A 50888-nucleotide genomic window follows, 5' to 3' on the forward strand; every position below is an offset into this window, starting at 1 on the left:
TATGTATACACTGAAGGAAAGAGTAAAGGATTATCATATTCTATTACAATTAAAAATGATTGTAATTTTTGTTAAAAGCCCAGAAAGTAAATTACATTTGTTACCTGTTACCTATTAAAAAGTATTTTTATGTATAATAAATAACAGTTAGACCGATCTTAATTTCAGCACCTTTTTCTAAATGCAACCACTTTTTCGAAAATGCTTTACAATTACATGCTTTACATTTTTTCGATTTAGAAATTTGTGCAAGCCTCCACATGGTTCAACTGGATAGCTTGTTTACAAGAAAAAGTGTAAATAAATGAACTAGAACAGAATTCCTCTGGTACTCTGGCAGTACCAGTTGTAATTTAGCCAGAACATCTGTGCATTGCAAACAGTCATACAAACAGGCATCTCTGTTCTCTACTAATCATAAAACAGAAATGTAAAGTTCTTTTTTGAAAAAATCCAGTGATATGAATCCACCAACACCCCAAAACAAAAGATGTTAATCGGGCACCTCAGATTCTGTGGACCGGGAATCAAGAAAAAATATTTGCTGTCAGTTGGAGAACTCTAGGAAAACCTACAAACTTAAATTTAAACAAAAATATTTTATAGGCACACTAAATGTAAACTCATTAAACAAAGAAGGTTAATTAAAGGAACTAATTAAACTACCAAACCAATTTAAAATCAAAATCTGTGCAATACATGAAACATGATTTAAAACTGAAAACAATCTTGATAGCAAGAATTTCAAAATTCTAATCAGAAAACCGGCAGAAAGATTGGAAAATTCCACACTAAGATGTTTCAGGACCACTTTCTTAGTAGATAAGCAATGTGAAAACAATGTAACTAATTTCTACACTCCAAACAACAGACTTTCAATCCTAACAATAAAATGTAAAAACAGATACTATGATTTAATTAAGTGTCATGCACCCACAAATCAAGACAACCAGAGGCTACCAGAAAAGTTGATGCATAATGGGAAACCCTAGAATACAAAATAGATAAGCTCAATCCTAGGCATACTAAAAATCCTACTTGGCGACTTTAACGCCCAAATTAATTAATTAATAGAGAAAAAGAAGATCAAGACATTAAAGGAAAATAACCAGCACATAAGAAAAGCCAATGCAAACAGTAAAAGACTCATCTCCATTTGTAAAAGTGCCCGCCTAAAATTAATGTCAACACGACTCAAAAAATTCCCAAGAAAATGCAAAACATGGAGAAGTCCTAAACAAATGCTCAGAGAATTCCAAATCAATCACATGGCAATCTCACAGGATTGTCTAACGGAAATTCAAAATGTTAGAATACAAAAATCCGCCTTTGATTCTGAACATTCCTGATCTCAAAATAAACTAAAATTCTTACCCAAAACACAATAAATGTAAAATCTAAAAATTTAACATCCAAAAGCTGATTATAAAAGAAGAAAATATTAAATGCTTCAAAAAATAAATCTCCAAAATGAAAGGCAATTCCTGGGAAGAAATCAAAAACTCAATAATAAAAACAGCCAGAAAAACCTTAGAAAAACTAAAAGGAAGAAACACTCATGGTGGAACGAGACATGCAAAGAAGAATAAAACATTAGGAAGAGAATATGGGAAAAGACCATTCCAACCCGATCCCTGCAAACACCCGAAATTGGTTAATAGCTTGAAAAGAAATCTCAAAATTAATTAGAAAAACAAAAAGAGCTATGGAAAAATAAATTCAAAGAAATAGACGAAAACTCCATAAAAAACAACACACGTGACTTTTATCAAACATTTAAAAACTAACTTTAAACATTTAGCCCCATTTGCACAAACTTTAAAGATGAGAAGGGGCAATTAATACTAAAGAAACAAGAGAACCTAAAAAAATTAGCAAAATACTTTCAAGAACTACTAAACTGCCCAAACTTGAAAGAAACCTTTAACTTTAATGTCCAAAATAAAACACCCCGGAATCTAAACCTCCAAAACCTAAACCTCCGGAATCTTAAATTTGTGAAAGACCAACTAAGTGAAAAACTAGAGAACCTTCAAAGAAATTTGCGAAACCAAGAAAATCCCCAACGAATGGAAAAATGCATCTACTTCACTTGAAAATCCATCCACTTCATACAAAACAGCACAAAAACAGATATAAACAATTACAAAGAAATCTCACTGCTTTCAGTACCCTCCTTTCTTTTTCCTGTTTAGCCTCCGGTAACTACCGTTTAGATAATTCTTTAGAGGATGAATGAGGATGATATGTGTATGAGTGTAAATGAAGTGTAGTCTTCTACATTCTCAGTTCGACCATTCCTGAGATGTGTGGTTAATTGAAACCCAACCACCAAAGAACACCGGTATCCACGATCTAGTATTCAAATCCATGTAAAAATATCTGGCTTTACTAGGACTTGAACACTGTAACTCTCGACTTCCAAATCAGCTGAGTTGGGAAGACGTGTTAACCACTAGACCAACCTGGTGGGTTGCTTTCAGTACCCTATAAATACTATCCAAAACTACTTAACCACATACAACTCACAATAGAGAAAGAGCTTGGGGAATTTACCAAAGCAGTTTCAAACCAGGCTGAAACTGCACAGAGCAAATTTTTAACCTTAAAAAAATTCTACAATATCACAAAATAAGAAACCTCAAAACAGTAACTGTTTTCATTGACTTTAAAGAAGCATACAATACCATACACCACGAATCACTCTTTAAAACGCTTGAAAAATTCAAAACAGATGCAAAAACAATAAGCATAATCAAAACAAACTCTAAAAAACACGAAATCCAAAGTTAAGTTCTTAGGTGAACTTTCCGACCCTTTTGAAATCAAGACAGGAGTGAGACAGGGAGATGGACTGTTCCCAATATTTTTTCAATTATGCAACGGAAAAGTGATCAGAGAATGGGCCAAAGAACTGGAGAAACTAAACATCGCAAACACCCTATTTATTAGTAACAAAGGACCTAAAATAAACACATTACTGCTAGCATTTGCAGATGATATTGTCATCTTCACTAAAAAACAATGAAGAAGCACAAACTAAAATTAAAAAATTAAACGAATCCAAAAAAAATTACAGATCACCTTTGAAAAAACACAATAGTTCACAAATGATAAAGAAACCAAAATCAAAATAGATGATGTTAGAAAAAGAAGCAATGAGAGAAAGAGTCAAGAAAATGGACCTCGCCTTTAAGTTAACAAGAAACTCTACAATAAAAATTCACTAACTTGTAACATCATTAAACTAAAACACTACAATACAGTCATTTTACCCAAAGCCCTATATACAGTCAAAACCTCCAAACACTTTCAGATAAAGAAATTTTCAAAGTGGAAAAAATAATCCTAAGAAACATTTATGGCACAAACTTTAAAAACGGAATCCACAAACTAAAAAGTGAAAATGAAATTTACATGAACATAAATAAAATCTACAAAAAAATAAGATAAAGTAGATTACAATTTAATGGCCACTTGTAAAGAATAGATCCCATAAAGTTACAAAATAAATTTTTGATAAATTTAATGCAGCAAAAACTAAACTCGCATGGTTCTCAGAAACCAAAAAAGACATTAAAAAATTAAACATAAATGAAAACACAGTAAAAAACCAAGATCAATTTAGAAAAATCATAAACAAACAGTAGACGCTCAGAGAAAGCCAAAAGACCAAGCATAAAATGGACTAAAGAAAGAAAACAAAAACAAAGTAACAGAATGAGAGAATACTGGAAGAACAAAAGTAATAGTTCTGTTTGACTTATGTATGCACGGTTCCTAGAGGCCTATCAAAAAAAAAAAAAAAAACAGTTATGGATTTAATTAAAGAAATATTAAAGTTACAAATAACTTCATGGTGCATGTTCAAGTTGAGTAATATTGAAATTGTTTTGCAAACTCATAATGATAAAATTGTTGTAAGTGTTGTAGAGGGATTAAGTTACTTAAAATTATATTGATATATCAATACAGGCTTATAGAAGATTTAAATGTCAGTATTAATAAACACTTGGCTTAGGAAGGTAATTCATTTTTAATGGGTTTAGTCCATTAAAAACATTATTTTTTATATAATTATTAAAGATTTTTATAACATTATTTAAATAATTTATTAGTATTTTGATAATACTGCCATAATATTATTTAAATATTTTGAATTAATTTACTCTCCAATATCAATTATTCAATAACACTGAGTTAATTTACTTTCTCGGGGTCAATTATGACAAAAAGGAAGATAGATTTTGATGCTACACCAGGACATACAAAACACATCTACTTTCACAAACACACTCATCACTGAACACTGAATACATCTAACATGATATGCTGATTAATGTATAATTCAAAGAAGAATGGTAAAACTGATATCTATAAAAACATATCAATGTACACTCTTTTTTTTTTTAAATTAGTGAAAAATAATGTGTGTATAAAGCATAACACGAACTGCAAATTTAAATTAAATTAGATAAAATGAAGTTCAATTATATATAAAGATATTTTAAATAATATAACTTATATCAAACAACATGACAAAAGCATCGTAGAAAGACATTATAATTATTATTAAATCATTATTAACCTCTGTAATCTGCCACATTAGACAAGCCTGAGGATGGGCAGGAATGAGGTAAATTTATAGATAGAGAGAGTATGAGAAAGGGTAAATGAAATGTTACAAGGGAGAACAACTAACTGTCACAGGAGTAGATATCTAGTCATTAAACCCCACTTCTCTTCCCTTAATATAGACTAACTACATGATTCCAGCAATTATGCGTAGTATACGAGCAGTAGATTAAAAGCCACCGTTAACAAGTTTCCATCATCTTTAATTTTACACTCTAATAATCTTTACCAAAGTATTCATTAATAAAATTCTTTCAGGTTTCTTTACTTAAGAAAAAAGCTGTTATAGAAATAATTACAATAAGTAAAGAAATAAAAACTTGTTTGACTTTACGCACAGCATCCATAACATATTAATATAGAATAATAAACTTGTAGTTTTTAGACAGTTTAGATACATTAATTACTATGGATAAAATTAAACAACATTTTAAAAAAAAGTAAATTTCTTACTAAGTAAAATTAATTTCCTTAAATTAATTCTAATTAATTCCTTCACCAGTAAATAACAATTTGTAAAGAGAAGAAGGATACACAGCTTTTAAACTCATTGCTTTGGTCTAAAAAATTCAGAACGAGCACAAAAGTTTAAATCACTCAAATTATACAAACAATGTGCTGTAATGACACAAATGATGCATGGAAGCTTACTGGAAAAAACAGGTTTTATTGGTAAAATGGATTTTCTGAGGTGTAGTCACTGGATATTCACCATGGTCACATTAGAAACATTTTAAAATAAAAAATAAAACTAGGAGTTACAATTTTGGATCAAATTGAGAAAATTAAAATGGTATGAGCATATAAGGCAAAATGAGTATGGCTCATTAGATTATGGCATTAAGTATGTAATGGAAAACAGAGGTGGGTAAAACCACCAGTCATACCAAAGTGAAGTTTGTGAAAAAATTGATAGACAAAAACTTTAGTATACTATGAAGGAAATATGTAGTGTTTATGTTCAAAATATTTGAATTTGAAATGGTAGAAACATATGATCTGTATAAGGATCTTCAAAAAAAAAATACTCCTTTCAGTCATTACAAAAAGACCTAAAACACAGATCACTCTTTTTTTCATAAATACACAATAGTCCATCTCATAAAATGGTATAGGAGATAATATGAGTTCAGCATGTATGAGTAATATTGCATTAGTTTAGGCTTCAGCCTAAACTAATGCAATGACAGAATGATTCATCATTCTGTCACTCCCACTTGCAAGTGCAACCATTGCTTTATGCATATAATTATGTATAATAAGTTATCACTTGTCTGACCATGATAAGCCAATGATAAGCAATTAAAAATTTTGTTGGGTCTTTGTTTGATGTTTAATAACAATAACATCATTTGTAATACTTCACAGAATTAATCAGTTCAGTGGAAGAAAGTATTTCAATCTATGTTATCAAGTTACTCTGTATAGTACGATATAGTTTTATACTTAACAGTTTTATTCAGTATTATTTTCATTAATTTTAATTTGCCCTGTGTTTTTGTGCAAATTGGGTTTTAAGAATGAGTGACTCTGTCGTAAAAATAAATCATGAGAACCCTTAAGTTGCTTCGAAAAAAAAAATCAGCAACGTATACGTAACCTTAAAACAAAATAACCCTAAAACTGCAATCAGAGACATTGCTTGGAAAGCAAGTAGTGCAACAGGCATTAGTGGAAGAACAATTTTCAATATAATAAAGAAATACAAATTGATGGTAAACATGTTAGCAATAGGAAGACTCAAAAGTGTGTGAAAATGATTGAAAAGTTGCATAATTTTATTAAAATCCCTATCAAAAGAAAAGTTCATTCGTTTTATTTCAATAACGAGCTTCCTAACTTGAATAAAATATTAAATATTGTGAATATCAATTCTGAACTGCTAATTTTTTCTATAAGTATATTACGTTGTGTTTTAAAACAATGAATTTTCATTTCATCACCAGAAAAAATAATTCTTTATTAATTTAACAAGAAGATATTATTTCATGGTATAGTAAGTATTTAAGAGAAATTATGCGATTTCATGAAGACGGTAAGACAATTTATTATCTAGATAAACTTGGGTTAATGCAGGACATGTACAGGAAAAGGTATGGACGGGTAAAAAAATAAAGGTGCAAAACACGCATTTATGAAATGTTTGCCAAGGGTGAAAACCCTGGCTGGAAAATGTTAACGATTAATAGTAAATCACGTAGGAAGTAAAAATTGGTTTTTGAATGCTGGTTTAATAGGTATTTAAATCCTTTTTTTCCAACTGAACAAATTCCAAAAGCTTTTACTGGAAAATCATAAATTACCAAATGGTTAAAATCAAAGAAAATCATGTACACCGAACACATGTTAAAAGTAGAACTTATAAGATTAGTAAATTCAATTAAATCTAGATTCATTATAAAGTAGATGAAATTGCAAAATCAAAAAATTGTGTCTTCCTCCATAGCATTGCAATTTTAACCTGATAGAATTAATATGGGCACATGTCAAAGGCTACATTGGGGTAATAACGCAACATTTAAATAAAATGATGTAAAAAATTTATTGATGGTGTTGTTATAAAGTAGATGCACATGCTTAGAAAAACTGTATTCAACATGTAATTAAAGAAGAAAAAAACATAAGAAAAGGACAGTGAAAATATTATTGAACATATTGTGATAAATTTGAAAAACTATGACAGTAGTACAACAGACAGCACTTATCAGATACTGAAGAAGTACATGAGTTAATTAATACTTTTTCTGTTTTACTTGATGAGATTTTAACATAATGGTAACATACTTTCTCAAGATGTTTACTTTTAAGGAAAATATATTATTTTATCACAATTTTGTAATTTTTATATTAAGTTATTTTTATTACATAATTATGTAAAAAGAGAAGCGTTTTATTCTCAGATGCATTGTGCTAAATTAAATTAAATTTTAACCATTATACTGTTGTTTTGGATTTGCTTCATGCTTTCATGAGACAAATTATATAAACCCTGAATGATGGACTGCTCTTAATCATTATTAGTAAAAATCTCAATCAAGAATTACTTTTGAACACTCCAACTTTTGTTTAAATTCTAGTTTACTTTCTAGAAGCCAACAGACAGCTTCTTCCTTTACTGGAATCAATTTGGATCACTGTTTGGGAGCTCTTATTTCATATCCATAAGTTATAAAAAAGCCCAACTAGAAGCTGAAACCCCAACCAGGTAAAGCTTGTTACAGATTTTCAATTAAAAATATTTTTCCCTGTTAGATTACTAACAGCCAACATTTTTTTTCCTTTTAAGTAACACTGACTATTGGTTATTAACTGCTAATGTGAACACCTATTAAAACTGCAGCCAATTCTGTTTAATGTTAATGATTTACAGGAATCAGATGAACATGGCTTCAACCATCAGAAATCTTGTGACTTTCTTCTTTCTCTTTTACTGAAAAAATTATTTATTTATTCATAATAAATATGTTAAGTAATTTAATAAAGATTAAAATATGTACTGTGAGATTTTTATTAATTTTTTATATCTTTTATGATACTGTAAATCATAAAATATGTAAAGTAATTTAATAAAGATTAAAATATGTACTGTGAGATTTTTATTAATTTTTTATATCTTTTATGATACTGTAAATCATAAAATATGTAAAAAATGAACACTTTCATTTGGTACTGATAAAAATTTATATTTTTTTTAATATTACCAGCTTTCATTCTTTTTCTAAGATCAATAAAAAGATTAAAAAATAACTTCTAAACCAAGTACAATCAACAACACATAACTTATTGCTTATTAAAAATACAGTTATTACATGAATTAATAACCAAATTTTTACTGATAAATCAATACAAAGAATTAAATAATATTTTTAATTTGGTTCAGTTTGTTATAAATATAATCATTCTATGTAACTGAATCATGTGTTAATGAATATTTTTTTAACTTGTATTTTTTATCATATGTTTTCTTTACAGAACAAAATATTTAAATCTTTTATTTGTAGTTAATATAATTGTTAATTTCTCTTTCTTTCAAGGGTAATAAACATAAGTGTTACATGGATGAAATGCCATTAGAATTAATTAAAATTTTTCAAGATGACTGTATAAAAAAATTGATTGCTCACATTACAGAAATAAGAAAAAGTAAAGATATATCAGAGCAAGAATTTACAACCATAAATGACTGTAAAATTTCAGAAGATTTTTCAGCAAGTAAATTATTATTACAGTATTTATAATAACAATATGTATAATGATAAATTGTATATTTGCAAACCCAGTGAGCATGAATAAAATATAACACTTAATATTACACAAGTCTAAAAATAATGTAAATAATCAGGCTTGGGTAATAATATTGATTATATTGGAATTTTTTTTTTATTTAAAAAAGTAAATTTAAAATTATTTTAAATTCTTCAATCTCAGTCCTTTTAAAAATGTACAAAATGAATTAGCTACAAAAGAAAAATACATATACAAAAAAAGAAAAATATATATCATTCTTAACTTTTAACATGTTACCATTTATAAAGTATTATTACAGGCATTAATGACATTTAAATTATTTTTCAGAAAAGATAAATTTTTTTAACAGAATTACAGTTGAACTTTTTATTGAATTAAAAGCTATTATAATATAAATTTTATCAAATAATCTGAGTTATTTCCTTTGTTGAACAGAGTAATACATATATTCACTGTGTAAAAGTCTGTATAAGATATTACATTGTCTGTGATTGATGATACTTTTAGTTATAATCTCCCTTTATAAATGAATCACTGAAAATTTCACAAAGGAAAAATCACTGCTTTTTATACATTCTTGCCTGTGAACACTATAGAAACCTTAGTACATGTTATTTTGCTAGGTAGTTTGAATAGTAGACTAATAACGTCAATGCCGCTATTGTCCAGGGGAACACCAAGAAGTGTTTACAATGGAATTATATGCATAGAAATATATTCTGTAATAGAAATTTTATGATAAAAATTATTTATACTGAAATACTCACAAAAATAATATGCACCTTCAATAAAAACCATGAATATGTAATCATACTGATAGGCATCATAATTTTATACAAGTCAATTGACAATTTTATAAGAAGTCACTTAAAAACAGTTTGAATCAAACATTAATCAACAAAGGTGAAAATTAACAAATTATATTAATGTTACAATAATCTTCATATTGAAAAACTGCACGTTTGTCCGTGCTCAAATCTATCTTTGTTTTTAATTTTTTTTTCTGAATAATCTCATTTTATATACACAGTACAACTCAATCTCATAATTTTAGGCAAGGGGAGCATTTTGAAATGGTATCCTGGTTGTTCAAATAGTTGAGACAGGCTGGTTAACTATAATATAAATTAAATTCAATGACTAATTAAGATTATTCTTGGATTGATGATAAATCAGAGAATGAGATTAAAAATATATAAATCCAAGAATTTGTCAGTTTTAAGATGATGTGCCAGTGGGTAATGACTAGCATTATAGTAAAACACATTGTAAACTTCATTATTTAGAAAAGAAAATTCAGAAAAAGTAGGTTAACAATTTTACAAATGCGATAATTTAAACAAAATAGCATTAAAACCCATTAAATCTATTAACCTTTAAGTGTTGACTTTGTAGACAAACAAATACCAGTTCTATTTGTAAAAAGTATTTATCATGTTGATTAAAAATATTAGATGACTACTGTTATAGTCTTTCTTTAGACTATAATGTATTGTTGCCGAATGGCTTTGACAGCACGTGGCACTTACTAACCTTATGATGGCCCAGAAAAGAGTCATTTTTGTCGTCGACTGGCTTCGACAGCCCATTGTAATTGATAACATGGTGGCCCTGAAAAGGGCCGTTTTTGCATTAGCTCTGAGAAGAGCTATTTGGTCCGAAGGTGGTCTCCAGCAAAGTCGGGGAGCTTGTCTATTGAAGTCCAACCAGGCTTTCCCTCAGCAGCAGTTGGGTCTCCACTACAGCATGGCAGTGGTGACCCCCCAGAGCTGATGAGCTAGAGCTGGAGCGGGAAGGTAGCATCCATATCCAGCAATTCCCTCAGCGGGCCGGCCAGGCCTGGTGCTCTGGCATGGATATTAGCATCTGCCGGGAGGTCCCACATTGAGCCAGCCAGGGAACTTCTTCTGTCTTCTTCAATCTTCTTCTCCAGGTAGTGGTTGACGATGAATTGAATTCACTCTCGTGGTGCACGCTCTTTTATTGGAGCCTGAGAATGGTGGGGCTGCAGCGCCACTATGGTAGGAGAACTGTGCAGTGGTAGTGCAGTGGTAGTGAGTATTAGTGCATCTGTATACTGTACTCCAGTTCGCATTTGAGTTGCTATGCCGTGTTCGGCTGCCAATATTAAATTAGGCATATTTGCCTAATATAAAGACCTGAAACATAAATAAGAATTCTTTCGATGAGAATGGTGTTCAAGTCTGAATGCTGAACAAGTCAAAGTTTCACTTGAACTGAATATCACCTGCATTTCAGTAGGCTTAGCATGTTGACATGTAACAATATATTCAACTCAGAAAAGAAGGAAAAAGGAACAAGAAACCTCTTCATTTCCTCATGCTCCTTATTAAGCTGGCTAGAGATGCTTATTGTTGATAATAATGGCCAAGTTGCTTTCATAAGTCTTCAACAGCTACTACGAATAAAGTTACTTAATGTTCATACATCAGATGACATCCATATAGAACAGTCTGTTAATTTAGAAAGTCAGTTGATCAAATAATTAGAATCACAGAATCCATCTGCTGTAATTAAAATTAACTGTAGGATTATTTTATGTATTAGATCAGTACTTTCTATACAAAAATAACCCTGATTGTTACTAGTAAATTAATTTATATCTTTTAAACAAAATTAATTAAAGATACAAAAAATACACCAAATAATTATTTTTAACATTAACAAAATCATATTAATATCATCACACAAACAAATAAGTATGTTTTTGAAGTAATTTCAGGAAATACAGATCTGATTTCAAAAATTTTCTTTATTATTTAAAGTCTACTTCCTCCTGATAGTCACTGATTTTTTTGATACAACATGATTGTTGTGAAATCTTATAACCGTCTGTTTCCACATCATCTCAACCCCATAGGGAAAGACACCTGCCTGTGACACTTACAGTCGCCGCACCACTCCCCCCATTCCTAGCCCTGATGGGCTTTAACGGGATTTCCATATCAGCAACTTTCCCTTTCAGGAACAAGTAAAAAAACCTTAATGGTGATGTTGAAAAGGTTCACTTCTGTCCCTTCAGTTCCTCTAGCCGATACTTTCTTTTCTTTCTTTTTCCTGTTTAGCCTCCGGTAACTACTGTTTTTAGATAATACTTCAGAGGATGAATGAGGATGATATGTATGAGTGTGAATGAAGTGTAGTCTTGTACATTCTCAGTTCGATCATACCTGAGATGTGTGGTTAATTGAAATCCAACCACCAAAGAACACCGGTATCCACGATCTAGTATTCAAATCCATGTAAAAATAATTGGCTTTACTAGGACTGTAACTCTTTGAACACTGTAACTCTCGACTTCCAAATCAGCTGATTTGGGAAGACGCGTTAACCACTAGACCAACCCGGTGGGTTACCTAGCTGATACTTAGTCATCCCCAAATGACAGAAATTTAACCAATTTTTTTTTCTGAAAAGATCTTTAGACTCAAGTAGAAAATTTTATAGCCTTAAAAAGTAGTCCCTTATTGTTCAGCACCCCAGCATGATATTTAGAATGCAGTCAAAAGTGAATTAAATTACAACTATGTTGGGGCTATTTATTATAAGTATTGCATTTTCTTTATATTTAAACATTTCATATTTGTATTATATAAAAACATAAATGACCTTTATTTTTTATTATTTTTTTTTTTTTTATCAGCATTTCTGTATTCTTTTAATATTCCTGTTTTTGATCAGTTTTTTGTGAGAATATTAGCAAATACTTCCCCCACAAAAAAAACATATGTTAGTTATTTTATATACTTTTTATATCTTTAAAACTTCATTCTGTCTTTTCATTGTGAAATATTTGTCCAGTGTAAATAATTTGGCATAATATGTAGCAGTTTAGTTTTATACTCCTTAAATAAAGTATTTATTTAGGATCATGATGAATATACCACAATTGTTGTTTTATATAATGATTTAATTATGTTCTTCATTTTCTTCTTTTTTTTTGTCCTTTATTATTTTCTTGAGTTTCTTTTTTTTATTTTCTATATATGTAATACTTCAATTCTTTTTTTGGCTGTATTTATTTTTGTTTTGAAATTTTTATTCTGAGTAACAATAAGTCAATAAATGTATAGTTACAACAAAAAAATTGAATATATACTATAGAGTAACTAAGACGAAAAATAACTTCTAAAAGTAATGAAATAAGCCAGTGTGAGAGGCCCAAATATATGACACACTCCTCTACTCACTATCTGAAAATTTATAATCAAGATAAATGTAAGAAAAATCCAAACATTTAAATTAATTATTAGTATGAAGGTAGTGGAATGGACTGCAAAACAAAAATACATGAGTTATCAAGTAAATTAAAATTTATTCCTCTTTTGGCTTATTGAACAAACAGGACTAATATACAGTGCCCGGCATATAAATCTGACGATTTTGTAGTAATTGTTATGTTGGCACTACTGTCAATGAGAAAGTGGGAGTGTTGTACATCGACAGGTCTATTCATGCTGTTTCAGTAGCCAGTATGTCGTGGTCGGGTGAACAACGAGGGTTTGTGATTGAAGCACAATCATTATTTTAAAAATAATGACTCTGTTATTGTAACACAGCGTTTATTTCGCAGACATTTCAATTTAAATCGACAAGCGTCTGTTCCTAGTAGGAATACGATATTGTTGTGGGTGAAGAATTTTAGGAACACATCGGTCTGCTTTAAAAATGAAACCAGCAGGACGAAAACGGCTGAGAACGCCTAAAAACATTAACGCTGTAAGGTTAGCTGTTACGCAGTCTCCACAACGTTGAGCAGCGAGACATGCTGCTGCGCTAGCCATTTCTGATCGAAGTGTACGACGAATTCTTCATGCCGACCTGAAATTACACCCATATAAGATGATGTTAGTGCAGCAACTTAATGCAAATGATTGGGCATCTCACAAAGCAGCTTGCGAGGTCCTTGAAAATGTCCACCAGGATGCCATTATTCTTTTAAGTGACGAGGCACATTTTCATCTATCAGGATTTGTGAATAAACAAAATTACCGTGGATTAATTTGCCGTGGATTATTGGGCTTCGCATAATCCACGGCAAATTCTTGAAAAACCACTTCACAGTCAGTACGTTACAGAGTGGTGTGCGGTTTCAAAGTTCGGCATAATTGGCCCATATTTTTTTGAGGAGTTAAATCGCATAGTAACAGTAACATCTCATCGATACGTAAACATGTTGAATGAATTTCTGCGACCGAAACTGAATGACTTTCAAGGACATGAGATTTGGTTTCAACAGGATGGTGCCACCACCCATACATTGCGAGAAACCATTCCTGGACGTTTGATTTCCCGATTTGGCGACATTGGTGATTTTTTCCTGTGGGGGTACCTCAAACATAAAGTCTTCAGTAGTCGACCACAGTCAATTGCAGAACTCAAGGAGGCCATTCAACGAGACATTGAAGCAGTTCCACAAGTGATGATTGAGCGAGTAATGTCAAATTTTAGAATGAGGTTAAGTGAGAGTAATGGAAAACATTTGGACGACATAATATTCAAATAAAAAAAAATCTATGTAATTAATTCACTATAAATTGCAAAAATTGATCTTTTATTTGATATATTAAATGTTTTAATAGATGAAACACAGTTTAATTATTATCCCTCAAAAATCGTCAACGTTATATGCCGGACCCTGTCTAATTATGAATTACAATATATATATTTAATGAATTATAACTTCAACTTCGTCCAGTTAAGAAATTTTTAGAAAAAACATTTTTTAGGATTTTTTTTACTTTATGCAAGGTCATTCCTACTCAGTAGTCGGCTAGGCTTAACCTATCGTCAGCCAAGGTCTCTTGATTCTTCAGAACTTAAAACTCAGTTTAACATTTGTCTATTAATAATATACCCATGAGTTTGGGCTCATGTATTACCTACCAACTCTCTCACTCTCACTCTGTCTCTGTCTTCCCTGTCACTGTTCTGAAGGCAGTATAAGTTCTGCACAGTTCAGATGCATCATCATTATCATACAGTGATAGTATAAATTATAAGACAAAGCTCGTATAATTAATTATTATAGAACCAAAAAGAGTAGTGTATTATATTTAAAAATTATTAATAATTGGATGGTATAATGTAAAATAATTTGTAAAAAATAAATAAAATGATAAAAACACGTTAAAACTTATTAAGAACCAAGGATGATCATTTAAAACAATCTTCTGAAAGAAAATACATGACATCTACATTTAGTAAAATGTTTATACACAAGTATACAAATTTTGAGGTAATATATTGGTTAAATTATATATCTATATAAACCACATTTCATGTTATATTCTACATTCTCCTATATATTTGCTACTGTGTGGCATCATTTGCATGTAAACTGAAATGTAGAATTCTACTCATATTACTCTACAGGATCAAAGTGTCTAGTAACAACTTCTGACCTAATCTCTTGGTTTAAGTTCCAACTTCCTAAACTTAAGTTTGAAGCACGCCTCTGTTACCTCCTCAAGTCTCTTCACAAGTACAACATTGTAATGTAGTTTAGTTAGAAAGTCAACTTAACCCTCTAGATGTTGTATGTTCATTCGATCTCAGAATTCCTTACATCTTATCTTGAGGTTAAAATTATAGTTTGTGTTTATTTATTAGTGCAAAACTTTGTTTGTGCGTGTGCATGTGTGTAAATTTGTTGAAAACATAAAATTAAATATGGATTTTTTACTATTGCTTTCATAACACATGTGTACTAGGTTATCACTCATTAATACTATTAATTACAGACTGTAAAAAGAAATGTAGTTAATATCACCAATTGTAACTCTAGGACATTTTTAACTTCAAGTATAACACCATAAGAGATGTAATATTTCTTATTGCAAATAATCAAATAAACATAAAATGAAGTATACTGAAAGAAACAAAAAAATAAAATGTTCATTGCAATGGTAGTATTAAAATTTTTCTTGAAAAAAAAAAAATATATTATAGTAAAATCATATAGCCCATCTGATTAGAAAAATTTGTATAGAAATATATTAGGTGACTCAAGATAATAGCTTTTGATTTCAGAATATTTTTAAATTATGGGAATTCATAATATATATATATATTAATTATATATAATTTAAAAAAACACAAATAGTGCATGGAATAGAAAGTATTTCTGAGCCACAGTATACATGTTAAAAAATATTTATTGTGAAATTTTAATGCTAATGTATACATTATTTTATTCATTTAACTTAATATTAATGCTAACAATTTTAAAGGAAAGTTATAAAAATAAGATATTTTCTCTAATAAAGAAATTTTGAGTTTTGGTGCAGTAACATTAAAATTAAAATTTAATACATTTGGATATTTTTTAATGACACTACTGAGATATACCAATGATTCTAATTTTATAACTACCTCATTCTGAAAAATAGTTAGAAAACTGCTAATGTAGAGGTAGCCTGCAATCAGATTACATTGCAGTTTTTTTTTCTAAACATTCACATTAATTAATAAAATACATTTTAATTAATTATATCATATTAATTTAATTATCATATTTCATTTAATACATGAATCATTTTTATAATTGTTTTCATTCACCTTTTTTTTATTATTTTCAGAAATGAGGCGTGCATTTGATTTGGTAGCATTTCCAAAAAGAAAACAGAAAATTTTCTGCCCATCTGGTAAGAAAAACAAATTCTGCTAGATTAATGTATCATCATTATTATTATTATTATTATTACTTTTTTTTGCGCTCAAAACAATATTTTAAGCTTCACATCACTTAAAATCTCCCTATGTTCATGTGGAAAAAAGAGCAATCCTAATAGAAATTAAAGTAAAATACCCTAAAAATCATTATACTGCATTAATTTGGTTATATTAAATAAATGAAGTAGTGATTATAAAGACATCAAAGAATTGCAATAACATAGAGAACTGTAACATTAGGTTGTAAATTTAGAATGAAAATTAATATTGGCAAAGCAAAAATTATGAGCGTAAGTAAAGACGTCAGAGACTCAAGGAATTAGAGCAGGTGTTATCATTAAATATCTAAGGAAGAAATTACTTCAAGTGGAAACTGCACTGAGAAGATAAGAAGCAGAATTTTCATAGAAAAACAGCATTTAGAAGGTTTCAAGGCTAATAATGAAAAAAGTAGGATAATATGTGGAGGGGATGTTATGGATCATCGAAGAAAAATAATCTTGAAAGTTTTGAAATGTAGTTATGGTGAAAAATGGAGAAAATAAAATGGCCTGATAAAGAAAGAAGTAAAGAGGTGATAAGGAGTGTAGAGAAGAAAGATTTTGGTTAGAAATATTACAAAAAGGAAAATGTTGTTTTGGGTTGGGCAATTAATGAGAAGATTTATAGAAAGAAAAATAAAAGGAAATAGGATTAGTATTTTTTTGGGCATGATAGAGAAAGAAGTTATGTTTAGTTAAAGAAAGGCACACGAGATATAGAGGTAAATGAAGGGCCAATTGATACCAATCAGAATAGTTTTACTATTAAAGAAAATCTATGCAAAATATATATAATATAAATATAATATAAAATATATATATAATAAATAAATATCTTAACTAATGTTATGATAAAAGCAACTTAAAAGAAACCAAAGAAATATTTTATAAAAAAGTAATATATCGGAAAAATAATGTTAAGTAGATATGGTTTTTTTTTTTTTACATGCTAGATAACGAAAGAGTGTCCACAGTTCATGTTGTTCTAGCACCACCTGTGGGAATCTTGAAATATCACAATCAAAATTTCCTATTCCAGTACATTTATTTACAAATATTAGTCACTATTTTACATTAAATAAATAGAAAACTTTTTTAATTGTATAAAACAAACATTAAATTATGTAGCTAAGAACTTTATTATATTTTTTGTATACAATAAAAATATAACTTGATAACATATACAATTCCTTAAGGATATAATTAATGAAATTAAACTGCATGATTTGAAAATGTTCAATTATGGGAAACTATTTATTTCAATATCTCAATTACTCAACCTGAAAGAAATTTAACCAAAATTTCACACCTACCTTCATAAATAACAAAATGTTATTTATGTTATTTATGAACCTCTCTTTCACAAAAATAAGATTTTGATGTAGACAATACATCAAATCAACACATCATTTCTTGTCATCTATTAAATTACACACTTTGTTTTTATTTTAATGAAAAGTATACAATTCTATTTCATTAATAACTTCTGATATTTTTTTTTATAACTTCTCTTTTTTTTATTATTATTGTTTTAACTATTATTTATTGTAAAAATTGCTTTACAATCAGTGGTTAATAATTATTAATAAATCAATATATTTAAATTTAAAAAAAAAAAGTTAAAAAAGAAAAGGAGATGAAGTCAGATTCGAACCAATATGCTTTCTCCTTGTTTTTTTTTTTTTTTTTGTCTTCAGTCATTTGACTGGTTTGATGCAGCTCTCCAAGATTCCCTATCTAGTGCTAGTCGTTTCATTTCAGTATACCCTCTACATCCTACATCCCCAACAATTTGTTTTACATACTCCAAACGTGGCCTGCCTACACAATTTTTCCCTTCTACCTGTCCTTCCAATATTAAAGCGACTATTCCAGGATGCCTTAGTATGTGGCCTATAAGTCTGTCTCTTCTTTTAACTATATTTTTCCAAATGCTTCTTTCTTCATCTATTTGCCGCAATACCTCTTCATTTGTCACTTTATCCACCCATCTGATTTTTAACATTCTCCTATAGCACCACATTTCAAAAGCTTCTAATCTTTTCTTCTCAGATACTCCGATTGTCCAAGTTTCACTTCCATATAAAGCGACACTCCAAACATACACTTTCAAAAATCTTTTCCTGACATTTAAATTAATTTTTGATGTAAACAAATTATATTTCTGACTGAAGGCTCGTTTCGCCTGTGCTATTCGGCATTTTATATCGCTCCTGCTTCGTCCATCTTTAGTAATTTTACTTCCCAAATAACAAAATTCTTCTACCTCCATAATCTTTTCTCCTCCTATTTTCACATTCAGCGGTCCATCTTTGTTATTTCTACTACATTTCATTACTTTTGTTTTGTTCTTGTTTATTTTCATGCGATAGTTCTTGCGTAGCACTTCATCTATGCCATTCATTGTTTCTTCTAAATCCTTTTTACTCTCGGCTAGAATTACTATATCATCAGCAAATCGTAGCATCTTTATCTTTTCACCTTGTACTGTTACTCCGAATCGAAATTGTTCTTTAACATCATTAACTGCTAGTTCCATGTAAAGATTAAAAAGTAACGGCGATAGGGAACATCCTTGTCGGACTCCCTTTCTTATTAGGGCTTCTTTCTTATGTTCTTCAATTGTTATTGTTGCTGTTTGGTTCCTGTACATGTTAGCAATTGTTCTTCTATCTCTGTATTTGAACCCTAATTTTTTTTAAATGCTGAACATTTTATTCCAGTCTACGTTATCGAAAGCCTTTTCTAGGTCTATAAACGCCAAGTATGTTGGTTTTTTTTTCTTTAATCTTCCTTCTACTATTAATCTGAGGCCTAAAATTGCTTCCCTTGTCCCTATACTTTTCCTGAAACCAAATTGGTCTTCTCCTAACACTTCTTCCACTCTCCTCTCAATTCTTCTGTATAAAATTCTAGTTAAGATTTTTGATGCATGACTAGTTAAACTAATTGTTCTGTATTCTTCACATTTATCTGCCCCTGCTTTCTTTGGTATCATAACTATAACACGTTTTTTGAAGTCTGATGGAAATTCCCCATTTTCATAAATATTACACACCAGTTTGTATAATCTATCAATCGCTTCCTCACCTGCACTGCGCAGTAATTCTACAGGTATTCCGTCTATTCCAGGAGCCTTTCTGCAATTTAAATCTTTTAATGCTCTCTTAAATTCAGATCTCAGTATTGTTTCTCCCATTTCATCCTCCTCAACTTCCTCTTCTTCCTCTATAACACCATTTTCTAATTCATTTCCTCCGTATAACTCTTCAATATATTCCACCCATCTATCGACTTTACCTTTCGTATTATATATTGGTGTACCATCTTTGTTTAACACATTATTAGATTTTAATTTATGTACCCCAAAATTTTCCTTAACTTTCCTGTATGCTCCGTCTATTTTACCAATGTTCATTTCTCTTTCCACTTCTGAACACTTTTCTTTAATCCACTCTTCTTTCACCAGTTTGCACTTCCTGTTTATAGCATTTCTTAATTTCCGATAGTTCCTTTTACTTTCTTCATCACTAGCATTCTTATATTTTCTACGTTCATCCATCAGCTGCAATATATCGTCTGAAACCCAAGGTTTTCTACCAGTTCTCTTTATTTCGCCTAAGTTTGCTTCTGCTGATTTAAGAATTTCCTTTTTAACATTCTCCCATTCTTCTTCTACATTTTCTACCTTATCTTTTTTACTCAGACCTCTTGCGATGTCCTCCTCAAAAATCTTTTTTACCTCCTCTTCCTCAAGCTTCTCTAAATTCCACCGATTCATCTGACACCTTTTCTTCAGGTTTTTAAACCCCAATCTACATTTCATTATCACCAAATTATGGTCGCTATCAATGTCTGCTCCAGGGTAAGTTTTGCAGTCAACGAGTTGATTTCTAAATCTTTGCTTAACCATGATATAATCTATCTGATACCTTCCAGTATCGCCTGGCTTTTTCCAAGTGTATATTCTTCTATTATGATTTTTAAATTGGGTGTTGGCAATTACTAAATTATACTTCGTGCAAAATTCTATAAGTCGGTCCCCTCTTTCATTCCTTTTGCCCAGCCCGTATTCACCCACTATATTTCCTTCCTTGCCTTTTCCAATGCTTGCATTCCAATCTCCAACTATTATTAAATTTTCATCTCCTTTTACGTGTTTAATTGCTTCATCAATCTCTTCGTATACACACTCTACCTCATCATCATCATGGGCGCTTGTAGGCATATAGACGTTAACAATCGTTGTCGGTTTAGGTTTTGATTTTATCCTTATTACAATGATTCTATCGCTATGCGTTTTGAAATACTCCACTCTCCTCCCTATCTTCTTGTTCATCACGAAACCTACTCCTGCCTGCCCATTATTTGACGCTGAGTTAATTACTCTAAAATCACCTGACCAAAAGTCGCCTTCCTCTTCCCACCGAACCTCACTAATTCCTACTATATCCACATTTGTCCTACCCATTTCCCTTTTTAAATTTTCTAGCCTACCAACCTTTTTCAAGCTTCTAACATTCCACGCTCCGACTCGTAGAATGTTATTTTTTAATTTTCTGGTGACCCCTTCCTTAGTAGTCCCCACCCGGAGATCCGAACGGGGGACTATTTTACCTCCGGAATATTTTACCAAGGAAGGCGCCTCCATTATTTCTATGTGAAAATGCAGAGAGCCACATTTTCTTGGAAAAAAAGCAGCTGTAGTTTTCCATTGCTTTCAGCTGCGCAGTACTCAGAGGACTGAGTGATGTTGATACGGCCGTTTAAGTCGTCCTGACTCACGCCCCTAACAACTACTGAAAGAGCTGCTGCCCTCTTTCAGGAATCATTCCTTAGTCTGGCTCTCAACAGATACCTCTCCGACATGGTTGCACCTTCGGTCCAGCTACTCTGTATCCCTGAGCACTCAAGCCCCCTCACCAACGGCAAGGTCTCATGATTCATAGAGGAGGTTCTCCTTGTAACATCCAAATATTTTATTAATTAAAATTTTATTTGGCTACAACTCTGGAACTAATGAAAATAAGTACCATTAATGATATATCGTTGAAAAGCTCTCAATGAGGGCTTATTGCAGTTAAGAAAAAGTCCACAATCCAGAAAATTTGGATTTTAGGCTTTTTGGACACCTTTGGTCATAAATTGTTATCAAAAGAGGATGTTACAACAGTACTAAATCCAAAATTTCAATATCCTACAGCTAATTATTTTTTGAGTTATGCAAAATACATATGTACACACGTCATGCCAAAACTAGTCAAAATGGACATTTCCACTGAATTCTGAAAACCAAAATTTTTGTGATCACAATATTTCCTTTATTTCATACAAAGAAGTAAAAAACCCATCCTTTAATTTCATAAACTTACAGCCTTAACAATTGATTGATTCGGTTTACATAAACTTTATTTCTCATTCTTTATAATAACTTAAGATTCAAATTAAGATAACTAGAAAAGGTAATTCAACGGTATTGAATTAGACTTTTTATTTCCTTGTATGAAGTAAAGGAAGTATTGTGATAATGAAAAATTCCAGTTTCCAGATTTCAAAAGAAATATCCATTTTCACCAACCCTGAATCTATTTTGACTAGTTACGGCGTGCTGTCTGTACATACATATGTATGCATATGTACATATGAATCACGCATAACTCAAAAATGATTTGCAATAGGATGGTGAAATTTTGGATTTAGGACTGTTGTAACATCTAGTTGTGTACCTCCCATTTTGATTGTAATCGACTGAACCAAAAGTGTCCAAAAAAAAGCCCAAAATCCAAACAATTTGGATTTTGGACTTTTTCTTAACTGCAGTAATAAGCCCTCATTGAGAGCTTTTCAACAATATATCATAAGTGGTACTTATTTTCATTGGTTCCAGAGTTACAGCCAAATAAAATTATAATTAAATATTTGCATCTTAGGTGAAGGAATATCGATTCACATCAGACTTCATCTCCTTTTTTTTAAATATTTTTTTTTTTTAATTTAAATATATTGATTTATTAATAATTCTCTCACTGTAAAAAATTGTACAATGAATAATAATTCAATATCAAAATCAATATGAAAAAATATCAGAAGTTTTTAATGAAATAAAATTTTATTTACTTTTCATTTTAAAAAAATGTTCAATTGTAATTTAATAGGCACACAAGAAATCATGTGTTGTGTAAATCATATTTTTATATTTTAAACATAATCTTTGGCAATCAATAACATGCTATAAGATGTAATCAGCACTTAACTAAGAATTTAGTCACTAATCAAAATGCCTTCTTTAAGAAGTAACTGTGTCACTGAATGAAGTTAATAAAAAAATAGTTTTTGTTAAAATTCATATATAGATTTTTTTGTAATTGTTAAAAATAATATTTTGTCAATAACTCTCATCTGCCTCATATAATGAAAAAAGTTAATATAAATTGCTTTAATTAACTTTAATTTTTAATATTATGAACGTTTTAGAAGTTGAATACTTAGGCTCTCATTTAAAATGGCATCAAAATTGGGCTTTTTTTTAATAATTTTAAACTGCTTTTATTAAGAGATAAAAAATTAATAAACATTTTATGAGATAAAGTTTTTAACAGAAAAAGCGAATATCATTTTGCTGATACAATGAATAGTTTAGAAATCACAGCCAGCAAATGGAACCTTACCACATGAAAGTATAACACACTCTCCCCCTACATTTGCATCCCTAATATACATTATACCGTATGTTGGTTTGTCAGTGAATATCAATGCACGCATTGAGCACTTCACATAATATATTTTAATAGAATTATTTTCACCCTTTTGAATATCATTCCTCTATATTCAGTGTTATGTAATTATAAATACTGATTGAATTTATGTAGAACAAATTTCACTGATTAATTACTGAAGAGAGGAAAATGTATTATAAAAATTTTATTATTTAGTTATAACAGTAGACTAGATAAAATTATCATAGTTGAGAGTGACCAAAATTCAAATTCAAAATTAATGAACGTCCACTTAACAGAAATGCTTTGTGATGCTGTATGCTAATTTCTCATTGCAAAATCAGAACCAATCGAAGTGTAAGGATAATATGATTCATCTAATGATATAAATAACTGTTTTTGTTACTTAATAAAGCATCAAGAATGTTTAAAAAAATCTTGTGACAACGCTTCTTATTATTAAACGAAAAGAATTCCAGCTGTGTTATAGAAAAACAATGATATCAAAATGTGGCTTAGTTCAAAAGGAATAATTTTTGAAGAGGTTTAAGTTAATGTTCAATCATTGCAAAGGGTTTCGCGTATTAAAAGTAATTATAGTCCATATAAAATTGGTTTGACACACAACGCCATATTGGTAAGTTCTGTTTTTATTCAGCTCCTAACGAATATGTTTGCCGGCCTCCGTAGCGCAAGTGGTAACGTCTCAGACTTTGATCCGGTGGTTCCGAGTTGGAATCCCAGTCAGACATGGCATTTTCATACGCTATAAATCATTCATATCACCAACTGCACCATCTGCATCACCAACTGCGGTTGTCCTTCTTGGTGGCTTTACTTTGTGTTTTGGTGTTTTTTTTTTGTTTTTTTTTATTTAAATAAAATACAGATGCTTTAGCTGTTATATAATTCAAAGAAATTTGTTACTTAATCACTTCTGATTTTGTTTACATTGCCAACAGCCATAAGGCTCTTTGTGATTGGTTGTTGTGTTTGACAGCGGCCATCTTGCATTGATCTGATTGGTTTTCCTTTGTTTACATTTCCATCTGATTTATTAGCCTCTTATTTATTAAAAAACTGTACAAATTAAAAATAGATAGATAGATTTATTAAAAATAGATAAAACAATCTTTTATGCGGGTTATATATCATGCTAAAATTTGAGCTCAATCGGTGCAGAAAATTTTGAGTTTTTGAAGCCGTACACAAACGAACTTAACATTTTTATATATATAGATATATAACCCCAATTTAAGTGAATGGTACTTTCATACTACTTATACCTCAAAATGTAAAGAAAATTCTTTTTTACCCCCCACTCCAACCATGTAACTGAAAGTAATACCATACTTTTCTTGGAAAAGTCCTGTAAAACATTTCAATAAATATTTGTTTCTTTAATATTTTTTACATTTACATTTTTTTAATAATTATCTACAAAAAAAAATCATTTTGATTAACATCAGTAAAGTAGTGAATTGATTTATGCGCAGAACACACAGGCATCAACCAACACATATAATTTACCTTGCCCTTTTTATTACTATTCACGAAGTATTTATTGCAATACTATAAGTAGTTTAATAGAACACATAAATAAGCAACATTTAAGGAAATTATAGCCTATATAAAAAATGCTATTAACTTTAAAAAATTATTATTTATATATATTTTTTTAATTATATATATATATATATATATATATATATATATGCATATATATATTTTTTAATAATTATTATTGAAAAAGTAAATACTTTGTTTAAAGGTAAGAATAATGTATTTTAGTCAAAATTTTTAGAATATGCCATCATACCAATTCCAAGTAATCGCTAACTTGATTTACTTATTATTTGTTTACTTTTTCATTTCATTTATTATTATAATTCACTCATATAATGAGAATATCTTCTAAAATGTCAATCCAAGGTGTAAACTATTATATGTTGACTAAATTACTTTCAATTGACAATTACCTGAACTGTTTTGAGCACATCAGTGCATTAAGTAGTTCATATTTTGTTCCTGCGATAAAATAAATGAATTTATTTATGAAATGATAGTGGATATATTTTATATGGATACCTTAGACTGCAATATTTAGTTACTGAAATCTCTGCCGAGGCATTTGCATCGATGGCATCCTGACAGAGGCGAAACAGATGACTGTGTTTTGTTATCAAGTTTAAAGGATTTAAAAGATGACGTCTGGTAGAGCCCCATCAGGGCTAGGAACAGAGGGGGTGGTATGGCAACCAGGATCGTCACAAGGTGTCTTCCCCTACAGGAATCGGAATTTTGATAAAAATTCATTAATGTATCTAAATAATTGTGATCATAAATTGACTAATCCAACACTGCTCCAAAATTTTATTTTGAGCACACATATTTTCGATCATTTTGATTCAAAGTAGTTAGATCAATTTTCAGGTGACAATTTAGAAAATAATTTTACTGTACAATTTTATTAAATTTATTTGTTTTGTTTGAAAAGCTGATCATATTATGTAGGGTCAAAGTCTTTTTATAATTTTCTTTTGGTATTAGAATGTTTGTCATCAACATATCAGATAGGTTGTTATTATGACATGTTAATGAAGGGTTTTTTCAACAGCTTTTTCTCATTCATTTTTGAAAAGTTGCTTAAAAAAAAATTACAGAAGGCAATTATTATATAAGAAAGGTGTTAATGTATAATTCAATGATTCAATGTTTCACAACAAGAAATTGTATATAGTAATATTTGTTCCAGTATTTCTTTGGCTGTGGTGCATATGAAGCGCTTAAGAGCAACAAACAATATTCAGAATTCTTTTCTCTAATAGTAATGGTATTCACTATCCAGCATTTGGTAAAGAGGTGCCACTTATAGGGCATGAATTATCACTGAACTTCTTGGCATGCTGACTGCAACACTGATGCCATTTCTTGCAGAAATTTCATTTGGCTAAGAGAAGGGAAAGGTAACAGGAAACCATCTCAAGCTCACTTTCCTGTAAGCCTGATATGAAATGCTTATTCTTACAGATACCTTTATCAATGTGAGTGACTTATGACACATCAGAACCCCAAACAACCATTATGACTTCATATATATTAAGTTGACAATACCACATCTAATTAAAGAGTTTATTAAAAATATATTTTATTGAATTTATAATAAATGAAATGAAATTCAATTTTTGGAGAGGAAATCTCATTTATTTGAAAATAGCCATACATTGTAATAAAATAAATTAGTCACAAACAGAAACTCGCGAAGATTTTATGTACGGTGAATAAAATATTAAATAGACTGAAATACACATGCGTGTGCACACACACTCTCACGCACTCTCATGCGCATACATGCCCGCACACACACACTCTCACGCACTCTCATGCGCATACATGCCCGCACACACACACTCCTACAGCCTAATAACATTCTTAATGACCAGCTAATATCAAATTACACATTTCTCTGATCCATGATAGCATCATTAAATTTTAAAACAATCTCTTTTATCTTCATGCTTCTCCTCCTCCCCCTCCTCTGCCACCCATATTTAAACCACAAACCTCCATCTACACTACTCCCTTCTCATTACACCCTTTAAAACAAATCCTGCAATAAAATAGAATATTGAATATGTAACAATATATGTTATATTGAATATATTCAATATGTTTGCATTTCAGACTGAAATGCAAATGTTCATCTAAAATAAATTAGCAGCTATTGTAATAATTAATTGCTCCAAATTATTTTTTTTATTTTAATTTGTAGTTAAAGTAGAATTAAGCAGACACCATATATTTTTGTTTATTAGAATTTAAATAATTTTTGTTCTTTCCACCTACAAGACTGGAATTTTACTGTCAAGACTAGTTTCAATCAACACTTATGATTCCAGTGGTTTTAAATAAAAACAGAGATTAAATGCAGTGATTGTCTGTTTAATTAGCAGTGATTATTTGCTCTTCAATGTGTTAGTCATAGTACAAAATAAGCTAATGTGTCTTGCATAGTCAGATATACAGTATAAGAGAGGATTAGCAATACTCAGTTTGGTTTTTGAAATGGTTTGGTATATATATATATATATATATATATATATATATATATAACAAATGCAAACATAAATTCAGCCTTATGAAAATCTGCATACAAAATTTGATGGGGAAATTCTTATAAATATTATTTAAGTTGGTAAAACAGTGATAAGAATTTTAATAAATCAAATAATCAGTACAGTACTGTATTTGTTATAAAAAATTTTAAATATTAATAAGGTTTTAAATTTAAAAAAAAAAAATTTGATTGACTGAACAAATATTTGTTCTATAGATTTTAATGTATTTTATTTCAATGTGTAAATGTAAAAAAAGAAGAAATTTTAAAGGAAACATTACTGAAGATGGGCTTGTACCTGAAAGTGCTATAGTGAGCAAAAAAAGTAAAGGTAAAAATGTTCTTTAATTCTGTACTTTGTGGAGCGGCTGAAAAAATTATATTATATGATAACTAAAATTTACGTACAGAGGAGATATGGACTACAAAAAGTTTAATTTAAATAAATTATATATATATATTATACATATCATTTCTGAAAAGATCATCAATAGAATTTAGCATGAAAGATTGTTTCATATTTTTTTAATATCCAGAATTGACGACAAAGATATTTACATAATTGCCAGTAGATATCCAACATCAAATGTTGGACCAGAAAATCAGATTTCAAAAATCATTATTAAAAGAGGTGTACATCAGAATTACATATACTGTCTTTTTGATTTTTTATCTGTATTCTGCAGAAATTATCAAATAACATTTATTACATGTAATGTTTTTTACTTTTGAGTTGATTATGGATGTCATAATCCCAACCAACCTTATTTTCAACATTTCCCTCCTCTTAATCAATTTCAAAAAGCGCTGTTGATCTTTCTAACATTTTTGTTGTCCATGTTATAAAATACTTTACTCCACTCAAACATTTTTTTCTAATCATTTAATTTATTATACTAGCAAATTGCTCTTCAGTATGAAATTTACCTAAACTTATGCCAGTTTACTTTCAGTGAATTCTTTCTTACTTTATCCATATGCAAATACAAAAATTTGGGAATTTCTAGAAAATCATGTGCTCTTACAAATATTTAACTCCTTGTTACCTTCAGTACTGCTACCTAACATAGACTTACTACCGTTTACTCTTTCAAATTCTTCCATAACATTCCTTAATATGTCTACATCGTAACCAGTTTTATTGAAATTACAATATAATCAGCAAATCTTAAAATTTTTATTTTTTCTCCTAATATTCTAATCTGGCCTCAAATTTTATATTTAGCTCCTTAACTGATTATTTAATTAAAAAATTGGAAACAATGTGGATGTGTTACATCCCTGTCTCATTTTTTCTGTTCTGTAGCTTGCCTACAACTTTTAGTTTAAATATTTGATTTTTGTTCAAATTACATCTCATCCATCTCTGTTTTTCTGGAAAAAAATAGTTATTTTTTTATTAAACCTTCCACCTTTCCGTTCTCCTAAGTCAAACCAGTAAATAATTTGAAGTTAAAAATGTTAAATGTATAATGTAGTACTTTTCATACTTGATCCTGTTATTCTTTATCATAAAAAATACTTTTATGTAAATCTGTTGATACTTTTCATGATTCATAAATTTATTTAGTTTATAGGTTTGAATAGCCTATCCACTCCTACTAATGATAATTTCACATTATAAACAATTATAGAATGACAATGATGGTGAATTTGTTATATACATTTACTTTAAATAATAAAAAATAAATCAAATATTTCCTTGAGTTGATAAGACACTAGCATTTTATACATTTATTAATTTTTTTATGCCTTTAAAAAATGATTTTATTGCTAATTAACAATTTACTAAAATTTCATTGGATTATAGAATACATATTATAAAATTATTATAATAATACATATTATAAAATTATCAAGTAAACAGAAATTTTCATATGGATGCTATTTATCTGGATTATCAAAAATCATGTAATTGAGTCCTGCTTTTTAAGTTATTTTTAAAAATAACCATTTTGTAGAGTTCTGTAATGGTTTATGTATTCCACAAATAGTAATTTATGTCCTTTATTAATTTTCTGTTACTTATTATTGGTTTACCAATATATCTCCAACATCAGATTTGTTAATATATGTGCTGATGCTATCAAATTGTACAGACAAATATCCATTAAAAATGAATATTTACTTCTCCTAAAAGATCTGAATGAGATTTTCACTTGATGAAAAATAATGACTTTAAAAATAATGACGTTTCAACATATGAAAACACTTTAATAAGATTGTGAATGAAGCAGACAAGTTAGCTGGCTTTCTGTTTCACAGTTTAAAATACTTTCACGATGTAAATGTCAACAGTTTATTTAATACTTTTATCCATTCAAAACTCAAATATGCCTTGCTTATTTGGGACCCTTACCATTCATTACAAGTATATTCATAATACTGAACTGATACAAAACAAACTTTTGCCATATTTATACCTGAAAAAGTTTATTTTACCCTGTTGATTACTCAATAAAATTGCGTAATAAGATTACTATGCAGGTTATTAAATGTAATTTCATTATAAGAAAGGAATGACATACGGGGTTTGCTATTTATGAAAAAATCTTGAATAATCTTATTGATTAGTCAGAAAACAAGGTTTACATAAAATTTTATATTCCACAAATAAAAAAAATAAACAGTATTTTGTTTCGCATTACAAGAATCAGAACAGTTCACCATGAGAAATCTCTCTTTATCAGATTATTGTACCTACCTAACTTTTTGTATTGTGATTGGATATTTTTGGTGATAGTTTTAGCATATTTCAAGCTCTGAGTTACCAACTGCTAAATGAATAATACATTTTATAAACTTTTACTGACTGATTTATATCATTATAATCTCCTCTCTCCACTTTTTACTAACTCATAATAATGTCTTTCAGTACTTACTTTTTCTTCACCCCACACTGTTACCAGTCATTCAAGACTAATGGAAAACTTTTGATGTAACATATTAAATAGTTTTATGATTTTAACTATATAATTATACAAGTTACTGGGTACTAGATAACTTATTATACTAGATCGTGGATACCGGTGTTCTTTGGTGGTTGGGTTTCAATTAACCACACATCTCAGGAATGGTCGAACTGAGAATGTACAAGACTGCACTTCATTTACACTCATACATATCATCCTCATTCATCCTCTGAAGAATTATCTAAACGGTAGTTACCGGAGGCTAAACAGGAAAAAGATAACTTATTATAAATGAACCAATTGTATAATTAATATTATGTAATTTGTGATTATTGTGATTAAATAGTCTATCTAAAATCCAGTTATAATGATATTATTGTAGTAGTCTAATTTTTAATGAATGACTTCAAGCATGCCATTATTTAAAATATCAATAAGGCTGTAATGGAATCCCTGTAAGCCTTAGTATTTTAATTTTTATAAATAATTAATTTGGCGTTTAAATTGTAATCCACTATTTTATTATTTATATTAGAAAGAGATTATACTTAATTATAATTTTACACACTATTTATATATAAAAATTATATGTTAATTCTTAAGTATGTAGTTACAGTTTTAAAATTATATCAATAATTTAAATACTCGTATAAATATTATATCGCACTGGTCAGCCAAGTGTTGAAAAACCTGGATTTATCAAGTAGATCTAGGTTCAAATCACAGCCCAGGTAATAATCATCATAAACACTACCATCAAACAAAATAAAATAAATTCCAACATAAAAAATTGTAATTAAAAATAATAAATGAGTAAAAATGTTTAATAAAATAAATATTACTTTAAGAAAATTTTTAAGTGTTATCATATTCCAGCTAACAATAGCATCAACATGAAATAAGAATACTGGCTCTATTAAAGGTTAATCAATTACAGTTAAATCAACAATCTATATATGAATGTTTTTGTTATGTGTGTGGCAATAGATAAATGAAAATGGAAGTAATGTATTATTAAATGATAACAAATAACAATCATCCAGCACTATGAGTATATATTATTAATATTATATAGGTAATATGAGATCACACTTCTGGAGTGTGGGTAGTAATTAATGTATGCTCTGTATATTATAGGCTGCTGACTTAACACAATGTAAAGTTGTGGTCAATTTCATAAATAATAAGGTTACTATGGCTGCAACATAGTTAAATTAATATGAACATAATATAATACATTATATCAGTTACATAATTTATCAGTTGTCCAGCTACTAATCCAAATTAATCAGAAGCAAAGATAATCCAAATTAAAGGAACAACTAAGACCATAAGCTAGTAAATGTTTGGCTGAAAACAAACATTTTTTTTTTTAATTGCTTACACAAAGACACTAGTGAGAATTACTGTCAAAATATATTATTTTACTTTTTCAAAACAATCCAACTTTTTTTTTGTAATTTCTCATCTGCTCTTAAATAGGTAACATTAGTACTGTGAACCCTTGTACACCTGGTGAATGTTCGTTACAACAACAATATAAAGATTTTTTTTTTTTATTTATATTACTTTAATTTGTAATTTTACTTAGTTATTTCTTTAATTTTTATTTAAAAAAATGAATCTTCTTAATTCTTAAAAATTTATTTTCTAAAATAATGTCTTTTTTAAATAGTAACTTCTAAGCTTTCCTATAAACGTAAAAGTAAACGTTTTTCTGTAGATTATCTAAATAAAGTTAAATAATAAGGTTCCTGCCTATGAAATAATGCTCTCTGTGTTTATTTATTTTCTTTTAATTGATATTAAGGAACAGAAAATAATTTGTGATATATGAAATGCTACTGAATGAATTTTATATGTTGAATGCTCCCTATATTTATTTATGTATTCCATGCAAAAGTGTGTATGTAGACTTCACAGTTTGCACAAGACAATTAATATTCACTTAAAACAGATTATAAATTTAGTCCAAATGAATTCATCTAAAATGATTTAAATAAAAAGTTACTTAAATTTATAAATGATTGAGTCAAATCTATTCATAATATTTTTAAAGTATTTGTAATTTTTTTGCATTAATTCACTAAATATACTGATCTCATTAATTATTGTATTAGTATTAACTTAACTAAATATTTTGCATAAAATTATTTTAATATTTTGCACATAATTTTGTATATAAAATATTGTGTATTTAATGTAATATACTTTATTAATTAATGTATGTACACGTAACCAAATATATGTTCATCTTATAACCTCATCAATTATATTATTTCTTATGTTTTAATAATTGGGTATTATATTAACAATTTAAAAAACAAAAATTTATTATAAACTGTATAAAGTTAATTTTGTTATCCTGAAAGAAATCTTTTCTATTGTTCTACGTTATGATGTCCTGCCTTTTCTTTTATTATGTTAAATTCTGAATTGGAATTTTAATTTTGTAAGATGATTTTTCGACAAATTAATATTTTTTTGGTTTTATTATTTTTATTCTTTAAAATATCCGAAATTAATTATGTTTTTTTTAAATTTATTTTCTTTTAATTGATATTAAGGAACAGAAAATAATTTGTGACATATGAAATGCTATTAAATGAATTTTATATGTTGAAACTTTTTTTTAAAAATGTATTTTTTTATAATTGTAATTATTTATTTTTTGTTACAGAATTGAAAAGAAATAAAAGAAAGGTTGATTCATGCAAATGTCAAAGATTTTCCTTTGTGGTACATTGACTTACTGAACTCTTAAATTATTTATTTTTTCTTACATATTAATAAACATTATGTACATAATATTTATTTACTTATATTAAATTTTGCAGATTCTGAGATAGCCTATCTCAACAGAACAGTATTTCCAGTATTATTACCAGCTTTAGCAAGAACGCTGCAGATGGCAGATTTGTCTAACAGCATTCAGGTAAATAAATACATCTACTTTAAGTAAATAAATTGGCCTATCTGTCATTATAGTCAAGAAAATTTTATACAAATATAATATTTAACTTTTTTATTTTTTTTAAAGAAAAAACTAAGATTTTACATAGCTGAGGTAACACACAACTTTTTGATGAATGTATGAATAAAATCTCCTTATAATTGATGTAATATAGGTTATTATCCTATGTGCATGTGCATGTATGAGTACACATAAAAATTAAAAAAGTGTAAAAAATATTTATTTTCATTTGAATATTTCATTAGTACATTTCTTGAGGTAATGTTTAGTCACAATTATGAATTGCATTCAGTAAATTACATGCATACATTTGTAAAACTTACAGCAATGGTTTTTCATAAAAGTATAAATAACAGCTATAATGGAAATTGATCTAGTTGTTAGAACCACCAGTCTTCTCTGTAAAAGTGATGGTGATTTGAAAAAATTTAATGGCTCATATGAATAAAAATGGAGCAAAACTTTCTGAGTATGAAAATGATGTGCAAGGTTTTCCTCATAGAATAGGAGCAATTGCTCATTTTACTATGAATAAGCTATAACTTGGACTAAAACCTTTTACTCTACAATAGTGGAGCATCTACTTTCCCAAATCAGCTGATTTCATAATTTTATTATTTATATGCATTATTTATATATACCTATTATTCGCTTGTTGAAATTATTTTCAGCTGTCCAGAAGCTATTTAGTACTTGTTTGGGTGTTTATCAACAAATTTGTAAATAACTAGTGTCATATACCATCTAAATTATTTCAACCAGTCTTAAATTTAATTAAATTTTATTGTTTTAACAAATGTTAATTATGTCAAATGATGAAATTTTTGATACTGGTTTGAAGGATTAGTATGAATGAATCGAGTGCCTTTCTATAAACGAACCCATCATAACATACTTAAGCATATCCTCTGAGACTGCAGCATTTCATTCTTTAAGCACACACTCTTTAAGAAGGTAAAGTTTTGCTCAGAACAGAGCTCACATTTATTTTTTTAAGAATATGAGTAAGAGCATGTGGTCCACTTTATTCATTTTATCTGAAGGATTTGCCCCAAGCAATTTGAGTATGAGTACATGCTCATCTTTATTCATGACTGTATAATGTTAAGTGTACTTTAAGGATGTATGTTAAGTACGTATGACTGTATGTTAAGTACTTAAACATAATGGTTATAAGTGATGTAACATGATTCATAAGTTACTCCTGTATTGTTCTCAAAAATAACAAACATCCTATGCCAGTCTTACTGGCATAAAGTAAGGAGTGAAGTAGTTTCCTGATGCACTGAGCCACATATACAGTTATATATTATCATGCCAAACCCACTGAAGTCCAGATAATGCTCAGCTTTATAATTGACACCTTAATCTCTTCACCACAGAGACAATAGTAAACATCAATATTCTCAAAGTAAAGCTCTTTGATTCATCTGATATCTATGTCATAAGAAACACTGACAATCTAAAGCAACAAATCACTGTACTCCTTTCTGTTGTGAAACAATGTATTATACATATTTCTTCATTCCATTAGGAGAATTATGACAGAATAAACAAAAATCTTTATATAATATAGTAATTGTCTTATAGAAATACACATTTAAACAACAATAATTCTTTCATGGCTAATTTTTTTTTATTGATTGTGTGAAGGAATTTACTGGATGTTAGTGTCTGCCAAAAGTTACATTAATTGAAGATCACAGATTGGTTATGATTAAACTTAATCATACAATTGCAGTGAAGAATAAGAAAAAATACACATTAAAGTCTAGAAATTGAAAGACTGGAAGGAAAGAAAAATTTTGAGATGGGCTGACTTTAAATTAAAGATAAAATGCACTTGAAATAGTCTTTAAGCATTTTTATTGCTTACCCTTTACAGTAGTGAAGGGTAAAGGGTTTTTTTATTTACTTAAGAGATATTTGCTGACTGTAAATATGTTTTACTGCATAAAATTGATCTACATAAAAATAAAAATTCCTTTTGGCATGCCAGAAGGTGGAGTAGATTTCACCGGTGCTAAGTAGGGGTCTGGATGGCAGATGGGGCCTGCACCAGTGTGATTGGTGTGTACTCCAGGATCACATTGCCAGTGATCATCTGGTAACCTGGTTGGAGATTGATTAGAGATGGATCGTTCAGAAGAAGAGATTGGGCACTGCTCCCAAAGCTAACTTACAGACAAGCTGAAATAGTACTTAAAATCTTGTAATATATTACAAAATTTTAAATTCAAAGCTCTGATACTATTCTTTAAGTGGTCAGAAAAATGACTGTGAAAGTTCATTGTGAATAAACTATAAGAAATAAAATACGTGTTTAACAAATTTGTATATTAAGTGATCAGAAAAAGACTTGTAAAAAAGTGTTGAAACTCAGGTTTCATTTGCTCCTTTTTTTTATTAAAAGGAGGAACTTTAAATTTTAAAATAAAAATTCTAATTTTTTTGTTACTCTTTATAAATACTCACTTTTTTGTTACTCTTATTATTTAAATATGTCTAATGCCGTATTTTGGGTCAGTCTTGTGTATACATATAAAAATGAATGTTTGTTCCATACGCATTCCTATACCATTCATCCGATGAAACTTGGGTGAGTTGTGTGCATGCCCGCAAAGGTTTCTGAATTAGTTTGGACCTGCTAGGTTGGCGCTAGGGTTAAGATATTTAAAAAATTTTTTTATGATCCAATTTGACTCGTATTTAGAATATACATTAGTTACGTGAAAAAAAATATTTTTACAAAAAAAATGGGCCTGCTAGGTGGCGCTGGGGTCGAGATATTTCAAAAAATTATATTTATGGTCCAATTTGTCTGATATTCAGAATATATATTAGTTACGTGTGACATATTTTTACAAAAACTATATCCGCTAGGTGGCACTGGTGTCAAGATATTTACGAAACAAACAAAATATACAAACAGACTTTCTTTTTCAAGATACATAAAAGGCAATGTTCGTATGTGTCCACTATAGACTAAAAAACTACTGGACAGATTTACGCACGGGGAAAATAGGAGAAAGGAAAAAAAAAAGGAAATGCGTAAAAAGGGAAAAATGAAAAAAGGAAAATACAGAAAAAGGAGAAAAGGAAAAACAGAAAAGCGGAAAAGAAGAAAGAAATAGGGAAAAGGGGGAAGGGTGAAATAGGAGAAAAGGAAATAGGTAATGGAGAAAAGGGGAAAAGTGAAAGGTTAAACTTTGTGAATTCTGTAATGCCAGTTTTTTAATGTTTTATCAAATTTTCAATTGTGTTCATTTAATGTTTTATATATACTCAAATCTAGCAACAGCAAAGCATTGCCGGATCAACAAGTGTATATATAAAAATGAATGTTTGTTTGTCCCCTATATGTTCCTACACCATTCATCAGATTGCAATGAAACCTTGGTATGTTGTGCACACGCCCACGAAGGTTTCTGAATTAGTTTGGACTCGCTAGGTAGTGTTCGGTGTCAAGATATTTCGGAAAATTGTACTTATGGTCTGATGTGGCTCATATTCAGAATATGTGTTACTTACATGAAAAGAAATACCTCTGCAAAAAATGGATCCGCTAGAAAGCACTGGGATTGAGATAGTTGCAATTATAGTCTTGATTGGTAAAAATTTGGAAAAAGGGAAATAGGGAAAAAGGGAAGAAGAGAAAAAGGAAAAAATGAAGATGTGAAAAAGAGAAGATGGGAAGAAGGAAAAAAGGGAAAGGTTAAATTTTGGGATGTTCGATAATGTTCAGTGTTTTAATGTTTTATCAAACTTTCATTAGTATTCATTTAATCTATATATATAGTCAAATCTAGCAATGGCGAAGCATTGCCGGGTTACCCAATACTTTTATAAAAATGCTAATAAATGTTCCAATAGTTGTAAAAAATGCAAATATACATATTTTTTAACATACTAAAAGTATTTCCTTCCAAAACTTTTAATTTTGATCTGTCCAGTAATATTATAATTATATGTTACAGTTTCAGAAGAAAACATTTAATGGATTAGATATGATTGTTGAATACTTATGGAACAATAATCCAATGCATCCTTTGAGGAAAAAACATAGTCTGTTTAAGATTCCATTTGTAAAGAAGTACCTAAAAGAACAGTAAGTCATTAAAATATATACATGAGCATGTATCTATTATGAAGCCTGGCTTTACCTTAAAATCCTCAAGCCTCAAGTCATGCTTTTTTTAACAGCCACTCTGTAGGATATGGAGGATTCCATATCCTACATTTTCCTCCATTTCTCCAGGTGATTTCTCCCCCAACCAGTCTGCATGGATACCTGTCCACAGGCTTACTATCACAAAACCACACAAAAATACCAAAGGCAGTAACCAACTACCCTTACAACAGACTAACAGACTACACCTAATACCACCAAACATTATAAAAGAAGAGTCAAAGAAATAAAATAGATTTATGGAGCAATTTATCTCGTAGAGAGGGCCAAAAAAAAGCTCTCCCTATCAGACTAAACATCTATTCTGTTAACAATGCTTTAGGAGATTAGAATATCTTTGCCCAGGATATAAGAGTAACATAACTGTGGTCAATGATTCTGTACTGACAAGCTCAAATAGAGATTGGAGTATCCTTATTAAGGTTGAAAGCAGCACATTATTGTCTAAAGATTTTACATTAAAAGACTCAAATCAAATGTATGCAATAAGAAATTGATTTTACTTTTAATACTAAAGATCTTCCTTCAGTCTTCTTTAAAGAAAGTATTCACCTGTTGTTCCCAGAATTGTGATTTGCAGATGAATCCACCCAATCTACAGCACAGCCGGAATCAGTATAGCCCAACAATAATACAATAGAAGAAGATTAGAATAAATTTACTTCACTATCTTTACTGTCAGTAAGTTGTTTTACAAAAAAAATTCAAAGAAATCCAATCATTATGATAAGGGCTGAAATATGACATCATGTTATTGTCTTTTTTAAAAAGACCACACAATCTTATTTAAAGATTTTTGAAAATATGACTCTTACTACAGCTTCCAGAAAAGTATCTCATGGAATAGAAATGGTTGTAGTAGGATGGTGCACCCAAGTACTTCCCTATTTCTCTCAAAGTACTTCTAAATGAAAAATTTCCAGGCCACTGGATTGGCCATGGTACTTCACCATCATCATAGCCACCAAGAAGTTATCTCAGCTTGTTACTTAGTTCATTGCGAGATATCAAATCACACTTATCTACATGCCACTACACTAAATAGAAAGGCCACAGCGGCACTTAAAATCTGTGGGCGTAACATGATGTTGCTCAGTTAGATCAATTGGACTATTAAAATAACAATGTTAAAAGAGTAACTAAATAAAACTAAACATTAATCAGAATAGAAAATACAATTATAGATTCCCTAATTCTGTAAGTCACTATATGCAAGGCCAATTTCCTTTACTTTTCCTTTTGTTTTAACTAGAATTTTAGAATTCTTGTCTAAAATACATCAGTTGACTTACTAAAAAATAAAAATAAAATGTTTTATTGTAAACCATTTCATCTTCATAAGAATTTATCCATAAATGATGCTCTTTTCATTCACCAATAACCTTATTCAGGCAATTAATAAAAAAGAACTGACAGTAGAATTAGTTGTTTATTCAAAGAATAAATCAGTATTAAGTAATCTAGGTAATTCTGTAATATAGGTCATATTGTTATTAAATTGAAAAAGGGTGGAGTAAGAAATATTTATAAAAATTTGTTTACTTCTCATCTAATATCAGAACCCAGTTCATTGAAGTTAATGGGATATGATCTAAAATTTCTGATTAGAAATGTGTAAGGCCCATTGCTATTTGTAATTTTCATTAATGATCTATCTGCTTCTCCCTTCCTCAGAGAAGTGCTGTTTGGTGATGATACAAGAACAAAAAAAAGACTCACTTTTAGAAAAGTTTATTCCCTTGAAACTGTTATTAATAGTGTCAATCAACAACTCAAAAAAATTTAAATCTGGTGAAACACAAATAGGTTTTCACCAAATATCATTAAATAAAACGTCTACTGTTAGTTTATCAGAGGATTGTTCCAAACACTAAACTTATTATTTAGGGATTCACAAAATTCTTAGTAGTTAAAAATTTTATTTGATTAATAATGTAAACTACTTGTCAAAAAAACTTTAAAAATTTTGTTTTGCATACAGAGTTTTATTTCAAGTTTTATCAATCAGTTGCGAGTAAATTAGAGAAAGTTTTCATTTTTGAAAACAGAATCATAGAATAATTATAGAAATAAGCAGCAGGCCACCAAGTAAAGGCCACTTTCTGGTAAAGTGCTAAATCCTTCATGTTCTGTAATATTACATTCTTGAACTTCATCATTTATAAAAATATCCTTGAAATGAATTCAGATTTCCACAACTATTCTACTAGGACTGCAAATATAATCAATTTTAATTTACAGTAAAATTAATAGGAATTTAAATAGTTAACATCATCTATGTGTAAACCTTTACAAAATTCCCAAATAGATTAAAAAATTAAAAGTAGTTTTATATTAAGTTTGAAAAATGTATGGTAAATTATAGAAAAACAATAAAAGACAAAGCCTAATTTTTTCAATTTTATGATAAATAAATATTACCTACTTTTCATCTAGACGTAGACTCCTGAACTGTTTACATAAAAATATAGGTGTGTATACTCATGTAAACAATTTTTGTGTACTTATATGCAATGTTTACTTACATAAGTTACAGTTTTTCAGTATTTGTCATTTATCAGTTCTTACAGATGTAGTCGATTCAGGCTTAATTTCTCTCTTTTAAATATCATAAATTAAATATCGCAGCACAGTTTTAATAAAACTAATAATTAAATTATTCATTCACAGTCCACGGAAGCCATATTCAACTTCATGTTATTTAAATGAAGATGAAGCTGCCACAATTATTCAAGCCTATGTAAAAGGATATTTAGCTAGATCCAGACCAGATGTAATGGAAATGAGAACATTCTGGAAAGTAAGTTATAACCTGAATAATTAATAACAAAATTTCAAATCATTTATTATATTTTACTCATTTGTTCTACAAAGGATCACTGTACATCTAATAAATAAAAATATATATACTAGCTAACCTGGTAATGCTTGCTAGATTTGAGTATATTAAATTAACACAAATGAAAGTTTGTTAAAACAAAACTGAACATTACAGAACTTCACAAAATTTACCTTTTCCCTTTTTCCATTTTTTGCAAAAATATCACTTTTCACATAACTAATATTTATTCTGAATATGAGCCAAATCAGTACATAATGCAATTTTTCCAAATATCTCAACCCACAGCACCATCTAGCGCAGAGGTTCCCAAACTTATTTTTCTCATAGACCACTTTCAAAATTTTGCTGGTTCTGGTGGACCCCCTGCAGCTACATTTCTACCATATTTCCAGTCGATGGAAAATGTGAAGATTAGATCTAACTATGAAAATTTGCATTACGGCTGAGTTCCACGAACTAACAGCTTCTGAAAAAAAAGTGAGAATTGATTGGTTAATTTATGATTGACTGTGCTGTGTATGGCTGTCAAAAAAGTAAAGTTGGCCAATCAAAAAAAATGCTCACTTATTTTATTTAGAAAACTTCCCATTCAGAGTAGTAAAAAGCAAAAGAAAAATAGTGTATTTTTTTGTGTTGCATTTATTAAAATATGTAATCATTACACTATTAATTATTATTGTTATCATATTGCAATGTAATATAATAAAATTGTCGTAATATAATTAAACATTAATAACGTAATGTAACTTCTACAATATAGAACTTCTCAATGTACTTTATGGATTGACAGCAAATTATCAATATTTGGCTTCAGTTTTGTTAGGAATAAGTGCAAATCTCCCCGTTCTGTGATATTGAAAGGTTTGTAATGACACTAAAACTTTTTTCGACAAGATATGACGAGGGAAACACTATCAAAAGCTTTCTTGCAATTCCACCACTTTCTTTCTTTTACATTTCACCTTCAGCTCCTCATTAGTGCTAAGCTCGAGTAGCTCCTCTTGTAATATCACATTCTCCACTTCCGTTTCATCAAATGGATTTATGATCCATGGTGGTTTCATCAAATGGATTTATGATCCATGGTGGTATTTCCATCGTCAGAATATCTTCAAATCTGATCTTGACAACATTTTAGTTCTTCACTATCGAAACCAGAAGAATTTTCATGGACCCCCGCTTACGAATTGTGAACCCCCATTTTTTTGTCACGCCAACATAGACCCCCTGTCGAGTCTCCCATGGACCCCTGGGGGTCCACCTGGACCACTTTGGGAATCAATGATCTAGCGGGTCCATTTTTTGCAGATGTATGTCGTTCCATGTAACACATACTCTGAATATGAGCTAAATCGGACCATAAATACAATTTTTTGAAATATTGCAACACCAATGCCACCTAGCAGGTCTAAACTAATTCAGAAACCTTCACAGGCATTTACACAACTCGCCAAAGTTTCATCACAATCGGATGAATAGTATAGGAATGCATATGGGACAAACAAACATTCATTTTTATATATATCTGCTTAAACCACATCCATTCTTTAAGTTATCTTTATAATGTGTAGTTATAACAGTTTTATAACAATTTTTATGTTATGTGTTTATTTCATTGTTTATTACAAAATCATATTTTTTATTCTCTGTGTCTTGAGTATATAATAATGGAAATAATTCCAAGAAAGCATTTAAAAATTGTCTCTTTCTAAAAGTATACCAGAATGATGCCAGACAAATAGATTCTGAGTGTAGTGTTGGACTAGGAACAATGAATGCTATTTTAAAACAATTTAAAGAAACTGGTTCCTTTTTACCTCAAAAGAAAAGCAAATTTGCCTGTACAATAAAAATTATTCCAAAACAGGATTAGCGAGAAAAAATAAACTTGATTCAAAATTATCTGCTGTGGACTTAAATCAAGAGAGAGCAGCCCCAGTGGAATAGATTTACATGTAACAACTATTAGACACCAACATCTCACAGCTGGATGGAAAGCTTGTCAGCCAGCTCCAAAGCAACTTATAACAACAGCAATGTGTAAAACCAGCAATGTGGACAAAACCAAATGCTAACTGGACCAAAAAAGACTGAAAAAAGTTATGTTTTCAGACGAATAATATTTTTATGTTCAGGCGCAAAGATCACATGTTCATTAAGCTAGATCACACCTGAAAATAAGGGAAGAACTGTTTTCTCATCAACCCAAGGTCTTAAGACTTTAATCACAACAAAATACTGAGCAGGCATTCCTTGATAAAGTTTCATCATTGAGGAGTAAGAATTAATTGTCATTAATGAATAACTTCAGACTCAGCTGCAAAAAGCAAACACAGTTACACGTGATTCATATTAACATATTTATTGTAGATGATAAAAATGAATGGTGCAAAGATACTTCTAGAAGCAATAATTAAGTTAACTGCTGACAAATTTAATAGATTTTCAGCTCAGTTTAGCTGACTTAGCAACAAGTCATTTATCCATAATAATCTTCTTGAACTTAAAACTAGGCCAGTTTTAATTGCAAACATGATCCAAGTAGGATAGTCAGTGTGCTCTATCATTTTAACATTTCCAGTCATTAATAATCATATGTTACATTTATTTAATAAAAAAGTTCTATAAAACAGACTATGAATCTATAGAGTTCAACATCCCAGAAAGGAAATTGTGAAAAACCAATAATAAATCTATATCTATTGAGGGTGTCAATCTATATTGAAGATAATAATAGAATACAAAAAGAAGATTTTGTTTGCAGCTTTCATATTTTTAAGTGTGTAAAATCTGATTCTTATCGTGTTTACACAAAATATGTAAGTTATTAACTTTTATGCAGCTCTACACTTCTTTTTCTGTTCAGCCTCCAGAATCACTATAAGGTATTACTTCAGAGGATGATATGTATGAATGTAAATGATGATAGTCTTGTACAGTTTCAGGTCAACTGTTCCTGAGATGTGTGGTTATTTGAAACCCAACCACCAAAGAACACCAGTATCCACGATCCAGAATTCAAATCCATATGCACCTCTACACTAAAACATGTTAAATGTTTGTACTAAACATCATCCAGTGTATGGTAGAGTTTTATGCAAATTGAACAGTTTAATTTTAATACTACTAGGCACTGTACTTTATTTTTGAGTTCATTCTGTATGTGATGATTTGATTTGTTTTAATAATTTGAAAGCTAAATCAGATCAAATTTTTTTTAATTTTAAAGTTTTATCTGGAGATGTCTTATTGTGGACATGTTTTTGTTCTTATTTATTTCATGTGAGTGAACCAATTAGTATGTTCTAATACCCATTTGCATAAGACAATTATTTTCCAATTTGAGCTCTATTGCTTCATTTTCAGATAACATTGATACAAAAAAGCAATATCTGATTGGATGGACCAAGGAAAACCAGATAAAACCTTGTTGTAAAAGCACTGGTACAAAATACATATTAAAATAAAAAATAAAAGTGATTAAAGATCAAAATTATGTAGTTTAAAATATAAATACATTTTATAATAAATTAAATATGTAGATAAACAAAATAAATAAAACAGATAACATTCAGAGAATGTTAAAAAATTATTTGAGCACATAATTGCAAATGCACAAAATTAAAATTAATTAATTAAAAATTAAAACAGAAGCATAAGATCCCTTTCTAGTAAGCCAAATATCATGTTGAGTTGATGAAAACATTTCAGCAGTCTCATTTGATATAGCAGTGGATATTATTTTTTTATGAATAAGTGACTAATCTTTTTAGCAACGGTTGCACATTCATAAATATAAATAAATGGCCAAGTTGAAATTTTTAATTTACTAAATATTGATCTATATGATTCATATTTATGGACCATAAATAAAATCTGACAGCCCATTTTTGTATGTTGAAATCACAGAGTTGGTGGTTGACTGGTCTGAGATGTTATTATTAACTCTTTTGGTTGGTTCCTTTTTGTTTTGATGAGATAAAAAAAAATGATTTTAATATGTTATTAATTAATATTTCACAGATCATGAGAGAAAAGAAGGCAGCTGAAGAGGAAAAGAAAAATTAAAACAAAAGGCAGAAAAATTACTGAAAAACTGAATGAAGATGACCACTCCACAGAAATGGAAAAAAATGATTAAAGTTTGATGAGATCTTTAATTAGAAGATTTTAATTTAGACAGTCAAAAAAATATTCATTCATAAATGGTTTGAAATGTAAAATTTGTTAACATTTTTCATGACATCATTGAACTGAGATAAAATTTTTACTTTCTCTAATAAAAATGCGTTTTAAAAAAGATATAAATAATTTATTATTCTTTTTTCTTCTACAAATCATGGTTATAAATGTTTACTTATCCTCTTAAGATATAAAATAGGTTTCATACAAATAATATTCGAAGCTGTATGAAAAAATAATATAATATTTTTAACTTCAGAGTTTAAAAATAATACAATATTTTTAATTTCAGAGTCAACCACTTGGCTATATATATATATATATATATATATATACACACATATAATTGTCTTTATTAAAATTAATAATAAAAATAAAAGAAGTAACTGAATTCTATATTAATAAAACAAATAATAATTATATGAAGTATTAATGGCAGATGATACATTGAGGACTTGCTTGAGTAAAATGGTTAATAAAAAAAAATACTAATGTTTAATATGCATCAGAAGTGTTGGAAGTGCTATCTATTATCCTTTGCACTTATGCATTCATGGTATGTTTAACCACTGAATTATATTTTTTTTAATAAAGTTTTGTCCTACTTTATAAAATCAGCCGAGTTTTCAATTAATATTTTGATGATTGCCCAGAACAACATTAATCCTTAACATTCTATCAATTTTGGAAAACTTGGATAAGGATGCGCCTTATCTTTGTGTGAGACATAAGGGCACCCTAAGTAAATTACAGGTTGTTTAATAGGTCTGGAATAACAGCAGCTCAAGATCACCAGTTACACTTCTGTCAAGGAAATAAGATCCCAATATTCATACTTTTTTGTAATTCCAGTCAAACATGAAATCCAGACCCATTAAGTTCCTTCCCCATAATTATGTAAGGATTTTCATCAAACCATTTAAACACAATCATGACAATTTGAAAAACATCTTCATAACACAAACCTCAGTTCTTTTGGAATCTTTCGTAAATGAATTTGCAACAATTGAATAATAATCATATCAGCTGATTACTATCAACTACAAAACCAGTATTAACCACCCTTATACAAAATGTTACAGGATTTAAATTGCATGCTGGGGAAACTCATTTTTAGCCCACCATATGTATAATTTTTTCATGAGAATGGAAAAATATTTATTTTGTTAGTTTTATCTACATCTCATTGAAATTATATTTTTATTAAAGAATAGCTTTTAGTTCAATTTGAAATAAATTCTTTCTTGTATTTTTCTGAATACAACAAAGACAAGAGATAATTTATCATTGGCATAAAATAGAAGATGTATGACAGTGATGTAAATTTCTTTTGTGTCTATTTTACCTGCACATATATTTATATATTTACAGTGTATATATAATATATATATATATATATATATTGGATGAAGGAGAAAACAAATTTAAATAATACAGTTTAATAATAAGATATAAATTTTTGAATTTATATTGTATAATTTATAGTGTATTTTAATTCTGTATACATGTTTATCTGCAATCTTGTATTTATGCAGACATATAATAATATAATTGTGTAACATTATTAAAACACCAAATCTGGTGTTTAGCATTGGTCATTCGACAGAGGAGAATAAATTGTATTCTCAGAGCAAGAATTTTAAATGTGACTCTTGCATAAAGAAGCATGTTATTATCGATGATAACACTTCTGTTGGACAAAATGTTGAATCTGATAATGGTAATGTTAGTGATTCTATTCGAGGAGATATGCTGTCTGTTAATGGTGTTAAATGTATTATGACTGATACAAATCTTTCACTACATCCACCCGAGGTGGTTTGTGATAACTGTTATAAGCATAGTGGTATCATTGCTGGTAAGGATTTACTTCAATCTCTACAGTCTGCTGTTGACGAAGGAGTTCTAGAAATATTTTGTACCCTTCAGTCTGAACTTAATGATGTAAGGTTTGAACTTAAACGACTTCGATATGAAAATTAAAAATTAAAATCTTCGATTAGCGAAATAAGAAGTGTAGTTATGACTGGCATGGTTATTCAAGATGGAAATTTACACAAAGATATTCTTTCCTCTGGTTCTTCTTTTCTTTTGCCTGTTAACCTATTTCTGATCCGGTTAGAACTTGTTGTAGTAATGAATTTTCTAGCTCTTTGGATAATATAACCTTTCCTTGCCATCTCACTGTGCTGCTTCTAGTTAGTTCGGCTAAGCGGAATGGCAACAAGGCACAAGTGCAAAGTTTTAATACTGGATATATTCAGAATGCAGTGAGATCCTCCAGAAACGCTTCGCATATGAATTTTGAAAATACTGAGGGGCTTACTTCTGCTAAAATTGACATTGTAAATAAATCAACTAACCCTGTGAATGATGTTTTGACTGCAGCCTCCCATGAGGTGGCTAAGAAGACTACTTGGACTGTTGTTGGCTCTGAGAAACGTAAAGAACACAAAATAAAGTCTTGACGGTTCCATTGCTCTGTCTAACCCTAAGAATAGGGTGAGGTCTCAAAAAGCTGTTTTTGGGAAAGGTGACATATGCTCTAATTTGGTTAAGCCCAAGACTAAAGCGCTTTTTGTTTCGGTATTTAACTCTTCAACCGGGGTTGGTGATATCACCAAGTTGCTTGAGAAACACAACTTTCAACATCTTAAATGTATTCATCTGAAGACTAGGTACGATTCGTATAACTCGTTTCGAATTGAAGTTTGTGCTTCAGATTTTGACAGCTTAGTTCGTTCTGAAGTCTGGCCTGTTGGTATGCTTTTGGCTCCATTTTACGGTCCATTGAGGCCTGATGCCAAAGATCCACGTGAGGATGGATTGCAGCTTGGTAGCGATGGATATATTGAGGATGATCTACATGCTAAATGTAAGGCACGATTGGTTTTTAATTTTGTTGACATGATTACACCTGAAACAACAAATCCTTCCTTCTACAATAACGGTTTGGATTTAATTTTTACTAACTGTATGACTTTCATTAGGGATGCTGAGGTTCTTGTTTACCCTGATAAGTTGGTTTACCGTGATGTAGCGGAAACGAGACTGGTTTTTCACTATGATCATGGTGACTATTGTGCGTTGTATGATGAGGTGAGGTTTGCTGGTTGGTGTAATATTCTCTTAACCAACGATCTGGAATAAACTGTTCTGGGTTTACAGAAAATAATTACTGCAGCGATTGATAAGCATGTTCATGCCTTTCGTTCTAAGTCAACCAAATTTCCACCTGGGTTCAATAGAAACATTGTTAATCTTCTCAAGAGGAAGAAGGCAGCTCATCGCAGGTTTAAATCTTTTGGTCTGTCAGATGATTATTTCTTATTTTCTCGGCCGCGTAGAGATGTTAAGTACGCAATAACGGATGCCAGAGTGGTTTGGGCTCGGAAATGTGAATCTGATCTTTGTTCTAATCCGAGGAGTTTTTAGAAATATATTTATTGACAGAAGTCTAACTCTGTGAGGACTCAACCCCCATTGTCGATGGACGGACTATCTCTGATCCTTGGTTGATTTGTCTGCATTTTGGTGAATATTTTCAATCAGTATACCAAGACTTTCCTACGCAAACTACATCTGGTAACGCCTGTATCAACAACCATCAGATTCTTGACATTCTGATGGTGTCATCTTCTGACGTATCAAGTGCTAGAAACAATCTTAACACTGGATTGACGGTCAGCTTGGATCGGAGTACTTGAATTGGAGTACTCGACCGTAGGGTGGAATAATACACGAGTTTTTACCTCTGATCTGGTTGAGGGTGTTCAGAATAGATTCTTGAACTGGATGCGTTTTAAGTTCAGAGGTTGTTTTGCTGACACTAGTAGAGAAAATATGTTGAGGCGATTAGATCTTTCCAGATTGTCTGATAGAAGAACATACTTTGATATGGTTTTCTTTTATAAAGCTCTACACAATAAACTTCAGACGCATTACCAAGTTGTGTTACGAAACCAGGCCAGGTCAGTGAGGTCTTTTAGACAATTTGTGACACCGGTTGGTTCTACCATATCTCCAATTGGGTGGTGTACCAGCATTGCCGTGAAGTTCCAGGATAAGCTAAGCTTTTGGGAAGACGAGAAGACCTTCATTAAAAATTTGATTGGGTTACGTAGTGATGGATTATTATCCTTAGAAGTGTAATAGTAGAGGCGAAACATGAAAATAGTTAAAAATTTTTAAGCCTGTTCTTTGACTTTCTTCGAAATTATAACCCTGGTAGTAATGCTCATTTTTATGATTTTGAAATTATTGTTATTTTTAAAAGATTATTACTTATAAATTATTGTTATATTTGAAATGTATTAGTGTTGATATTGCGTTTTTGATTTTGTATGTTTTCATCTATGTGTTTTTATTATCACTCCATAACTACCATATTTAAAATTCTAATTATTATTTTTGTTGTATTTGAATATACAATTGTTATTATTATTATTATTATTGTATTTTAGATATTGTGTTTTTAATTTATATATGAATTGTTGACCTGTAGCTATTGTTATGATATTGTGAGTGTTCTATATGATTTTGTGTAATATTGTGCAACATACAAAGGTTTTATGTAGCTGTTCTGTTGCAGGAACAAAACAAATGGAAGACATGCTTCCAAAAATTAAATTTAAATACAGTAGAAGAGTCCGGCCGTATAAAGAAAAAGCAGTAAGTCTCTAATAGCACATTCCTCATTTCTCAAAATTCTCTTTATTCCTCCTTCTATTTTAAATTGACGACGCAGATCGCGATGTACGATGCAATCCTCCAATAAGTGTTTAACTTAACAGTTAACTTTAACTTAACAGTTGCTAACACTCCTCACAAACTGGTCGATTGCTGCCAGTCAGTATATAATTAGACGTATGCCCTATTCGCAACCGTGTTATAACAACCTGCTTTCTCCTTTTGATCGGAAATGGAGTGGTCCACTTGCGAGGAGAGTCTTATAATTACAGAGGAGATGATGCATGGAACATACCGTAAACTGCCCATCAAAAAAATTTTACTTTAAAATAACTAAAATTTTTTACTTCCTTGTGTGAAGTAAGTAATTATTGCGATCATGAAAAATTTTGATTTTCAGATTTCAACAGAAATATCTATTTTGACCACTCCTATTTTGACTAGTTTCTGCATGACGTCTGTACATACATATGTATGTGTGTGTCTCACATAACTGATTACAGCCATAGTATCTTGAAATTTTGAATTTAGGACTGTTGCAAAATCTAGTTGTGAACCTCCCCTTTTGATTGCAATCGACTGAACCAAAAGACAAATCCAAAAAAGTCTGGGTTTTGGACTTTTTCTTAACTGCAGTAATAAGCCCTCATTGAGATTTTTTTCAACAATATATCATAGATGGTACTTATTTTCATTGGTTCCAAAGTTGCAGCCAAATGAAATGTTAATTAATGAAATATTTGGATCTATAAGGAAGGGCATATTGGTTTGAATCAGACATCATCTCTTTTTTATTTTTTAAATTTACTTTTTTAAAATTTAAAAATATAAATATATTGATTTATTTATTAATACTTATTAAACTGTGATTGTAAAAACATTTTGACAATTTTTCAACAATAAAAAAATATGAAAAAATTTTTTTTTAAATGTGTATATGTAATTTAATAGGTATTATTATATATTTGTATATGTAATAGAGTTGGTGAAACATCTGATTTTTCAATAATAATTGAAAATTATAATTTAGAATCTTACTATTTTTGAATTTCGTAGTTTAATTTCTGTTTAATTTTATTTATTCTGTAATTTCTTTTTAATTTTAGCTACATTAAAGTTAACTAAAGAACAACTAAAAAATAGACCCTCAATAACAACATTACACTGATAAATTGCAAAAGTTTAATCTTTTAGTTCATTACTCCTCCAATATTGTTGGACAATAATCCCCCTAAGTCGTTCAAGGAAGTCATGTGGTGTCCACATCAGATTTTTTTTTAATAATAACATAAGAAGAACATTAATAGTATTTAATAACATTAATAATAACTATTTCACAATAAGTTAATAAATATTATAGTTGACAATACAAAAATGAATTATGCAAATAATATAACCCAGTATAACGTCTTAAGGTATAACGAACATACCTAAATGATAATGATTTTTCCTGTTTTTAGTATTGTAATAAAATCGTTGAAAGTAATATTAACAATCTTTGATTTGTAATCTCAATAACAATATTATTGTGAATAAATATATTATACAAAGCAGACAATGAATAAATAACTAATATAATTTCATGTTGTATCTTAGAAAATAAACAATTTAATCATGCGTATTGCTTATATAATACCAGTGTAATTGA

At 29.5% G+C, this 50888-nt stretch overlaps 1 protein-coding gene across 1 annotated transcript; it reads left to right on the plus strand.

Annotated features, from left to right (window-relative positions):
* The first annotated feature begins 11248 nt into the window (after positions 1-11248).
* On the plus strand, positions 11249-44516 carry LOC142326911 (IQ domain-containing protein K-like). Its single transcript, XM_075369641.1, has 6 exons — positions 11249-11372; positions 16485-16550; positions 33202-33299; positions 37316-37446; positions 40198-40327; positions 44393-44516. Exons 1-6 carry the CDS (start codon positions 11249-11251, stop codon positions 44435-44437), a joined length of 594 nt encoding a protein of 197 aa, XP_075225756.1. The 3' UTR covers positions 44438-44516.
* Positions 44517-50888: the final 6372 nt, after the last annotated feature.

The sequence above is a fragment of the Lycorma delicatula genome, chromosome 6 (genome assembly GCF_047948215.1).
Source record: "Lycorma delicatula isolate Av1 chromosome 6, ASM4794821v1, whole genome shotgun sequence".
Classification (NCBI taxonomy): domain Eukaryota; kingdom Metazoa; phylum Arthropoda; class Insecta; order Hemiptera; family Fulgoridae; genus Lycorma; species Lycorma delicatula.

Coding starts and splice junctions, on each gene's coding strand:
- LOC142326911 (XM_075369641.1), top strand. CDS start 11,249: ATGCTTATTGTTGATAATAATGGCCAAGTTGCTTTCATAAGTCTTCAA. Junction 16,551..33,201: donor GAAAATTTTCTGCCCATCTG/GTAAGAAAAACA, acceptor TAAATTTTGCAG/ATTCTGAGATAGCCTATCTC. Junction 37,447..40,197: donor AAGAAGTACCTAAAAGAACA/GTAAGTCATTAA, acceptor ATTCATTCACAG/TCCACGGAAGCCATATTCAA.